Below are 70,245 nucleotides of genomic sequence, written 5' to 3'. Positions count from 1 at the left end.
CTCTCTTTGTCGGTTCTTCAGCAGTGTTACTGCCTCTATAGTAACCCTCTGTGTGTCCTCTCTTTGTCAGTTCTTCAGCAGTGTTACTGCCTCTATAGTAACCATCTGTGTGTCCTATCTTTGTTGGTTCTTCAGCAGTGTTACTGCCTCTATAGTAACCCTCTGTATGTCCTCTCTTTGTCGGTTCTTCAGCAGTGTTACTGCCTCTATAGTAACCCTCTGTGTGTCCTCTCTTTGTCGGTTCTTCAGCAGTGTTTCTGCCTCTATAGTAACTCTCTGTATGTCCTCTCTTTGTCGGTTCTTCAGCAGTGTTACTGCCTCTATAGTAACCCTCTGTGTGTCCTCTCTTTGTCGGTTCTTCAGCAGTGTTACTGCCTCTATAGTAACCCTCTGTGTGTCCTCTCTTTGTCGGTTATTCGGCAGTGTTACTGCCTCTATAGTAACCCTCTGTATGTCCTCTCTTTGTCTGTTCTTCAGCAGTGTTACTGCCTCTATAGTAACCCTCTGTATGTCCTCTCTTTGTCGGTTCTTCAGCATAGTTACTGCCTCTATAGTAACCCTCTGTGTGTCCTCTCTTTGTCGGTTCTTCAGCAGTGTTACTGCCTCTATAGTAACCCTCTGGGTGTCCTCTCTTTGTCTGTTCTTCAGCAGTGTTACTGCCTCTATAGTAACCCTCTGTGTGTCCTTTCTTTGTCGGTTCTTCAGCAGTGTTACTGCCTCTATAGTAACCCTCTGTATGTCCTCTCTTTGTCGGTTCTTCAGCAGTGTTACTGCCTCTATAGTAACCCTCTGTGTGTCCTCTATTTGTCGGTTCTTCAGCAGTGTTACTGCCTCTAAAGTAACCCTCTGTATGTCCTCTCTTTGTCGGTTCTTCAGCAGTGTTACTGCCTCTATAGTAACCCTCTGTGTGTCCTCTCTTTGTCGGTTCTTCAGCAGTGTTACTGCCTCTATAGTAACCCTCTGTGTGTCCTCTCTTTGTCGGTCCTTCAGCAGTGTTACTGCCTCTATAGTAACCCTCTATATGTCTCTCTTTGTCGGTTCTTCAGCAGTGTTACTGCCTCTATAGTAACCCTCTGTATGTCCTCTCTTTGTTGGTTCTTTAGCAGTGTTACTGCCTCTATAGTAACCCTCTGTGTGTCCTCTCTTTGTCAGTTCTTCAGCAGTGTTACTGCCTCTATAGTAACCCTCTGTATGTCCTCTCTTTGTCGGTTCTTCAGCAGTGTTACTGCCTCTATAGTAACCCTCTGTATGTCTCTCTTTGTCAGTTCTTCAGCAGTGTTACTGCCTCTATAGTAACCCTCTGTACGTCCTCTCTTTGTCAGTCCTTCAGCAGTGTTACTGCCTCTATAGTAACCCTCTGTATGTCCTCTCTTTGTCTGTTCTTCAGCAGTGTTACTGCCTCTATAGTAACCCTCTGTATGTCCTCTCTTTGTCGGTTCTTCAGCAGTGTTACTGCCTCTATAGTAACCCTCTGTATGTCCTCTCTTTGTCGGTTCTTCAGCAGTGTTACTTTATAGTAACCCTCTGTATGTCCTCTCTTTGTCTGTTCTTCAGCAGTGTTACTGCCTCTATAGTAACCCTCTGTGTGTCCTCTCTTTGTCGGTTCTTCAGCAGTGTTACTGCCTCTATAGTAACCCTCTGTATGTCCTCTCTTTGTCAGTTCGTCAGCAGTGTTACTGCCTCTATAGTAACCCTCTGTATGTCCTCTCTTTGTTGGTTCTTCAGCAGTGTTACTGCCTCTATAGTAACCCTCTGTATGTCCTATCTTTGTCTGTTCTTCAGCAGTGTTACTGCCTCTATAGTAACCCTCTGTGTGTCCTCTCTTTGTCAGTTCTTCAGCAGTGTTACTGCCTCTATAGTAACCCTCTGTGTGTCCTCTCTTTGTCAGTTCTTCAGCAGTGTTACTGCCTCTATAGTAACCCTCTGTATGTCCTCTCTTTGTCAGTTATTCAGCAGTGTTACTGCCTCTATAGTAACCCTCTGTGTGTCCTCTCTTTGTCGGTTCTTCAGCAGTGTTACTGCCTCTATAGTAACCCTCTGTGTGTCCTCTCTTTGTCAGTTCTTCAGCAGTGTTACTGCCTCTATAGTAACCCTCTGTGTGTCCTCTCTTTGTCGGTTCTTCAGCAGTGTTACTGCCTCTAAAGTAACCCTCTGTATGTCCTCTCTTTGTCGGTTCTTCAGCAGTGTTACTGCCTCTATAGTAACCCTCTGTGTGTCCTCTCTTTGTCGGTTCTTCAGCAGTGTTACTGCCTCTATTGTAACCCTCTGTGTGTCCTCTCTTTGTCGGTTCTTCAGCAGTGTTACTGCCTCTATAGTAACCCTCTATATGTCCTCTCTTTGTCGGTTCTTCAGCAGTGTTACTGCCTCTATAGTAACCCTCTGTATGTCCTCTCTTTGTTGGTTCTTCAGCAGTGTTACTTTATAGTAACCCTCTGTGTGTCCTCTCTTTGTCGGTTCTTCAGCAGTGTTACTGCCTCTATAGTAACCATCTGTGTGTCCTCTCTTTGTCAGTTCTTCAGCAGTGTTACTGCCTCTATAGTAACCCTCTATATGTCCTCTCTTTGTCGGTTCTTCAGCAGTGTTACTGCCTCTATAGTAACCCTCTGTATGTCCTCTCTTTGTCGGTTCTTCAGCAGTGTTACTGCCTCTATAGTAACCCTCTGTGTGTCCTCTCTTTGTCAGTTCTTCAGCAGTATTACTGCCTCTATAGTAACCCTCTGTGTGTCCTCTCTTTGTCAGTTCTTCAGCAGTGTTCCTGCCTCTATAGTAACCCTCTGTGTGTCCTCTCTTTGTCGGTTCTTCAGCAGTGTTACTGCCTCTATTGTAACCCTCTGTGTGTCCTCTCTTTGTCGGTTCTTCAGCAGTGTTACTGCCTCTATAGTAACCCTCTATATGTCCTCTCTTTGTCGGTTCTTCAGCAGTGTTACTGCCTCTATAGTAACCCTCTGTATGTCCTCTCTTTGTTGGTTCTTCAGCAGTGTTACTTTATAGTAACCCTCTGTGTGTCCTCTCTTTGTCGGTTCTTCAGCAGTGTTACTGCCTCTATAGTAACCCTCTGTGTGTCCTCTCTTTGTCAGTTCTTCAGCAGTGTTACTGCCTCTATAGTAACCCTCTATATGTCCTCTCTTTGTCGGTTCTTCAGCAGTGTTACTGCCTCTATAGTAACCCTCTGTATGTCCTCTCTTTGTCGGTTCTTCAGCAGTGTTACTGCCTCTATAGTAACCCTCTGTGTGTCCTCTCTTTGTCAGTTCTTCAGCAGTATTACTGCCTCTATAGTAACCATCTGTGTGTCCTCTCTTTGTTGGTTCTTCAGCAGTGTTACTGCCTCTATAGTAACCCTCTGTATGTCCTCTCTTTGTCGGTTCTTCAGCAGTGTTACTGCCTCTATAGTAACCCTCTGTGTGTCCTCTCTTTGTCGGTTCTTCAGCAGTGTTACTGCCTCTATAGTAACCCTCTGTATGTCCTCTCTTTGTCGGTTCTTCAGCAGTGTTACTGCCTCTATAGTAACCCTCTGTGTGTCCTCTCTTTGTCGGTTCTTCAGCAGTGTTACTGCCTCTATAGTAACCCTCTGTGTGTCCTCTCTTTGTCGGTTCTTCAGCAGTGTTACTGCCTATATAGTAACCCTCTATATGTCCTCTCTTTGTCGGTTCTTCAGCAGTGTTACTGCCTCTATAGTAACCCTCTGTATGTCCTCTCTTTGTTGGTTCTTCAGCAGTGTTACTTTATAGTAACCCTCTGTGTGTCCTCTCTTTGTCGGTTCTTCAGCAGTGTTACTGCCTCTATAGTAACCCTCTGTGTGTCCTCTCTTTGTCAGTTCTTCAGCAGTGTTCCTGCCTCTATAGTAACCCTCTGTGTGTCCTCTCTTTGTCAGTTCTTCAGCAGTGGTACTGCCTCTATAGTAACCCTCTGTATGTCCTCTCTTTGTCGGTTCTTCAGCAGTGTTACTGCCTCTATAGTAACCCTCTGTATGTCCTCTCTTTGTCGGTTCTTCAGCAGTGTTACTGCCTCTATAGTAACCCTCTGTGTGTCCTCTCTTTGTCAGTTCTTCAGCAGTGTTACTGCCTCTATAGTAACCATCTGTGTGTCCTATCTTTGTTGGTTCTTCAGCAGTGTTACTGCCTCTATAGTAACCCTCTGTATGTCCTCTCTTTGTCGGTTCTTCAGCAGTGTTACTGCCTCTATAGTAACCCTCTGTGTGTCCTCTCTTTGTCGGTTCTTCAGCAGTGTTTCTGCCTCTATAGTAACTCTCTGTATGTCCTCTCTTTGTCGGTTCTTCAGCAGTGTTACTGCCTCTATAGTAACCCTCTGTGTGTCCTCTCTTTGTCGGTTCTTCAGCAGTGTTACTGCCTCTATAGTAACCCTCTGTGTGTCCTCTCTTTGTCGGTTATTCGGCAGTGTTACTGCCTCTATAGTAACCCTCTGTATGTCCTCTCTTTGTCTGTTCTTCAGCAGTGTTACTGCCTCTATAGTAACCCTCTGTATGTCCTCTCTTTGTCGGTTCTTCAGCATAGTTACTGCCTCTATAGTAACCCTCTGTGTGTCCTCTCTTTGTCGGTTCTTCAGCAGTGTTACTGCCTCTATAGTAACCCTCTGGGTGTCCTCTCTTTGTCTGTTCTTCAGCAGTGTTACTGCCTCTATAGTAACCCTCTGTGTGTCCTTTCTTTGTCGGTTCTTCAGCAGTGTTACTGCCTCTATAGTAACCCTCTGTATGTCCTCTCTTTGACGGTTCTTCAGCAGTGTTACTTTATAGTAACCCTCTGTGTGTCTTCTCTTTGTCAGTTCTTCAGCAGTGTTACTGCCTCTATAGTAACCCTCTGTATGTCCTCTCTTTGTCGGTTCTTCAGCAGTGTTACTGCCTCTATAGTAACCCTCTGTATGTCCTCTCTTTGTCGGTTCTTCAGCAGTGTTACTGCCTCTATAGTAACCCTCTGTGTGTCCTCTCTTTGTCGGTTCTTCAGCAGTGTTACTGCCTCTATAGTAACCCTCTGTGTGTCCTCTCTTTGTCGGTTCTTCAGCAGTGTTACTGCCTCTATAGTAACCCTCTATATGTCCTCTCTTTGTCGGTTCTTCAGCAGTGTTACTGCCTCTATAGTAACCCTCTGTATGTCCTCTCTTTGTTGGTTCTTCAGCAGTGTTACTTTATAGTAACCCTCTGTGTGTCCTCTCTTTGTCGGTTCTTCAGCAGTGTTACTGCCTCTATAGTAACCCTCTGTGTGTCCTCTCTTTGTCAGTTCTTCAGCAGTGTTCCTGCCTCTATAGTAACCCTCTGTGTGTCCTCTCTTTGTCAGTTCTTCAGCAGTGTTACTGCCTCTATAGTAACCCTCTGTATGTCCTCTCTTTGTCGGTTCTTCAGCAGTGTTACTGCCTCTATAGTAACCCTCTGTATGTCCTCTCTTTGTCGGTTCTTCAGCAGTGTTACTGCCTCTATAGTAACCCTCTGTGTGTCCTCTCTTTGTCAGTTCTTCAGCAGTGTTACTGCCTCTATAGTAACCATCTGTGTGTCCTCTCTTTGTTGGTTCTTCAGCAGTGTTACTGCCTCTATAGTAACCCTCTGTATGTCCTCTCTTTGTCGGTTCTTCAGCAGTGTTACTGCCTCTATAGTAACCCTCTGTATGTCCTCTCTTTGTTGGTTCTTCAGCAGTGTTACTGCCTCTATAGTAACCCTCTGTGTGTCCTCTCTTTGTCGGTTCTTCAGCAGTGTTACTGCCTCTATAGTAACCCTCTGTGTGTCCTCTCTTTGTCGGTTCTTCAGCAGTGTTACTGCCTCTATAGTAACCCTCTGTGTGTCCTCTCTTTGTCGGTTCTTCAGCAGTGTTACTGCCTCTATAGTAACCCTCTGTGTGTCCTCTCTTTGTCGGTTCTTCAGCAGTGTTACTGCCTCTATAGTAACCCTCTATATGTCCTCTCTTTGTCGGTTCTTCAGCAGTGTTACTGCCTCTATAGTAACCCTCTGTATGTCCTCTCTTTGTTGGTTCTTCAGCAGTGTTACTTTATAGTAACCCTCTGTGTGTCCTCTCTTTGTCGGTTCTTCAGCAGTGTTACTGCCTCTATAGTAACCCTCTGTGTGTCCTCTCTTTGTCAGTTCTTCAGCAGTGTTCCTGCCTCTATAGTAACCCTCTGTGTGTCCTCTCTTTGTCAGTTCTTCAGCAGTGTTACTGCCTCTATAGTAACCCTCTGTATGTCCTCTCTTTGTCGGTTCTTCAGCAGTGTTACTGCCTCTATAGTAACCCTCTGTATGTCCTCTCTTTGTCGGTTCTTCAGCAGTGTTACTGCCTCTATAGTAACCCTCTGTGTGTCCTCTCTTTGTCAGTTCTTCAGCAGTGTTACTGCCTCTATAGTAACCATCTGTGTGTCCTCTCTTTGTTGGTTCTTCAGCAGTGTTACTGCCTCTATAGTAACCCTCTGTATGTCCTCTCTTTGTCGGTTCTTCAGCAGTGTTACTGCCTCTATAGTAACCCTCTGTATGTCCTCTCTTTGTTGGTTCTTCAGCAGTGTTACTGCCTCTATAGTAACCCTCTGTGTGTCCTCTCTTTGTCGGTTCTTCAGCAGTGTTACTGCCTCTATAGTAACCCTCTGTGTGTCCTCTCTTTGTCGGTTATTCGGCAGTGTTACTGCCTCTATAGTAACCCTCTGTATGTCCTCTCTTTGTCTGTTCTTCAGCAGTGTTACTGCCTCTATAGTAACCCTCTGTATGTCCTCTCTTTGTCGGTTCTTCAGCATAGTTACTGCCTCTATAGTAACCCTCTGTGTGTCCTCTCTTTGTCGGTTCTTCAGCAGTGTTACTGCCTCTATAGTAACCCTCTGGGTGTCCTCTCTTTGTCTGTTCTTCAGCAGTGTTACTGCCTCTATAGTAACCCTCTGTGTGTCCTTTCTTTGTCGGTTCTTCAGCAGTGTTACTGCCTCTATAGTAACCCTCTGTGTGTCCTCTCTTTGACGGTTCTTCAGCAGTGTTACTTTATAGTAACCCTCTGTGTGTCCTCTCTTTGTCAGTTCTTCAGCAGTGTTACTGCCTCTATAGTAACCCTCTGTATGTCCTCTCTTTGTCGGTTCTTCAGCAGTGTTACTGCCTCTATAGTAACCCTCTGTGTGTCCTCTCTTTGTCAGTTCGTCAGCAGTGTTACTGCCTCTATAGTAACCCTCTGTATGTCCTCTCTTTGTTGGTTCTTCAGCAGTGTTACTTCCTCTATAGTAACCCTCTGTTTGTCCTCTCTTTGTCTGTTCTTCAGCAGTGTTACTGCCTCTATAGTAACCCTCTGTGTGTCCTCTCTTTGTCAGTTCTTCAGCAGTGTTACTGCCTCTATAGTAACCCTCTGTGTGTCCTCTCTTTGTCAGTTTTTCAGCAGTGTTACTGCCTCTATAGTAACCCTATGTATGTCCTCTCTTTGTCAGTTCTTCAGCAGTGTTACTGCCTCTATAGTAACCCTCTGTGTGTCCTCTCTTTGTCGGTTATTCAGCAGTGTTACTGCCTCTATAGTAACCCTGTGTGTCCTCTCTTTGTCAGTTCTTCAGCAGTGTTACTGCCTCTATAGTAACCCTCTGTGTGTCCTCTCTTTGTCAGTTCTTCAGCAGTGTTACTGCCTCTATAGTAACCCTCTGTATGTCCTCTCTTTGTCGGTTCTTCAGCAGTGTTACTGCCTCTATAGTAACCCTCTGTGTGTCCTCTCTTTGTCGGTTCTTCAGCAGTGTTACTGCCTCTATAGTAACCCTCTGTGTGTCCTCTCTTTGTCGGTTCTTCAGCAGTGTTACTGCCTCTATAGTAACCCTCTGTATGTCCTCTCTTTGTTGGTTCTTCAGCAGTGTTACTGCCTCTATAGTAACCCTCTGTTTGTCCTCTCTTTGTCTGTTCTTCAGCAGTGTTACTGCCTCTATAGTAACCCTCTGTGTGTCCTCTCTTTGTCAGTTCTTCAGCAGTGTTACTGCCTCTATAGTAACCCTCTGTGTGTCCTCTCTTTGTCAGTTTTTCAGCAGTGTTACTGCCTCTATAGTAACCCTATGTATGTCCTCTCTTTGTCAGTTCTTCAGCAGTGTTACTGCCTCTATTATAACCCTCTGTGTGTCCTCTCTTTGTCGGTTATTCAGCAGTGTTACTGCCTCTATAGTAACCCTGTGTGCCCTCTCTTTGTCAGTTCTTCAGCAGTGTTACTGCCTCTATAGTAACCCTCTGTGTGTCCTCTCTTTGTCAGTTCTTCAGCAGTGTTACTGCCTCTATAGTAACCCTCTGTATGTCCTCTCTATGTCGGTTCTTCAGCAGTGTTACTGCCTCTATAGTAACCCTCTGTGTGTCCTCTCTTTGTCGGTTCTTCAGCAGTGTTACTGCCTCTATAGTAACCCTCTGTATGTCCTCTCTTTGTCGGTTCTTCAGCAGTGTTACTGCCTCTATAGTAACCCTCTGTGTGTCCTCTCTTTGTCGGTTCTTCAGCAGTGTTACTGCCTCTATAGTAACCCTCTGTGTGTCCTCTCTTTGTCGGTTCTTCAGCAGTGTTACTGCCTCTATAGTAACCCTCTATATGTCCTCTCTTTGTCGGTTCTTCAGCAGTGTTACTGCCTCTATAGTAACCCTCTGTGTGTCCTCTCTTTGTCGGTTCTTCAGCAGTGTTACTGCCTCTATAGTAACCCTCTGTGTGTCCTCTCTTTGTCGGTTCTTCAGCAGTGTTACTGCCTCTATAGTAACCCTCTATATGTCCTCTCTTTGTCGGTTCTTCAGCAGTGTTACTGCCTCTATAGTAACCCTATGTATGTCCTCTCTTTGTTGGTTCTTCAGCAGTGTTACTTTATAGTAACCCTCTGTGTGTCCTCTCTTTGTCGGTTCTTCAGCAGTGTTACTGCCTCTATAGTAACCCTCTGTGTGTCCTCTCTTTGTCAGTTCTTCAGCAGTGTTCCTGCCTCTATAGTAACCCTCTGTGTCCTCTCTTTGTCAGTTCTTCAGCAGTGTTACTGCCTCTATAGTAACCCTCTGTATGTCCTCTCTTTGTCGGTTCTTCAGCAGTGTTACTGCCTCTATAGTAACCCTCTGTATGTCCTCTCTTTGTCGGTTCTTCAGCAGTGTTACTGCCTCTATAGTAACCCTCTGTGTGTCCTCTCTTTGTCAGTTCTTCAGCAGTGTTACTGCCTCTATAGTAACCCTCTGTGTGTCCTCTCTTTGTCGGTTCTTCAGCAGTGTTACTGCCTCTATAGTAACCCTCTGTGTGTCCTCTCTTTGACGGTTCTTCAGCAGTGTTACTTTATAGTGTGAATGAATGAATGAATGAATGAATGAAAACTTTATTAACAGATTGCAGAATGGGTACAGTACAGTACAGCTCAATACATACAATTGTTATGGGGATGCAGACCAGAGAAAGACTTTCGTCTTGTTTACATCAGGGCCCCCCATTTTCAATTCATCGTAACATATATGACATACATGACATACAGATAGACAGTACTGCTACATTTATACATTTATGACATACCAGATTTGCAATTACAGTAATGTTTGTGATACAAAAAGAGTCCAGAAAGAAAAGAGTATATACATTAGGCGTAGGAACTGTACATTGGATTGGGTAGGTGGGGGTGGGGTGGGACTGTACATTGGAGGTGGTTGGGTGGGTGGGGGGGGGGGTTGGGTAGGAGTGGGGGGGGGGGGGGGTTGGGTAGGAGTGGGGGGGGGGGGGGGGGTTGGGTAGGAGGGGTGGGTGGGGGACACTGTACAACTGTACAAACAACACTGTACATTGGATTATTGACAAGACCATACTTGGTAATTTACTGTACATTGGAGGGGGTTGTGTTTGGACATTTACAGGGGCCAGTTTCGAGTTGCAGTCTCCCTTAGGTGTTTTTTGAGAGTGTTTTTGAAAGTGGGTAGTGATTCACATTCCTTTACAGCTTTGGGTAGGGCGTTCCACATTGATGTGGCATAATTGCGAAACGTGTTTAGTCCCTTGTTTGAGCCGAATCTGGGTTTAACATGATTTGTGGAGCTCCCTCTGGTGTTGTGATCGTGGTATTCACTGACCTTTGGGAAGTATTTTGTCATGTACATGGGTACCTTGGTCGTGTAGTGTATCTTGTAGACCAGGCCCATTGCAAGTTGCTGTACTCTGTCGTCTACTCTAAGCCATCCTAGGTTGTCAAAGTGGGCAGGGGTGAGGTGGGTTCTAGGAGTAAGGTCAAGCAGTAGTCTGACCAGTTTGTTTTGAGATGTTTGTAATTTTGTTTTTAGCGCCTTTGAGGTGCTTTGGTACCATGAGGTGCAAGCATAGTCGTAGTACCCTTGAATGAGTGCTCCTGCTAGAGTCTTCAGGGTATTCTTGTTTACCAGTGAGGAGATCCGGTACAAGAATCGAGTTCGTTGGTTGACTTTTTTTATTACATTGGATGCCATGTTGTCACAGGAAAGATTTGCCTCTAGGATGGAACCCAGGTAGGTAATATCTTCTTTCTTTGTGACAATATTGTCACCCACTGTAACTGAGAAGCCGTCGGTCTTGCTGAGTTTGTTATTTGAACCGAAGAGAATGGACTCTGTTTTGCCCATGTGTAATGATAGTTTGTTATCAGCGAGCCATATGCAGATTTTGCCTAGTTCTGAGCTGAGGGTTTTTTCAACCTGTAACTTGTTCTTGTCAGAGACCAGCAGGGCTGAGTCGTCCGCAAACAGGAACAAGTTGCAGTCACAAGCTGACGACATGTCATTTGCATAAATTAGGAACAGTAGCGGACCTAGTATGCTTCCTTGTGGAACACCACAGTTTACTGTGAGGGGGGGGGGGATAGGGTACCGTTTACCTCCACCATCTGCTCTCTCCCCTCCAGGTAGGATTGCATCCAGCTCACTGATAGACTATCAAAACCAATTGCTTTTAGCTTGTCAATCAGAATGGTGTGATTGACAGTGTCGAAGGCCTTTTGTAGGTCCAGCATGACCATGCCGCAGTATTTGCCCGCGTCCACCTCTTGTTTGGTGTGGTCGTTTAAATAGAGAAGGCATGTGTCAGTGGAGTGGGATGTTCTGAAGCCAGATTGGAAGTTAGTAACCCTCTGTGTGTCCTCTCTTTGTCAGTTCTTCAGCAGTGTTACTGCCTCTATAGTAACCCTCTGTATGTCCTCTCTTTGTCGGTTCTTCAGCAGTGTTACTGCCTCTATAGTAACCCTCTGTGTGTCCTCTCTTTGTCGGTTCTTCAGCAGTGTTACTGCCTCTATAGTAACCCTATATATGTCCTCTCTTTGTCGGTTCTTCAGCAGAGTTACTGCCTCTACAGTACCCCGCTGTGTGTCCTCTCTTTGTTGGTTCTTCAGCAGTGTTACTGCCTCTATAGTAACCCTCTGTATGTCCTCTCTTTGTCGGTTCTTCAGCAGTGTTACTGCCTCTATAGTAACCCTCTGTGTGTCCTCTCTTTGTCTGTTCTTCAGCAGTGTTACTGCCTATATAGTAACCATCTGTATGTCCTCTCTTTGTCGGTTCTTCAGCAGTGTTACTGCCTCTATAATACCCTCTGTATGTCTTCTCTTTGTCAGTTCTTCAGCAGTGTTACTGCCTCTATAGTAACCCTCTGTATGTCCTCTCTTTGTCGGTTCTTCAGCAGTGTTACTGCCTCTATAGTAACCCTCTGTATGTCCTCTCTTTGTCGGTTCTTCAGCAGTGTTACTGCCTCTATAGTAACCCTCTGTGTGTCCTCTCTTTGTCAGTTCTTCAGCAGTGTTACTGCCTCTATAGTAACCCTCTGTATGTCCTCTCTTTGTCGGTTATTCAGCAGTGTTACTGCCTCTATAGTAACCCTCTGTGTGTCCTCTCTTTGTCAGTTCTTCAGCAGTGTTACTGCCTCTATAGTAACCCTCTGTATGTCCTCTCTTTGTCGGTTCTTCAGCAGTGTTACTGCCTCTATAGTAACCCTCTGTATGTCCTCTCTTTGTCGGTTCTTCAGCAGTGTTACTTTATAGTAACCCTCTGTATGTCCTCTCTTTGTCGGTTCTTCAGCAGTGTTACTGCCTCTATAGTAACCCTCTGTATGTCCTCTCTTTGTCGGTTATTCAGCAGTGTTACTGCCTCTATAGTAACCCTCTGTGTGTCCTCTCTTTGTCGGTTCTTCAGCAGTGTTACTGCCTCTATAGTAACCCTCTGTATGTCCTCTCTTTGTCAGTTCTTCAGCAGTGTTACTGCCTCTATAGTAACCCTCTGTGTGTCCTCTCTTTGTCGGTTCTTCAGCAGTGTTACTGCCTCTATAGTAACCCTCTGTATGTCCTCTCTTTGTTGGTTCTTCAGCAGTGTTACTGCCTCTATAGTAGCCCTCTGTGTGTCATCTCTTTGTTGGTTCTTCAGCAGTGTTACTGCCTCTATAGTAACCCTCTGTATGTCCTCTCTTTGTCGGTTCTTCAGCAGTGTTACTGCCTCTATAGTAACCCTCTGTGTGTCCTCTCTTTGTCGGTTCTTCAGCAGTGTTACTGCCTCTATAGTAACCCTCTGTGTGTCCTCTCTTTGTCGGTTCTTCAGCAGTGTTACTGCCTATATAGTAACCCTCTGTATGTCCTCTCTTTGTCGGTTCTTCAGCAGTGTTACTTTATAGTAACCCTCTGTATGTCCTCTCTTTGTTGGTTCTTCAGCAGTGTTACTGCCTCTATAGTAGCCCTCTGTGTGTCATCTCTTTGTTGGTTCTTCAGCAGTGTTACTGCCTCTATAGTAACCCTCTGTATGTCCTCTCTTTGTCGGTTCTTCAGCAGTGTTACTGCCTCTATAGTAACCCTCTGTGTGTCCTCTCTTTGTCGGTTCTTCAGCAGTGTTACTGCCTCTATAGTAACCCTCTGTGTGTCCTCTCTTTGTCGGTTCTTCAGCAGTGTTACTGCCTATATAGTAACCCTCTGTATGTCCTCTCTTTGTCGGTTCTTCAGCAGTGTTACTTTATAGTAACCCTCTGTATGTCCTCTCTTTGTCGGTTCTTCAGCAGTGTTACTGCCTCTATAGTAACCCTCTGTATGTCCTCTCTTTGTCAGTTCTTCAGCAGTGTTACTGCCTCTATAGTAACCCTCTGTGTGTCCTCTCTTTGTTGGTTCTTCAGCAGTGTTACTGCCTCTATAGTAACCCTCTGTATGTCCTCTCTTTGTCGGTTCTTCAGCAGTGTTACTGCCTCTATAGTAACCCTCTGTGTGTCCTCTCTTTGTCAGTTCTTCAGCAGTGTTACTGCCTCTATAGTAACCCTCTGTATGTCCTCTCTTTGTTGGTTATTCAGCAGTGTTACTGCCTCTATAGTAACCCTCTGTGTGTCCTCTCTTTGTCAGTTCTTCAGCAGTGTTACTGCCTCTATAGTAACCCTCTGTATGTCCTCTCTTTGTCGGTTCTTCAGCAGTGTTACTGCCTCTATAGTAACCCTCTGTATGTCCTCTCTTTGTCGGTTCTTCAGCAGTGTTACTTTATAGTAACCCTCTGTATGTCCTCTCTTTGTCGGTTCTTCAGCAGTGTTACTGCCTCTATAGTAACCCTCTGTGTGTCCTCTCTTTGTCGGTTCTTCAGCAGTGTTACTGCCTCTATAGTAACCCTCTGTATGTCCTCTCTTTGTCAGTTCTTCAGCAGTGTTACTGCCTCTATAGTAACCCTCTGTGTGTCCTCTCTTTGTTGGTTCTTCAGCAGTGTTACTGCCTCTATAGTAACCCTCTGTATGTCCTCTCTTTGTCGGTTCTTCAGCAGTGTTACTGCCTCTATAGTAACCCTCTGTGTGTCCTCTCTTTGTCAGTTCTTCAGCAGTGTTACTGCCTCTATAGTAACCCTCTGTATGTCCTCTCTTTGTCGGTTATTCAGCAGTGTTACTGCCTCTATAGTAACTCTCTGTATGTCCTCTCTTTGTTGGTTCTTCAGCAGTGTTACTTTATAGTAACCCTCTGTGTGTCCTCTCTTTGTCGGTTATTCAGCAGTGTTACTGCCTCTATAGTAACCCTGTGTGTCCTCTCTTTGTCAGTTCTTCAGCAGTGTTACTGCCTCTATAGTAACCCTCTGTGTGTCCTCTCTTTGTCAGTTCTTCAGCAGTGTTACTGCCTCTATAGTAACCCTCTGTATGTCCTCTCTTTGTCGGTTCTTCAGCAGTGTTACTGCCTCTATAGTAACCCTCTGTGTGTCCTCTCTTTGTCGGTTCTTCAGCAGTGTTACTGCCTCTATAGTAACCCTCTGTGTGTCCTCTCTTTGTCGGTTCTTCAGCAGTGTTACTGCCTCTATAGTAACCCTCTGTATGTCCTCTCTTTGTTGGTTCTTCAGCAGTGTTACTGCCTCTATAGTAACCCTCTGTTTGTCCTCTCTTTGTCTGTTCTTCAGCAGTGTTACTGCCTCTATAGTAACCCTCTGTGTGTCCTCTCTTTGTCAGTTCTTCAGCAGTGTTACTGCCTCTATAGTAACCCTCTGTGTGTCCTCTCTTTGTCAGTTTTTCAGCAGTGTTACTGCCTCTATAGTAACCCTATGTATGTCCTCTCTTTGTCAGTTCTTCAGCAGTGTTACTGCCTCTATTATAACCCTCTGTGTGTCCTCTCTTTGTCGGTTATTCAGCAGTGTTACTGCCTCTATAGTAACCCTGTGTGCCCTCTCTTTGTCAGTTCTTCAGCAGTGTTACTGCCTCTATAGTAACCCTCTGTGTGTCCTCTCTTTGTCAGTTCTTCAGCAGTGTTACTGCCTCTATAGTAACCCTCTGTATGTCCTCTCTATGTCGGTTCTTCAGCAGTGTTACTGCCTCTATAGTAACCCTCTGTGTGTCCTCTCTTTGTCGGTTCTTCAGCAGTGTTACTGCCTCTATAGTAACCCTCTGTATGTCCTCTCTTTGTCGGTTCTTCAGCAGTGTTACTGCCTCTATAGTAACCCTCTGTGTGTCCTCTCTTTGTCGGTTCTTCAGCAGTGTTACTGCCTCTATAGTAACCCTCTGTGTGTCCTCTCTTTGTCGGTTCTTCAGCAGTGTTACTGCCTCTATAGTAACCCTCTATATGTCCTCTCTTTGTCGGTTCTTCAGCAGTGTTACTGCCTCTATAGTAACCCTCTGTGTGTCCTCTCTTTGTCGGTTCTTCAGCAGTGTTACTGCCTCTATAGTAACCCTCTGTGTGTCCTCTCTTTGTCGGTTCTTCAGCAGTGTTACTGCCTCTATAGTAACCCTCTATATGTCCTCTCTTTGTCGGTTCTTCAGCAGTGTTACTGCCTCTATAGTAACCCTATGTATGTCCTCTCTTTGTTGGTTCTTCAGCAGTGTTACTTTATAGTAACCCTCTGTGTGTCCTCTCTTTGTCGGTTCTTCAGCAGTGTTACTGCCTCTATAGTAACCCTCTGTGTGTCCTCTCTTTGTCAGTTCTTCAGCAGTGTTCCTGCCTCTATAGTAACCCTCTGTGTCCTCTCTTTGTCAGTTCTTCAGCAGTGTTACTGCCTCTATAGTAACCCTCTGTATGTCCTCTCTTTGTCGGTTCTTCAGCAGTGTTACTGCCTCTATAGTAACCCTCTGTATGTCCTCTCTTTGTCGGTTCTTCAGCAGTGTTACTGCCTCTATAGTAACCCTCTGTGTGTCCTCTCTTTGTCAGTTCTTCAGCAGTGTTACTGCCTCTATAGTAACCCTCTGTGTGTCCTCTCTTTGTCGGTTCTTCAGCAGTGTTACTGCCTCTATAGTAACCCTCTGTGTGTCCTCTCTTTGACGGTTCTTCAGCAGTGTTACTTTATAGTGTGAATGAATGAATGAATGAATGAATGAAAACTTTATTAACAGATTGCAGAATGGGTACAGTACAGTACAGCTCAATACATACAATTGTTATGGGGATGCAGACCAGAGAAAGACTTTCGTCTTGTTTACATCAGGGCCCCCCATTTTCAATTCATCGTAACATATATGACATACATGACATACAGATAGACAGTACTGCTACATTTATACATTTATGACATACCAGATTTGCAATTACAGTAATGTTTGTGATACAAAAAGAGTCCAGAAAGAAAAGAGTATATACATTAGGCGTAGGAACTGTACATTGGATTGGGTAGGTGGGGGTGGGGTGGGACTGTACATTGGAGGTGGTTGGGTGGGTGGGGGGGGGGGTTGGGTAGGAGTGGGGGGGGGGGGGGGTTGGGTAGGAGTGGGGGGGGGGGGGGGGTTGGGTAGGAGGGGTGGGTGGGGGACACTGTACAACTGTACAAACAACACTGTACATTGGATTATTGACAAGACCATACTTGGTAATTTACTGTACATTGGAGGGGGTTGTGTTTGGACATTTACAGGGGCCAGTTTCGAGTTGCAGTCTCCCTTAGGTGTTTTTTGAGAGTGTTTTTGAAAGTGGGTAGTGATTCACATTCCTTTACAGCTTTGGGTAGGGCGTTCCACATTGATGTGGCATAATTGCGAAACGTGTTTAGTCCCTTGTTTGAGCCGAATCTGGGTTTAACATGATTTGTGGAGCTCCCTCTGGTGTTGTGATCGTGGTATTCACTGACCTTTGGGAAGTATTTTGTCATGTACATGGGTACCTTGGTCGTGTAGTGTATCTTGTAGACCAGGCCCATTGCAAGTTGCTGTACTCTGTCGTCTACTCTAAGCCATCCTAGGTTGTCAAAGTGGGCAGGGGTGAGGTGGGTTCTAGGAGTAAGGTCAAGCAGTAGTCTGACCAGTTTGTTTTGAGATGTTTGTAATTTTGTTTTTAGCGCCTTTGAGGTGCTTTGGTACCATGAGGTGCAAGCATAGTCGTAGTACCCTTGAATGAGTGCTCCTGCTAGAGTCTTCAGGGTATTCTTGTTTACCAGTGAGGAGATCCGGTACAAGAATCGAGTTCGTTGGTTGACTTTTTTTATTACATTGGATGCCATGTTGTCACAGGAAAGATTTGCCTCTAGGATGGAACCCAGGTAGGTAATATCTTCTTTCTTTGTGACAATATTGTCACCCACTGTAACTGAGAAGCCGTCGGTCTTGCTGAGTTTGTTATTTGAACCGAAGAGAATGGACTCTGTTTTGCCCATGTGTAATGATAGTTTGTTATCAGCGAGCCATATGCAGATTTTGCCTAGTTCTGAGCTGAGGGTTTTTTCAACCTGTAACTTGTTCTTGTCAGAGACCAGCAGGGCTGAGTCGTCCGCAAACAGGAACAAGTTGCAGTCACAAGCTGACGACATGTCATTTGCATAAATTAGGAACAGTAGCGGACCTAGTATGCTTCCTTGTGGAACACCACAGTTTACTGTGAGGGGGGGGGGGATAGGGTACCGTTTACCTCCACCATCTGCTCTCTCCCCTCCAGGTAGGATTGCATCCAGCTCACTGATAGACTATCAAAACCAATTGCTTTTAGCTTGTCAATCAGAATGGTGTGATTGACAGTGTCGAAGGCCTTTTGTAGGTCCAGCATGACCATGCCGCAGTATTTGCCCGCGTCCACCTCTTGTTTGGTGTGGTCGTTTAAATAGAGAAGGCATGTGTCAGTGGAGTGGGATGTTCTGAAGCCAGATTGGAAGTTAGTAACCCTCTGTGTGTCCTCTCTTTGTCAGTTCTTCAGCAGTGTTACTGCCTCTATAGTAACCCTCTGTATGTCCTCTCTTTGTCGGTTCTTCAGCAGTGTTACTGCCTCTATAGTAACCCTCTGTGTGTCCTCTCTTTGTCGGTTCTTCAGCAGTGTTACTGCCTCTATAGTAACCCTATATATGTCCTCTCTTTGTCGGTTCTTCAGCAGAGTTACTGCCTCTACAGTACCCCGCTGTGTGTCCTCTCTTTGTTGGTTCTTCAGCAGTGTTACTGCCTCTATAGTAACCCTCTGTATGTCCTCTCTTTGTCGGTTCTTCAGCAGTGTTACTGCCTCTATAGTAACCCTCTGTGTGTCCTCTCTTTGTCTGTTCTTCAGCAGTGTTACTGCCTATATAGTAACCATCTGTATGTCCTCTCTTTGTCGGTTCTTCAGCAGTGTTACTGCCTCTATAATACCCTCTGTATGTCTTCTCTTTGTCAGTTCTTCAGCAGTGTTACTGCCTCTATAGTAACCCTCTGTATGTCCTCTCTTTGTCGGTTCTTCAGCAGTGTTACTGCCTCTATAGTAACCCTCTGTATGTCCTCTCTTTGTCGGTTCTTCAGCAGTGTTACTGCCTCTATAGTAACCCTCTGTGTGTCCTCTCTTTGTCAGTTCTTCAGCAGTGTTACTGCCTCTATAGTAACCCTCTGTATGTCCTCTCTTTGTCGGTTATTCAGCAGTGTTACTGCCTCTATAGTAACCCTCTGTGTGTCCTCTCTTTGTCAGTTCTTCAGCAGTGTTACTGCCTCTATAGTAACCCTCTGTATGTCCTCTCTTTGTCGGTTCTTCAGCAGTGTTACTGCCTCTATAGTAACCCTCTGTATGTCCTCTCTTTGTCGGTTCTTCAGCAGTGTTACTTTATAGTAACCCTCTGTATGTCCTCTCTTTGTCGGTTCTTCAGCAGTGTTACTGCCTCTATAGTAACCCTCTGTATGTCCTCTCTTTGTCGGTTATTCAGCAGTGTTACTGCCTCTATAGTAACCCTCTGTGTGTCCTCTCTTTGTCGGTTCTTCAGCAGTGTTACTGCCTCTATAGTAACCCTCTGTATGTCCTCTCTTTGTCAGTTCTTCAGCAGTGTTACTGCCTCTATAGTAACCCTCTGTGTGTCCTCTCTTTGTCGGTTCTTCAGCAGTGTTACTGCCTCTATAGTAACCCTCTGTATGTCCTCTCTTTGTTGGTTCTTCAGCAGTGTTACTGCCTCTATAGTAGCCCTCTGTGTGTCATCTCTTTGTTGGTTCTTCAGCAGTGTTACTGCCTCTATAGTAACCCTCTGTATGTCCTCTCTTTGTCGGTTCTTCAGCAGTGTTACTGCCTCTATAGTAACCCTCTGTGTGTCCTCTCTTTGTCGGTTCTTCAGCAGTGTTACTGCCTCTATAGTAACCCTCTGTGTGTCCTCTCTTTGTCGGTTCTTCAGCAGTGTTACTGCCTATATAGTAACCCTCTGTATGTCCTCTCTTTGTCGGTTCTTCAGCAGTGTTACTTTATAGTAACCCTCTGTATGTCCTCTCTTTGTTGGTTCTTCAGCAGTGTTACTGCCTCTATAGTAGCCCTCTGTGTGTCATCTCTTTGTTGGTTCTTCAGCAGTGTTACTGCCTCTATAGTAACCCTCTGTATGTCCTCTCTTTGTCGGTTCTTCAGCAGTGTTACTGCCTCTATAGTAACCCTCTGTGTGTCCTCTCTTTGTCGGTTCTTCAGCAGTGTTACTGCCTCTATAGTAACCCTCTGTGTGTCCTCTCTTTGTCGGTTCTTCAGCAGTGTTACTGCCTATATAGTAACCCTCTGTATGTCCTCTCTTTGTCGGTTCTTCAGCAGTGTTACTTTATAGTAACCCTCTGTATGTCCTCTCTTTGTCGGTTCTTCAGCAGTGTTACTGCCTCTATAGTAACCCTCTGTATGTCCTCTCTTTGTCAGTTCTTCAGCAGTGTTACTGCCTCTATAGTAACCCTCTGTGTGTCCTCTCTTTGTTGGTTCTTCAGCAGTGTTACTGCCTCTATAGTAACCCTCTGTATGTCCTCTCTTTGTCGGTTCTTCAGCAGTGTTACTGCCTCTATAGTAACCCTCTGTGTGTCCTCTCTTTGTCAGTTCTTCAGCAGTGTTACTGCCTCTATAGTAACCCTCTGTATGTCCTCTCTTTGTTGGTTATTCAGCAGTGTTACTGCCTCTATAGTAACCCTCTGTGTGTCCTCTCTTTGTCAGTTCTTCAGCAGTGTTACTGCCTCTATAGTAACCCTCTGTATGTCCTCTCTTTGTCGGTTCTTCAGCAGTGTTACTGCCTCTATAGTAACCCTCTGTATGTCCTCTCTTTGTCGGTTCTTCAGCAGTGTTACTTTATAGTAACCCTCTGTATGTCCTCTCTTTGTCGGTTCTTCAGCAGTGTTACTGCCTCTATAGTAACCCTCTGTGTGTCCTCTCTTTGTCGGTTCTTCAGCAGTGTTACTGCCTCTATAGTAACCCTCTGTATGTCCTCTCTTTGTCAGTTCTTCAGCAGTGTTACTGCCTCTATAGTAACCCTCTGTGTGTCCTCTCTTTGTTGGTTCTTCAGCAGTGTTACTGCCTCTATAGTAACCCTCTGTATGTCCTCTCTTTGTCGGTTCTTCAGCAGTGTTACTGCCTCTATAGTAACCCTCTGTGTGTCCTCTCTTTGTCAGTTCTTCAGCAGTGTTACTGCCTCTATAGTAACCCTCTGTATGTCCTCTCTTTGTCGGTTATTCAGCAGTGTTACTGCCTCTATAGTAACCCTCTGTGTGTCTTCTCTTTGTCAGTTCTTCAGCAGTGTTACTGCCTCTATAGTAACCCTCTGTATGTCCTCTCTTTGTCGGTTCTTCAGCAGTGTTACTGCCTCTATAGTAACCCTCTGTATGTCCTCTCTTTGTCGGTTCTTCAGCAGTGTTACTTTATAGTAACCCTCTGTATGTCCTCTCTTTGTCGGTTCTTCAGCAGTGTTACTGCCTCTATAGTAACCCTCTGTGTGTCCTCTCTTTGTCTGTTCTTCAGCAGTGTTACTGCCTCTATAGTAACCCTCTGTATGTCCTCTCTTTGTCGGTTCTTCAGCATAGTTACTGCCTCTATAGTAACCCTCTGTGTGTCCTCTCTTTGTCGGTTCTTCAGCAGTGTTACTGCCTCTATAGTAACCCTCTGTGTGTCCTCTCTTTGTCGGTTCTTCAGCAGTGTTACTGCCTCTATAGTAACCCTCTGGTGTCCTCTCTTTGTCGGTTCTTCAGCAGTGTTACTGCCTCTATAGTAACCCTCTGTGTGTCCTCTCTTTGACGGTTCTTCAGCAGTGTTACTTTATAGTGTGAATGAATGAATGAATGAATGAATGAAAACTTTATTAACAGATTGCAGAATGGGTACAGTACAGTACAGCTCAATACATACAATTGTTAAGGGGATGCAGACCAGAGAAAGACTTTCGTCTTGTTTACATCAGGGTCCCCCATTTTCAATTCATCGTAACATATATGACATACATGACATACAGATAGACAGTACTGCTACATCTATACATTTATGACATACCAGATTTGCAATTACAGTAATGTTTGTGATACAAAAAGAGTCCAGAAAGAAAAGAGTATATACATTAGGCGTAGGAACTGTACATTGGATTGGGTAGGTGGGGGTGGGGTGGGACTGTACATTGGAGGTGGTTGGGTGGGTGGGGGGGGGGGTTGGGTAGGAGTGGGGGGGGGGGTTGGGTAGGAGTGGGGGGGGGGGTTGGGTAGGAGGGGTGGGTGGGGGACACTGTACAACTGTACAAACAACACTGTACATTGGATTATTGACAAGACCATACTTGGTAATTTACTGTACATTGGAGGGGGTTGTGTTTGGACATTTACAGGGGCCAGTTTCGAGTTGCAGTCTCCCTTAGGTGTTTTTTGAGAGTGTTTTTGAAAGTGGGTAGTGATTCACATTCCTTTACAGCTTTGGGTAGGGCGTTCCACATTGATGTGGCATAATTGCGAAACGTGTTTAGTCCCTTGTTTGAGCCGAATCTGGGTTTAACATGATTTGTGGAGCTCCCTCTGGTGTTGTGATCGTGGTATTCACTGACCTTTGGGAAGTATTTTGTCATGTACATGGGTACCTTGGTCGTGTAGTGTATCTTGTAGACCAGGCCCATTGCAAGTTGCTGTACTCTGTCGTCTACTCTAAGCCATCCTAGGTTGTCAAAGTGGGCAGGGGTGAGGTGGGTTCTAGGAGTAAGGTCAAGCAGTAGTCTGACCAGTTTGTTTTGAGATGTTTGTAATTTTGTTTTTAGCGCCTTTGAGGTGCTTTGGTACCATGAGGTGCAAGCATAGTCGTAGTACCCTTGAATGAGTGCTCCTGCTAGAGTCTTCAGGGTATTCTTGTTTACCAGTGAGGAGATCCGGTACAAGAATCGAGTTCGTTGGTTGACTTTTTTTATTACATTGGATGCCATGTTGTCACAGGAAAGATTTGCCTCTAGGATGGAACCCAGGTAGGTAATATCTTCTTTCTTTGTGACAATATTGTCACCCACTGTAACTGAGAAGCCGTCGGTCTTGCTGAGTTTGTTATTTGAACCGAAGAGAATGGACTCTGTTTTGCCCATGTGTAATGATAGTTTGTTATCAGCGAGCCATATGCAGATTTTGCCTAGTTCTGAGCTGAGGGTTTTTTCAACCTGTAACTTGTTCTTGTCAGAGACCAGCAGGGCTGAGTCGTCCGCAAACAGGAACAAGTTGCAGTCACAAGCTGACGACATGTCATTTGCATAAATTAGGAACAGTAGCGGATCTAGTATGCTTCCTTGTGGAACACCACAGTTTACTGTGAGGGGGGGGGGATAGGGTACCGTTTACCTCCACCATCTGCTCTCTCCCCTCCAGGTAGGATTGCATCCAGCTCACTGATATACTATCAAAACCAATTGCTTTTAGCTTGTCAATCAGAATGGTGTGATTGACAGTGTCGAAGGCCTTTTGTAGGTCCAGCATGACCATGCCGCAGTATTTGCCCGCGTCCACCTCTTGTTTGATGTGGTCGTTTAAATAGAGAAGGCATGTGTCAGTGGAGTGGGATGTTCTGAAGCCAGATTGGAAGTTAGTAACCCTCTGTGTGTCCTCTCTTTGTCAGTTCTTCAGCAGTGTTACTGCCTCTATAGTAACCCTCTGTATGTCCTCTCTTTGTCGGTTCTTCAGCAGTGTTACTGCCTCTATAGTAACCCTCTGTGTGTCCTCTCTTTGTCGGTTCTTCAGCAGTGTTACTGCCTCTATAGTAACCCTCTATATGTCCTCTCTTTGTCGGTTCTTCAGCAGAGTTACTGCCTCTACAGTACCCCGCTGTGTGTCCTCTCTTTGTTGGTTCTTCAGCAGTGTTACTGCCTCTATAGTAACCCTCTGTATGTCCTCTCTTTGTCGGTTCTTCAGCAGTGTTACTGCCTCTATAGTAACCCTCTGTGTCCTCTCTTTGTCTGTTCTTCAGCAGTGTTACTGCCTATATAGTAACCATCTGTATGTCCTCTCTTTGTCGGTTCTTCAGCAGTGTTACTGCCTCTATAGTACCCTCTGTATGTCCTCTCTTTGTCAGTTCTTCAGCAGTGTTACTGCCTCTATAGTAACCCTCTGTGTGTCCTCTCTTTGTCGGTTCTTCAGCAGTGTTACTGCCTCTATAGTAACCCTCTGTATGTCCTCTCTTTGTCGGTTCTTCAGCAGTGTTACTGCCTCTATAGTAACCCTCTGTGTGTCCTCTCTTTGTCAGTTCTTCAGCAGTGTTACTGCCTCTATAGTAACCCTCTGTGTGTCCTCTCTTTGTCAGTTCTTCAGCAGTGTTACTGCCTCTATAGTAACCCTCTGTATGTCCTCTCTTTGTCGGTTCTTCAGCAGTGTTACTGCCTCTATAGTAACCCTCTGTATGTCCTCTCTTTGTCGGTTCTTCAGCAGTGTTACTTTATAGTAACCCTCTGTATGTCCTCTCTTTGTCGGTTCTTCAGCATAGTTACTGCCTCTATAGTAACCATCTGTGTGTCCTCTCTTTGTCGGTTATTCAGCAGTGTTACTGCCTCTATAGTAACCCTCTGTGTGTCCTCTCTTTGTCTGTTCTTCAGCAGTGTTACTGCCTCTATAGTAACCCTCTGTGTGTCCTCTCTTTGTCGGTTCTTCAGCAGTGTTACTGCCTCTATAGTAACCCTCTGTGTGTCCTCTCTTTGTCGGTTCTTCAGCAGTGTTACTGCCTCTATAGTAACCCTCTGTGTGTCCTCTCTTTGACGGTTCTTCAGCAGTGTTACTTTATAGTGTGAATGAATGAATTAATGAATGAATGAAAACTTTATTAACAGATTGCAGAATGGGTACAGTACAGTACAGCTCAATACATACAATTGTTAAGGGGATGCAGACCAGAGAAAGACTTTCGTCTTGTTTACATCAGGGTCCCCCATTTTCAATTCATCGTAACATATATGACATACATGACATACAGATAGACAGTACTGCTACATCTATATATTTATGACATACCAGATTTGCAATTACAGTAATGTTTGTGATACAAAAAGAGTCCAGAAAGAAAAGAGTATATACATTAGGCGTAGGAACTGTACATTGGATTGGGTAGGTGGGGGTGGGGTGGGACTGTACATTGGAGGTGGTTGGGTGGGTGGGGGGGGGGGGTTGGGTAGGAGTGGGGGGGGGGGGGGGGGGGTTGGGTAGGAGGGGTGGGTGGGGGACACTGTACAACTGTACAAACAACACTGTACATTGGATTATTGACAAGACCATACTTGGTAATTTACTGTACATTAGAGGGGGTTGTGTTTGGACATTTACAGGGGCCAGTTTCGAGTTGCAGTCTCCCTTAGGTGTTTTTTGAGAGTGTTTTTGAAAGTGGGTAGTGATTCACATTCCTTTACAGCTTTGGGTAGGGCGTTCCACATTGATGTGGCATAATTGCGAAACGTGTTTAGTCCCTTGTTTGAGCCGAATCTGGGTTTAACATGATTTGTGGAGCTCCCTCTGGTGTTGTGATCGTGGTATTCACTGACCTTTGGGAAGTATTTTGTCATGTACATGGGTACCTTGGTCGTGTAGTGTATCTTGTAGACCAGGCCCATTGCAAGTTGCTGTACTCTGTCGTCTACTCTAAGCCATCCTAGGTTGTCAAAGTGGGCAGGGGTGAGGTGGGTTCTAGGAGTAAGGTCAAGCAGTAGTCTGACCAGTTTGTTTTGAGATGTTTGTGATTTTGTTTTTAGCGCCTTTGAGGTGCTTTGGTACCATGAGGTGCAAGCATAGTCGTAGTACCCTTGAATGAGTGCTCCTGCTAGAGTCTTCAGGGTATTCTTGTTTACCAGTGAGGAGATCCGGTACAAGAATCGAGTTCGTTGGTTGACTTTTTTTATTACATTGGATGCCATGTTGTCACAGGAAAGATTTGCCTCTAGGATGGAACCCAGGTAGGTAATATCTTCTTTCTTTGTGACAATATTGTCACCCACTGTAACTGAGAAGCCGTCGGTCTTGCTGAGTTTGTTATTTGAACCGAAGAGAATGGACTCTGTTTTGCCCATGTGTAATGATAGTTTGTTATCAGCGAGCCATATGCAGATTTTGCCTAGTTCTGAGCTGAGGGTTTTTTCAACCTGTAACTTGTTCTTGTCAGAGACCAGCAGGGCTGAGTCGTCCGCAAACAGGAACAAGTTGCAGTCACAAGCTGACGACATGTCATTTGCATAAATTAGGAACAGTAGCGGACCTAGTATGCTTCCTTGTGGAACACCACAGTTTACTGTGAGGGGGGGGGATAGGGTACCGTTTACCTCCACCATCTGCTCTCTCCCCTCCAGGTAGGATTGCATCCAGCTCACTGATAGACTATCAAAACCAATTGCTTTTAGCTTGTCAATCAGAATGGTGTGATTGACAGTGTCGAAGGCCTTTTGTAGGTCCAGCATGACCATGCCGCAGTATTTGCCCGCGTCCACCTCTTGTTTGATGTGGTCGTTAAAATAGAGAAGGCATGTGTCAGTGGAGTGGGATGTTCTGAAGCCAGATTGGAAGTTAGTAACCCTCTGTGTGTCCTCTCTTTGTCAGTTCTTCAGCAGTGTTACTGCCTCTATAGTAACCCTCTGTATGTCCTCTCTTTGTCGGTTCTTCAGCAGTGTTACTGCCTCTATAGTAACCCTCTGTGTGTCCTCTCTTTGTCGGTTCTTCAGCAGTGTTACTGCCTCTATAGTAACCATCTATATGTCCTCTCTTTGTCGGTTCTTCAGCAGAGTTACTGCCTCTACAGTACCCCGCTGTGTGTCCTCTCTTTGTTGGTTCTTCAGCAGTGTTACTGCCTCTATAGTAACCCTCTGTATGTCCTCTCTTTGTCGGTTCTTCACCAGTGTTACTGCCTCTATAGTAACCCTCTGTGTGTCCTCTCTTTGTCTGTTCTTCAGCAGTGTTACTGCCTATATAGTAACCATCTGTATGTCCTCTCTTTGTCGGTTCTTCAGCAGTGTTACTGCCTCTATAGTACCCTCTGTATGTCCTCTCTTTGTCAGTTCTTCAGCAGTGTTACTGCCTCTATAGTAACCCTCTGTATGTCCTCTCTTTGTCGGTTCTTCAGCAGTGTTACTGCCTCTATAGTAACCCTCTGTATGTCCTCTCTTTGTCGGTTCTTCAGCAGTGTTACTGCCTCTATAGTAACCCTCTGTGTGTCCTCTCTTTGTCAGTTCTTCAGCAGTGTTACTGCCTCTATAGTAACCCTCTGTATGTCCTCTCTTTGTCGGTTATTCAGCAGTGTTACTGCCTCTATAGTAACCCTCTGTGTGTCCTCTCTTTGTCAGTTCTTCAGCAGTGTTACTGCCTCTATAGTAACCCTCTGTATGTCCTCTCTTTGTCGGTTCTTCAGCAGTGTTACTGCCTCTATAGTAACCCTCTGTATGTCCTCTCTTTGTCGGTTCTTCAGCAGTGTTACTTTATAGTAACCCTCTGTATGTCCTCTCTTTGTCGGTTCTTCAGCAGTGTTACTGCCTCTATAGTAACCCTCTGTATGTCCTCTCTTTGTCGGTTATTCAGCAGTGTTACTGCCTCTATAGTAACCCTCTGTGTGTCCTCTCTTTGTCGGTTCTTCAGCAGTGTTACTGCCTCTATAGTAACCCTCTGTATGTCCTCTCTTTGTCAGTTCTTCAGCAGTGTTACTGCCTCTATAGTAACCCTCTGTGTGTCCTCTCTTTGTCGGTTCTTCAGCAGTGTTACTGCCTCTATAGTAACCCTCTGTATGTCCTCTCTTTGTTGGTTCTTCAGCAGTGTTACTGCCTCTATAGTAGCCCTCTGTGTGTCATCTCTTTGTTGGTTCTTCAGCAGTGTTACTGCCTCTATAGTAACCCTCTGTATGTCCTCTCTTTGTCGGTTCTTCAGCAGTGTTACTGCCTCTATAGTAACCCTCTGTGTGTCCTCTCTTTGTCGGTTCTTCAGCAGTGTTACTGCCTCTATAGTAACCCTCTGTGTGTCCTCTCTTTGTCGGTTCTTCAGCAGTGTTACTGCCTATATAGTAACCCTCTGTATGTCCTCTCTTTGTCGGTTCTTCAGCAGTGTTACTTTATAGTAACCCTCTGTATGTCCTCTCTTTGTCGGTTCTTCAGCAGTGTTACTGCCTCTATAGTAACCCTCTGTATGTCCTCTCTTTGTCAGTTATTCAGCAGTGTTACTGCCTCTATAGTAACCCTCTGTGTGTCCTCTCTTTGTTGGTTCTTCAGCAGTGTTACTGCCTCTATAGTAACCCTCTGTATGTCCTCTCTTTGTCGGTTCTTCAGCAGTGTTACTGCCTCTATAGTAACCCTCTGTGTGTCCTCTCTTTGTCAGTTCTTCAGCAGTGTTACTGCCTCTATAGTAACCCTCTGTATGTCCTCTCTTTGTCGGTTATTCAGCAGTGTTACTGCCTCTATAGTAACCCTCTGTGTGTCCTCTCTTTGTCGGTTCTTCAGCAGTGTTACTGCCTCTATAGTAACCCTCTGTATGTCCTCTCTTTGTCGGTTCTTCAGCAGTGTTACTGCCTCTATAGTAACCCTCTGTGTGTTCTCTCTTTGTCGGTTCTTCAGCAGTGTTACTGCCTCTATAGTAACCCTCTGTGTGTCCTCTCTTTGTCTGTTCTTCAGCAGTGTTACTTCCTCTATAGTAACCCTCTGTGTGTCCTCTCTTTGTCGGTTCTTCAGCAGTGTTACTGCCTATATAGTAACCCTCTGTATGTCCTCTCTTTGTCGGTTCTTCAGCAGTGTTACTGCCTCTATAGTAACCCTCTGTGTGTCCTCTCTTTGTCGGTTCTTCAGCAGTGTTACTGCCTTTATAGTAACCCTCTGTGTGTCCGCTCTTTGTCGGTTCTTCAGCAGTGTTACTGCCTCTATAGTAACCCTCTGTGTGTCCTCTCTTTGTCGGTTCTTCAGCAGTGTTACTGCCTCTATAGTAACCCTCTGTGTGTCCTCTCTTTGTCTGTTCTTCAGCAGTGCCACTGCCTATATAGTAACCCTCTGTATGTCCTCTCTTTGTCGGTTCTTCAGCAGTGTTACTGCCTCTATAGTAACCCTCTGTGTGTCCTCTCTTTGTCGGTTCTTCAGCAGTGTTACTGCCTTTATAGTAACCCTCTGTGTGTCCGCTCTTTGTCGGTTCTTCAGCAGTGTTACTGCCTCTATAGTAACCCTCTGTGTGTCCTCTCTTTGTCGGTTCTTCAGCAGTGTTACTGCCTCTATAGTAACCCTCTGTGTGTCCTCTCTTTGTCTGTTCTTCAGCAGTGCCACTGCCTATATAGTAACCCTCTGTATGTCCTCTCTTTGTCGGTTCTTCAGCAGTGTTACTGCCTCTATAGTACCCTCTGTATGTCCTCTCTTTGTCAGTTCTTCAGCAGTGTTACTGCCTCTATAGTAACCCTCTGTATGTCCTCTCTTTGTCGGTTCTTCAGCAGTGTTACTGCCTCTATAGTACCCTCTGTATGTCCTCTCTTTGTCAGTTCTTCAGCAGTGTTACTGCCTCTATAGTAACCCTCTGTATGTCCTATCTTTGTCGGTTCTTCAGCAGTGTTACTGCCTCTATAGTAACCCTCTGTGTGTCCTCTCTTTGTCTGTTCTTCAGCAGTGTTACTGCCTCTATAGTAACCCTCTGTATGTCCTCTCTTTGTCGGTTCTTCAGCAGTGTTACTGCCTCTATAGTAACCCTCTGTGTGTCCTCTCTTTGTCGGTTCTTCAGCAGTGTTACTGCCTCTATAGTAACCCTCTATATGTCCTCTCTTTGTCGGTTCTTCAGCAGAGTTACTGCCTCTACAGTACCCCTCTGTGTGTCCTCTCTTTGTCGGTTCTTCAGCAGTGGTACTGCCTCTATAGTAACCATCTGTGTGTCCTCTCTTTGTCTGTTCTTCAGCAGTGTTACTGCCTCTATAGAAACCCTCTGTATGTCTCTCTTTGTCAGTTCTTCAGCAGTGTTACTGCCTCTATAGTAACCCTCTATATGTCCTCTCTTTGTCGGTTCTTCAGCAGAGTTACTGCCTATATAGTACCCCTCTGTGTGTCCTCTCTTTGTCGGTTCTTCAGCAGTGTTACTTTATAGTAACCCACTGTGTGTCCTCTATTTATCTGTTCTTCAGCAGTGTTACTGCCTCTATAGTAACCCTCTGTGTGTCCTCTCTTTGTCGGTTCTTCAGCAGTGTTACTGCCTCTATAGTAACCCTCTGTGTGTCCTCTCTTTGTCGGTTCTTCAGCAGTGTTACTGCCTCTATAGTAACCCTCTGTGTGTCCTCTCTTTGTCTGTTCTTCAGCAGTGCCACTGCCTATATAGTAACCCTCTGTATGTCCTCTCTTTGTCGGTTCTTCAGCAGTGTTACTGCCTCTATAGTACCCTCTGTATGTCCTCTCTTTGTCAGTTCTTCAGCAGTGTTACTGCCTCTATAGTAACCCTCTGTATGTCCTCTCTTTGTCGGTTCTTCAGCAGTGTTACTGCCTCTATAGTACCCTCTGTATGTCCTCTCTTTGTCAGTTCTTCAGCAGTGTTACTGCCTCTATAGTAACCCTCTGTATGTCCTATCTTTGTCGGTTCTTCAGCAGTGTTACTGCCTCTATAGTAACCCTCTGTGTGTCCTCTCTTTGTCTGTTCTTCAGCAGTGTTACTGCCTCTATAGTAACCCTCTGTATGTCCTCTCTTTGTCGGTTCTTCAGCAGTGTTACTGCCTCTATAGTAACCCTCTGTGTGTCCTCTCTTTGTCGGTTCTTCAGCAGTGTTACTGCCTCTATAGTAACCCTCTATATGTCCTCTCTTTGTCGGTTCTTCAGCAGAGTTACTGCCTCTACAGTACCCCTCTGTGTGTCCTCTCTTTGTCGGTTCTTCAGCAGTGGTACTGCCTCTATAGTAACCATCTGTGTGTCCTCTCTTTGTCTGTTCTTCAGCAGTGTTACTGCCTCTATAGAAACCCTCTGTATGTCTCTCTTTGTCAGTTCTTCAGCAGTGTTACTGCCTCTATAGTAACCCTCTATATGTCCTCTCTTTGTCGGTTCTTCAGCAGAGTTACTGCCTATATAGTACCCCTCTGTGTGTCCTCTCTTTGTCGGTTCTTCAGCAGTGTTACTTTATAGTAACCCACTGTGTGTCCTCTATTTATCTGTTCTTCAGCAGTGTTACTGCCTCTATAGTAACCCTCTGTGTGTCCTCTCTTTGTCGGTTCTTCAGCAGTGTTACTGCCTCTATAGTAACCCTCTGTATGTCCTCTCTTTGTCGGTTCTTCAGCAGTGTTACTGCCTCTATAGTAACCCTCTGTGTGTTCTCTCTTTGTCGGTTCTTCAGCAGTGTTACTGCCTCTATAGTAACCCTCTGTGTGTCCTCTCTTTGTCTGTTCTTCAGCAGTGTTACTTCCTCTATAGTAACCCTCTGTGTGTCCTCTCTTTGTCGGTTCTTCAGCAGTGTTACTGCCTCTATAGTAACCCTCTGTATGTCCTCTCTTTGTCGGTTCTTCAGCAGTGTTACTGCCTCTATAGTAACCCTCTGTGTGTCCTCTCTTTGTCGGTTCTTCAGCAGTGTTACTGCCTTTATAGTAACCCTCTGTGTGTCCGCTCTTTGTCGGTTCTTCAGCAGTGTTACTGCCTCTATAGTAACCCTCTGTGTGTCCTCTCTTTGTCGGTTCTTCAGCAGTGTTACTGCCTCTATAGTAACCCTCTGTGTGTCCTCTCTTTGTCTGTTCTTCAGCAGTGCCACTGCCTATATAGTAACCCTCTGTATGTCCTCTCTTTGTCGGTTCTTCAGCAGTGTTACTGCCTCTATAGTACCCTCTGTATGTCCTCTCTTTGTCAGTTCTTCAGCAGTGTTACTGCCTCTATAGTAACCCTCTGTATGTCCTATCTTTGTCGGTTCTTCAGCAGTGTTACTGCCTCTATAGTAACCCTCTGTGTGTCCTCTCTTTGTCTGTTCTTCAGCAGTGTTACTGCCTCTATAGTAACCCTCTGTATGTCCTCTCTTTGTCGGTTCTTCAGCAGTGTTACTGCCTCTATAGTAACCCTCTGTATGTCCTCTCTTTGTCAGTTCTTCAGCAGTGTTACTGCATCTATAGTAACCCTCTGTATGTCCTCTCTTTGTCTGTTCTTCAGCAGTGTTACTGCCTTTATAGTAACCCTCTGTGTGTCCTCTCTTAGTCGGTTCTTCAGCAGTGTTACTGTCTCTATAGTAACACTCTGTATGTCCTCTCTTTGTCAGTTCTTCAGCAGTGTTACTGCCTCTATAGTAACCCTCTGTGTGTCCTCTCTTTGTCGGTTCTTCAGCAGTGTTACTGCCTCTATAGTAACCCTCTGTGTGTCCTCTCTTTGTCGGTTCTTCAGCAGTGTTACTGCCTCTATAGTAACCCTCTGTATGTCCTCTCTTTGTCAGTTCTTCAGCAGTGTTACTGCCTCTATAGTAACCCTCTGTGTGTCCTCTCTTTGTCGGTTCTTCAGCAGTGTTACTGCCTCTATAGTAACCCTCTGTGTGTCCTCTCTTTGTCAGTTCTTCAGCAGTGTTACTGCCTCTATAGTAACCCTCTGTGTGTCCTCTCTTTGTCAGTTCTTCAGCAGTGTTACTGCCTCTATAGTAACCCTCTGTGTGTCCTCTCTTTGTTGGTTCTTCAGCAGTGTTACTGCCTCTATAGTAACCCTCTGTGTGTCCTCTCTTTGTCGGTTATTCAGCAGTGTTACTGCCTCTATAGTAACCCTCTGTGTGTCCTCTCTTTGTCGGTTCTTCAGCAGTGTTACTGCCTCTATAGTAACTCTCTGTATGTCCTCTCTTTGTCGGTTCTTCAGCAGTGTTACTGCCTCTATAGTAACCCTCTGTGTGTCCTCTTTTTGTCGGTTCTTCAGCAGTGTTACTGCCTCTATAGTAACCCTCTGTATGTCCTCTCTTTGTCGGTTCTTCAGCAGTGTTACTTTATAGTAACCCTCTGTGTGTCCTCTCTTTGTCAGTTCTTCAGCAGTGTTACTGCCTCTATAGTAACCCTCTGTATGTCCTCTCTTTGTCGGTTCTTCAGCAGTGTTACTGCCTCTATAGTACCCTCTGTATGTCCTCTCTTTGTCAGTTCTTCAGCAGTGTTACTGCCTCTATAGTAACCCTCTGTATGTCCTATCTTTGTCGGTTCTTCAGCAGTGTTACTGCCTCTATAGTAACCCTCTGTGTGTCCTCTCTTTGTCTGTTCTTCAGCAGTGTTACTGCCTCTATAGTAACCCTCTGTATGTCCTCTCTTTGTCGGTTCTTCAGCAGTGTTACTGCCTCTATAGTAACCCTCTGTGTGTCCTCTCTTTGTCGGTTCTTCAGCAGTGTTACTGCCTCTATAGTAACCCTCTATATGTCCTCTCTTTGTCGGTTCTTCAGCAGAGTTACTGCCTCTACAGTACCCCTCTGTGTGTCCTCTCTTTGTCGGTTCTTCAGCAGTGGTACTGCCTCTATAGTAACCATCTGTGTGTCCTCTCTTTGTCTGTTCTTCAGCAGTGTTACTGCCTCTATAGAAACCCTCTGTATGTCTCTCTTTGTCAGTTCTTCAGCAGTGTTACTGCCTCTATAGTAACCCTCTATATGTCCTCTCTTTGTCGGTTCTTCAGCAGAGTTACTGCCTATATAGTACCCCTCTGTGTGTCCTCTCTTTGTCGGTTCTTCAGCAGTGTTACTTTATAGTAACCCACTGTGTGTCCTCTATTTATCTGTTCTTCAGCAGTGTTACTGCCTCTATAGTAACCCTCTGTGTGTCCTCTCTTTGTCGGTTCTTCAGCAGTGTTACTGCCTCTATAGTAACCCTCTGTATGTCCTCTCTTTGTCGGTTCTTCAGCAGTGTTACTGCCTCTATAGTAACCCTCTGTGTGTTCTCTCTTTGTCGGTTCTTCAGCAGTGTTACTGCCTCTATAGTAACCCTCTGTGTGTCCTCTCTTTGTCTGTTCTTCAGCAGTGTTACTTCCTCTATAGTAATCCTCTGTGTGTCCTCTCTTTGTCGGTTCTTCAGCAGTGTTACTGCCTCTATAGTAACCCTCTGTATGTCCTCTCTTTGTCGGTTCTTCAGCAGTGTTACTGCCTCTATAGTAACCCTCTGTGTGTCCTCTCTTTGTCGGTTCTTCAGCAGTGTTACTGCCTTTATAGTAACCCTCTGTGTGTCCGCTCTTTGTCGGTTCTTCAGCAGTGTTACTGCCTCTATAGTAACCCTCTGTGTGTCCTCTCTTTGTCGGTTCTTCAGCAGTGTTACTGCCTCTATAGTAACCCTCTGTGTGTCCTCTCTTTGTCTGTTCTTCAGCAGTGCCACTGCCTATATAGTAACCCTCTGTATGTCCTCTCTTTGTCGGTTCTTCAGCAGTGTTACTGCCTCTATAGTACCCTCTGTATGTCCTCTCTTTGTCAGTTCTTCAGCAGTGTTACTGCCTCTATAGTAACCCTCTGTATGTCCTATCTTTGTCGGTTCTTCAGCAGTGTTACTGCCTCTATAGTAACCCTCTGTGTGTCCTCTCTTTGTCTGTTCTTCAGCAGTGTTACTGCCTCTATAGTAACCCTCTGTATGTCCTCTCTTTGTCGGTTCTTCAGCAGTGTTACTGCCTCTATAGTAACCCTCTGTATGTCCTCTCTTTGTCAGTTCTTCAGCAGTGTTACTGCATCTATAGTAACCCTCTGTATGTCCTCTCTTTGTCTGTTCTTCAGCAGTGTTACTGCCTTTATAGTAACCCTCTGTGTGTCCTCTCTTAGTCGGTTCTTCAGCAGTGTTACTGTCTCTATAGTAACACTCTGTATGTCCTCTCTTTGTCAGTTCTTCAGCAGTGTTACTGCCTCTATAGTAACCCTCTGTGTGTCCTCTCTTTGTCGGTTCTTCAGCAGTGTTACTGCCTCTATAGTAACCCTCTGTATGTCCTCTCTTTGTCAGTTCTTCAGCAGTGTTACTGCCTCTATAGTAACCCTCTGTGTGTCCTCTCTTTGTCGGTTCTTCAGCAGTGTTACTGCCTCTATAGTAACCCTCTGTGTGTCCTCTCTTTGTCAGTTCTTCAGCAGTGTTACTGCCTCTATAGTAACCCTCTGTGTGTCCTCTCTTTGTCAGTTCTTCAGCAGTGTTACTGCCTCTATAGTAACCCTCTGTGTGTCCTCTCTTTGTTGGTTCTTCAGCAGTGTTACTGCCTCTATAGTAACCCTCTGTGTGTCCTCTCTTTGTCGGTTATTCAGCAGTGTTACTGCCTCTATAGTAACCCTCTGTGTGTCCTCTCTTTGTCGGTTCTTCAGCAGTGTTACTGCCTCTATAGTAACTCTCTGTATGTCCTCTCTTTGTCGGTTCTTCAGCAGTGTTACTGCCTCTATAGTAACCCTCTGTGTGTCCTCTTTTTGTCGGTTCTTCAGCAGTGTTACTGCCTCTATAGTAACCCTCTGTATGTCCTCTCTTTGTCGGTTCTTCAGCAGTGTTACTTTATAGTAACCCTCTGTATGTCCTCTCTTTGGCGGTTCTTCAGCAGTGTTACTGCCTCTATAGTAACCCTCTGTATGTCCTCTCTTTGTCAGTTCTTCAGCAGTGTTACTGCCTCTATAGTAACCCTCTGTGTGTCCTCTCTTTGTTGGTTCTTCAGCAGTGTTACTGCCTCTATAGTAACCCTCTGTATGTCCTCTCTTTGTCGGTTCTTCAGCAGTGTTACTGCCTCTATAGTAACCCTCTGTGTGTCCTCTCTTTGTCAGTTCTTCAGCAGTGTTACTGCCTCTAGAGTAACCCTCTGCATGTCCTCTCTTTGTCGGTTCTTCAGCAGTGTTACTGCCTCTATAGTAACCCTCTGTATGTCCTCTCTTTGTCGGTTCTTCAGCAGTGTTACTTTATAGTAACCCTCTGTATGTCCTCTCTTTGTCGGTTCTTCAGCAGTGTTACTGCCTCTATAGTAACCCTCTGTGTGTCCTCTCTTTGTCGGTTCTTCAGCAGTGTTACTGCCTCTATAGTAACCCTCTGTGTGTCCTCTCTTTGTCGGTTCTTCAGCAGTGTTACTGCCTCTATAGTAACCCTCTGTATGTCCTCTCTTTGTCAGTTCTTCAGCAGTGTTACTGCCTCTATAGTAACCCTCTGTGTGTCCTCTCTTTGTCGGTTCTTCAGCAGTGTTACTGCCTCTATAGTAACCCTCTGTATGTCCTCTCTTTGTTGGTTCTTCAGCAGTGTTACTGCCTCTATAGTAGCCCTCTGTGTGTCATCTCTTTGTTGGTTCTTCAGCAGTGTTACTGCCTCTATAGTAACCCTCTGTATGTCCTCTCTTTGTCGGTTCTTCAGCAGTGTTACTGCCTCTATAGTAACCCTCTGTGTGTCCTCTCTTTGTCGGTTCTTCAGCAGTGTTACTGCCTCTATAGTAACCCTCTGTGTGTCCTCTCTTTGTCGGTTCTTAAGCAGTGTTACTGCCTCTATAGTAACCCTCTATATGTCCTCTCTTTGTCGGTTCTTCAGCAGTGTTACTGCCTCTATAGTAACCCTCTGTATGTCCTCTCTTTGTTGGTTCTTCAGCAGTGTTACTTTATAGTAACCCTCTGTGTGTCCTCTCTTTGTCGGTTCTTCAGCAGTGTTACTGGCTCTATAGTAACCCTCTGTGTGTCCTCTCTTTGTCAGTTCTTCAGCAGTGTTCCTGCCTCTATAGTAACCCTCTGTGTGTCCTCTCTTTGTCAGTTCTTCAGCAGTGTTACTGCCTCTATAGTAACCCTCTGTATGTCCTCTCTTTGTCGGTTCTTCAGCAGTGTTACTGCCTCTATAGTAACCCTCTGTATGTCCTCTCTTTGTCGGTTCTTCAGCAGTGTTACTGCCTCTATAGTAACCCTCTGTGTGTCCTCTCTTTGTCAGTTCTTCAGCAGTGTTACTGCCTCTATAGTAACCATCTGTGTGTCCTCTCTTTGTTGGTTCTTCAGCAGTGTTACTGCCTCTATAGTAACCCTCTGTATGTCCTCTCTTTGTCGGTTCTTCAGCAGTGTTACTGCCTCTATAGTAACCCTCTGTGTGTCCTCTCTTTGTCGGTTCTTCAGCAGTGTTACTGCCTCTATAGTAACCCTCTGTATGTCCTCTCTTTGTCCGTTCTTCAGCAGTGTCACTGCCTCTATAGTAACCCTCTGTGTGTCCTCTCTTTGTCGGTTATTCAGCAGTGTTACTGCCTCTATAGTAACCCTCTGTGTGTCCTCTCTTTGTCGGTTCTTCGGCAGTGTTACTGCCTCTATAGTAACCCTCTGTATGTCCTCTCTTTGTCTGTTCTTCAGCAGTGTTACTGCCTCTATAGTAACCCTCTGTATGTCCTCTCTTTGTCGGTTCTTCAGCATAGTTACTGCCTCTATAGTAACCCTCTGTGTGTCCTCTCTTTGTCGGTTCTTCAGCAGTGTTACTGCCTCTATAGTAACCCTCTGTGTGTCCTCTCTTTGTCTGTTCTTCAGCAGTGTTACTGCCTCTATAGTAACCCTCTGTGTGTCCTCTCTTTGTCGGTTCTTCAGCAGTGTTACTGCCTCTATAGTAACCCTCTGTGTGTCCTCTCTTTGTCGGTTCTTCAGCAGTGTTACTTTATAGTAACCCTCTGTGTGTCCTCTCTTTGTCAGTTCTTCAGCAGTGTTACTGCCTCTATAGTAACCCTCTGTATGTCCTCTCTTTGTCGGTTCTTCAGCAGTGTTACTGCCTCTATAGTAACCCTCTGTGTGTCCTCTCTTTGTCGGTTCTTCAGCAGTGTTACTGCCTCTATAGTAACCCTCTATATGTCCTCTCTTTGTCGGTTCTTCAGCAGAGTTACTGCCTCTACAGTACCCCTCTGTGTGTCCTCTCTTTGTCGGTTCTTCAGCAGTGGTACTGCCTCTATAGTAACCCTCTGTGTGTCCTCTCTTTGTCTGTTCTTCAGCAGTGTTACTGCCTCTATAGAAACCCTCTGTATGTCTCTCTTTGTCAGTTCTTCAGCAGTGTTACTGCCTCTATAGTAACCCTCTATATGTCCTCTCTTTGTCGGTTCTTCAGCAGAGTTACTGCCTATATAGTACCCCTCTGTGTGTCCTCTCTTTGTTGGTTCTTCAGCAGTGTTACTGCCTCTATAGTAACCCTCTGTGTGTCCTCTCTTTGTCTGTTCTTCAGCAGTGTTACTGCCTCTATAGTAACCATCTGTGTGTCCTCTCTTTGTTGGTTCTTCAGCAGTGTTACTGCCTCTATAGTAACCCTCTGTGTGTCCTCTCTTTGTCTGTTCTTCAGCAGTGTTACTGCCTCTATAGTAACCATCTGTGTGTCCTCTCTTTGTTGGTTCTTCAGCAGTGTTACTGCCTCTATAGTAACCCTCTGTATGTCTCTCTTTGTCAGTTCTTCAGCAGTGTTACTGCCTCTATAGTAACCCTCTATATGTCCTCTCTTTGTCGGTTCTTCAGCAGAGTTACTGCCTCTATAGTACCCCTCTGTGTGTCCTCTCTTTGTCGGTTATTCAGCAGTGTTACTTTATAGTAACCCACTGTGTGTCCTCTCTTTATCTGTTCTTCAGCAGTGTTACTGCCTCTATAGTAACCCTCTGTGTGTCCTCTCTTTGTCGGTTCTTCAGCAGTGTTACTGCCTCTATAGTAACCCTCTGTATGTCCTCTGTTTGTCGGTTCTTCAGCAGTGTTACTGCCTCTATAGTAACCCTCTGTGTGTTCTCTCTTTGTCGGTTCTTCAGCAGTGTCACTGCCTCTATAGTAACCCTCTGTGTGTCCTCTCTTTGTCGGTTCTTCAGCAGTGTTACTGCCTCTATAGCAACCCTCTGTATGTCCTCTCTTTGTCGGTTCTTCAGCAGTGTTACTGCCTCTATAGTAACCCTCTGTATGTCCTCTCTTTGTCTGTTCTTCAGCAGTGTTACTGCCTCTATAGTAACCCTCTGTGTGTCCTCTCTTTGTCGGTTCTTCAGCAGTGTTACTGCCTCTATAGTAACCCTCTGTATGTCCTCTTTTTGTCGGTTCTTCAGCAGTGTTACTGCCTCTATAGTAACCCTCTGTGTGTCCTCTCTTTGTCGGTTCTTCAGCAGTGTTACTGCCTTTATACTAACCCTCTGTGTGTCCGCTCTTTGTCGGTTCTTCAGCAGTGTTACTGCCTCTATAGTAACCCTCTGTGTGTCCTCTCTTTGTCGGTTCTTCAGCAGTGTTACTGCCTCTATAGTAACCCTCTGTGTGTCCTCTCTTTGTCTGTTCTTCAGCAGTGTTACTGCCTATATAGTAACCCTCTGTATGTCCTCTCTTTGTCGGTTCTTCAGCAGTGTTACTGCCTCTATAGTACCCTCTGTATGTCCTCTCTTTGTCAGTTCTTCAGCAGTGTTACTGCCTCTATAGTAACCCTCTGTATGTCCTCTCTTTGTCGGTTCTTCAGCAGTGTTACTGCCTCTATAGTAACCCTCTGTGTGTCCTCTCTTTGTCTGTTCTTCAGCAGTGTTACTGCCTCTATAGTAACCCTCTGTATGTCCTCTCTTTGTCGTTTCTTCAGCAGTGTTACTGCCTCTATAGTAACCCTCTGTATGTCCTCTCTGTGTCAGTTCTTCAGCAGTGTTACTGCATCTATAGTAACCCTCTGTATGTCCTCTCTTTGTCTGTTCTTCAGCAGTGTTACTGCCACTATAGTAACCCTCTGTGTGTCCTCTCTTTGTCGGTTCTTCAGCAGTGTTACTGCCTCTATAGTAACCCTCTGTATGTCCTCTCTTTGTCAGTTCTTCAGCAGTGTTACTGCCTCTATAGTAACCCTCTGTGTGTCCTCTCTTTGTCGGTTCTTCAGCAGTGTTACTGCCTCTATAGTAACCCTCTGTATGTCCTCTCTTTGTCAGTTCTTCAGCAGTGTTACTGCCTCTATAGTAACCCTCTGTGTGTCCTCTCTTTGTCGGTTCTTCAGCAGTGTTACTGCCTCTATAGTAACCCTCTGTGTGTCCTCTCTTTGTCAGTTCTTCAGCAGTGTTACTGCCTCTATAGTAACCCTCTGTGTGTCCTTTCTTTGTCAGTTCTTCAGCAGTGTTACTGCCTCTATAGTAACCCTCTGTGTGTCCTCTCTTTGTTGGTTCTTCAGCAGTGTTACTGCCTCTATAGTAACCCTCTGTGTGTCCTCTCTTTGTCGGTTATTCAGCAGTGTTACTGCCTCTATAGTAACCCTCTGTGTGTCCTCTCTTTGTCGGTTCTTCAGCAGTGTTACTGCCTCTATAGTAACCCTCTGTATGTCCTCTCTTTGTCGGTTCTTCAGCAGTGTTACTGCCTCTATAGTAACCCTCTGTGTCCTCTCTTTGTCGGTTCTTCAGCAGTGTTACTGCCTCTATAGTAACCCTCTGTATGTCCTCTCTTTGTCGGTTCTTCAGCAGTGTTACTTTATAGTAACCCTCTGTATGTCCTCTCTTTGTCGGTTCTTCAGCAGTGTTACTGCCTCTATAGTAACCCTCTGTGTGTCCTCTCTTTGTCTGTTCTTCAGCAGTGTTACTGCCTATATAGTAACCCTCTGTATGTCCTCTCTTTGTCGGTTCTTCAGCAGTGTTACTGCCTCTATAGTACCCTCTGTATGTCCTCTCTTTGTCAGTTCTTCAGCAGTGTTACTGCCTCTATAGTAACCCTCTGTATGTCCTCTCTTTGTCGGTTCTTCAGCAGTGTTACTGCCTCTATAGTAACCCTCTGTGTGTCCTCTCTTTGTCTGTTCTTCAGCAGTGTTACTGCCTCTATAGTAACCCTCTGTATGTCCTCTCTTTGTCGGTTCTTCAGCAGTGTTACTGCCTCTATAGTAACCCTCTGTATGTCCTCTCTTTGTCAGTTCTTCAGCAGTGTTACTGCATCTATAGTAACCCTCTGTATGTCCTCTCTTTGTCTGTTCTTCAGCAGTGTTACTGCCTTTATAGTAACCCTCTGTGTGTCCTCTCTTTGTCGGTTCTTCAGCAGTGTTACTGCCTCTATAGTAACCCTCTGTATGTCCTCTCTTTGTCAGTTCTTCAGCAGTGTTACTGCCTCTATAGTAACCCTCTGTGTGTCCTCTCTTTGTCGGTTCTTCAGCAGTGTTACTGCCTCTATAGTAACCATCTGTATGTCCTCTCTTTGTCAGTTCTTCAGCAGTGTTACTGCCTCTATAGTAACCCTATGTGTGTCCTCTCTTTGTCGGTTCTTCAGCAGTGTTACTGCCTCTATAGTAACCCTCTGTGTGTCCTCTCTTTGTCAGTTCTTCAGCAGTGTTACTGCCTCTATAGTAACCCTCTGTGTGTCCTCTCTTTGTCAGTTCTTCAGCAGTGTTACTGCCTCTATAGTAACCCTCTGTGTGTCCTCTCTTTGTTGGTTCTTCAGCAGTGTTACTGCCTCTATAGTAACCCTCTGTGTGTCCTCTCTTTGTCGGTTATTCAGCAGTGTTACTGCCTCTATAGTAACACTCTGTGTGTCCTCTCTTTGTCGGTTCTTCAGCAATGTTACTGCCTCTATAGTAACCCTCTGTATGTCCTCTCTTTGTCGGTTCTTCAGCAGTGTTACTGCCTCTATAGTAACCCTCTGTGTCTCCTCTCTTTGTCGGTTCTTCAGCAGTGTTACTGCCTCTATAGTAACCCTCTGTATGTCCTCTCTTTGTCGGTTCTTCAGCAGTGTTACTTTATAGTAAACTCTGTATGTCCTCTCTTTGTCGGTTCTTCAGCAGTGTTACTGCCTCTATAGTAACCCTCTGTATGTCCTCTCTTTGTCAGTTCTTCAGCAGTGTTACTGCCTCTATAGTAACCCTCTGTATGTCCTCTCTTTGTCGGTTCTTCAGCAGTGTTACTGCCTCTATAGTAACCCTCTGTGTGTCCTCTCTTTGTCAGTTCTTCAGCAGTGTTACTGCCTCTATAGTAACCCTCTGTATGTCCTCTCTTTGTCGGTTATTCAGCAGTGTTACTGCCTTTATAGTAACCCTCTGTGTGTCCTCTCTTTGTCAGTTCTTCAGCAGTGTTACTGCCTCTATAGTAACCCTCTGTATGTCCTCTCTTTGTCGGTTCTTCAGCAGTGTTACTGCCTCTATAGTAACCCTCTGTATGTCCTCTCTTTGTCGGTTCTTCAGCAGTGTTACTTTATAGTAACCCTCTGTATGTCCTCTCTTTGTCGGTTCTTCAGCAGTGTTACTGCCTCTATAGTAACCCTCTGTGTGTCCTCTCTTTGTCGGTTCTTCAGCAGTGTTACTGCCTCTATAGTAACCCTATGTATGTCCTCTCTTTGTCAGTTCTTCAGCAGTGTTACTGCCTCTATAGTAACCCTCTGTGTGTCCTCTCTTTGTCGGTTCTTCAGCAGTGTTACTGCCTCTATAGTAACCCTCTGTATGTCCTCTCTTTGTTGGTTCTTCAGCAGTGTTACTGCCTCTATAGTAGCCCTCTGTGTGTCATCTCTTTGTTGGTTCTTCGGCAGTGTTACTGCCTCTATAGTAACCCTCTGTATGTCCTCTCTTTGTCGGTTCTTCAGCAGTGTTACTGCCTCTATAGTAACCCTCTGTGTGTCCTCTCTTTGTCGGTTCTTCAGCAGTGTTACTGCCTCTATAGTAACCCTCTGTGTGTCCTCTCTTTGTCGGTTCTTCAGCAGTGTTACTGCCTCTATAGTAACCCTCTGTATGTCCTCTCTTTGTCGGTTCTTCAGCAGTGTTACTGCCTCTATAGTAACCCTCTGTGTGTCCTCTCTTTGTCGGTTCTTCAGCAGTGTTACTGCCTCTATAGTAACACTCTGTGTGTCCTCTCTTTGTCGGTTCTTCAGCAGTGTTACTGCCTCTATAGTAACCCTCTGTGTGTCCTCTCTTTGACGGTTCTTCAGCAGTGTTACTGCCTCTATAGTAACCATCTGTATGTCCTCTCTTTGTCGGTTCTTCAGCAGTGTTACTGCCTCTATAGTAACCCTCTGTATGTCCTCTCTTTGTCGGTTCTTCAGCAGTGTTACTTTATAGTAACCCTCTGTATGTCCTCTCTTTGTCGGTTCTTCAGCAGTGTTACTGCCTCTATAGTAACCCTCTGTATGTCCTCTCTTTGTCGGTTCTTCAGCAGTGTTACTGCCTCTATAGTAACCCTATGTATGTCCTCTCTTTGTCAGTTCTTCAGCAGTGTTACTGCCTCTATAGTAACCCTCTGTGTGTCCTCTCTTTGTCGGTTCTTCAGCAGTGTTACTGCCTCTATAGTAACCCTCTGTATGTCCTCTCTTTGTTGGTTCTTCAGCAGTGTTACTGCCTCTATAGTAACCCTCTGTGTGTCCTCTCTTTGTCAGTTCTTCAGCAGTGTTACTGCCTCTATAGTAACCCTCTGTATGTCCTCTCTTTGTCGGTTATTCAGCAGTGTTACTGCCTTTATAGTAACCCTCTGTGTGTCCTCTCTTTGTCAGTTCTTCAGCAGTGTTACTGCCTCTATAGTAACCCTCTGTATGTCCTCTCTTTGTCGGTTCTTCAGCAGTGTTACTGCCTCTATAGTAACCCTCTGTATGTCCTCTCTTTGTCGGTTCTTCAGCAGTGTTACTTTATAGTAACCCTCTGTATGTCCTCTCTTTGTCGGTTCTTCAGCAGTGTTACTGCCTCTATAGTAACCCTCTGTGTGTCCTCTCTTTGTCGGTTCTTCAGCAGTGTTACTGCCTCTATAGTAACCCTATGTATGTCCTCTCTTTGTCAGTTCTTCAGCAGTGTTACTGCCTCTATAGTAACCCTCTGTGTGTCCTCTCTTTGTCGGTTCTTCAGCAGTGTTACTGCCTCTATAGTAACCCTCTGTATGTCCTCTCTTTGTTGGTTCTTCAGCAGTGTTACTGCCTCTATAGTAGCCCTCTGTGTGTCATCTCTTTGTTGGTTCTTCGGCAGTGTTACTGCCTCTATAGTAACCCTCTGTATGTCCTCTCTTTGTCGGTTCTTCAGCAGTGTTACTGCCTCTATAGTAACCCTCTGTGTGTCCTCTCTTTGTCGGTTCTTCAGCAGTGTTACTGCCTCTATAGTAACCCTCTGTGTGTCCTCTCTTTGTCGGTTCTTCAGCAGTGTTACTGCCTCTATAGTAACCCTCTGTATGTCCTCTCTTTGTCGGTTCTTCAGCAGTGTTACTGCCTCTATAGTAACCCTCTGTGTGTCCTCTCTTTGTCGGTTCTTCAGCAGTGTTACTGCCTCTATAGTAACCCTCTGTATGTCCTCTCTTTGTTGGTTCTTCAGCAGTGTTACTGCCTCTATAGTAACCCTCTGTGTGTCCTCTCTTTGTCAGTTCTTCAGCAGTGTTACTGCCTCTATAGTAACCCTCTGTATGTCCTCTCTTTGTCGGTTATTCAGCAGTGTTACTGCCTTTATAGTAACCCTCTGTGTGTCCTCTCTTTGTCAGTTCTTCAGCAGTGTTACTGCCTCTATAGTAACCCTCTGTATGTCCTCTCTTTGTCGGTTCTTCAGCAGTGTTACTGCCTCTATAGTAACCCTCTGTATGTCCTCTCTTTGTCGGTTCTTCAGCAGTGTTACTTTATAGTAACCCTCTGTATGTCCTCTCTTTGTCGGTTCTTCAGCAGTGTTACTGCCTCTATAGTAACCCTCTGTGTGTCCTCTCTTTGTCGGTTCTTCAGCAGTGTTACTGCCTCTATAGTAACCCTATGTATGTCCTCTCTTTGTCAGTTCTTCAGCAGTGTTACTGCCTCTATAGTAACCCTCTGTGTGTCCTCTCTTTGTCGGTTCTTCAGCAGTGTTACTGCCTCTATAGTAACCCTCTGTATGTCCTCTCTTTGTTGGTTCTTCAGCAGTGTTACTGCCTCTATAGTAGCCCTCTGTGTGTCATCTCTTTGTTGGTTCTTCGGCAGTGTTACTGCCTCTATAGTAACCCTCTGTATGTCCTCTCTTTGTCGGTTCTTCAGCAGTGTTACTGCCTCTATAGTAACCCTCTGTGTGTCCTCTCTTTGTCGGTTCTTCAGCAGTGTTACTGCCTCTATAGTAACCCTCTGTGTGTCCTCTCTTTGTCGGTTCTTCAGCAGTGTTACTGCCTCTATAGTAACCCTCTGTATGTCCTCTCTTTGTCGGTTCTTCAGCAGTGTTACTGCCTCTATAGTAACCCTCTGTGTGTCCTCTCTTTGTCGGTTCTTCAGCAGTGTTACTGCCTCTATAGTAACACTCTGTGTGTCCTCTCTTTGTCGGTTCTTCAGCAGTGTTACTGCCTCTATAGTAACCCTCTGTGTGTCCTCTCTTTGACGGTTCTTCAGCAGTGTTACTGCCTCTATAGTAACCATCTGTATGTCCTCTCTTTGTCGGTTCTTCAGCAGTGTTACTGCCTCTATAGTAACCCTCTGTATGTCCTCTCTTTGTCGGTTCTTCAGCAGTGTTACTTTATAGTAACCCTCTGTATGTCCTCTCTTTGTCGGTTCTTCAGCAGTGTTACTGCCTCTATAGTAACCCTCTGTATGTCCTCTCTTTGTCGGTTCTTCAGCAGTGTTACTGCCTCTATAGTAACCCTATGTATGTCCTCTCTTTGTCAGTTCTTCAGCAGTGTTACTGCCTCTATAGTAACCCTCTGTGTGTCCTCTCTTTGTCGGTTCTTCAGCAGTGTTACTGCCTCTATAGTAACCCTCTGTATGTCCTCTCTTTGTTGGTTCTTCAGCAGTGTTACTGCCTCTATAGTAGCCCTCTGTGTGTCATCTCTTTGTTGGTTCTTCAGCAGTGTTACTGCCTCTATAGTAACCCTCTGTATGTCCTCTCTTTGTCGGTTCTTCAGCAGTGTTACTGCCTCTATAGTAACCCTCTGTGTGTCCTCTCTTTGTCGGTTCTTCAGCAGTGTTACTGCCTCTATAGTAACCCTCTGTGTGTCCTCTCTTTGTCGGTTCTTCAGCAGTGTTACTGCCTCTATAGTAACCCTCTGTATGTCCTCTCTTTGTCGGTTCTTCAGCAGTGTTACTGCCTCTATAGTAACCCTCTGTGTGTCCTCTCTTTGTCGGTTCTTCAGCAGTGTTACTGCCTCTATAGTAACACTCTGTGTGTCCTCTCTTTGTCGGTTCTTCAGCAGTGTTACTGCCTCTATAGTAACCCTCTGTGTGTCCTCTCTTTGACGGTTCTTCAGCAGTGTTACTGCCTCTATAGTAACCATCTGTATGTCCTCTCTTTGTCGGTTCTTCAGCAGTGTTACTGCCTCTATAGTAACCCTCTGTATGTCCTCTCTTTGTCGGTTCTTCAGCAGTGTTACTGCCTCTATAGTAACCCTCTGTGTGTCCTCTCTTTGTCGGTTCTTCAGCAGTGTTACTGCCTCTATAGTAACCCTCAGTATGTCCTCTATTTGTCGGTTCTTCAGCAGTGTTACTGCCTCTATAGTAACCCTCTGTGTGTCCTCTCTTTGTCGGTTCTTCAGCAGTGTTACTTTATAGTAACCCTCTGTGTGTCCTCTCTTTGTCGGTTCTTCAGCAGTGTTACTGCCTCTATAGTAACCCTCTGTGTGTCCTCTCTTTGTCGGTTCTTCAGCAGTGTTACTGCCTCTATAGTAACCCTCAGTATGTCCTCTCTTTGTTGGTTCTTCAGCAGTGTTACTGCCTCTATAGTAACCCTCTGTGTGTCCTCTCTTTGTCTGTTCTTCAGCAGTGTTACTGCCTCTATATTAACCCTCTGTATGTCCTCTCTTTGTCGGTTCTTCAGCAGTGTTACTGCCTCTATAGTAACCCTCTGTATGTCCTCTCTTTGTCAGTTCTTCAGCAGTGTTACTGCCTCTATAGTAACCCTCTGTATGTCCTCTCTTTGTCGGTTCTTCAGCAGTGTTACTGCCTTTATAGTAACTGTAACTGAGGGGTACAATTCCCTGACTGTATTGAGAGTATGGTATATTAAACCACTACTTAGTTATGTACTTTAATTACTGGCCATACAGTACATGAATATATATGGTGAACACCCACACAAGAATACGGCAATGACACATAAAGTTCTATTTAGAGGGTATTTATTATTATCAGAGCAAGCAACGTTAGGTTACAGATTGAGAATTATACTCGTGCTTGTAAGGCGAAGAACACACGTAAAGTAGGTCAAGAGCGTAAGTCAATGAGAATAGTAAGATGGGTCTAAACTGACGCCACCTGTAGCATAGCAATTACATAAGGCACACTAGTACCAGCTGGAGACACTGGGGGGTTCCCTCCGGGTGTAAGGCCGGCAGGGTAGAGGAATGTTCGGGTGCAAAGTCTGGGTCAACGAGGAATAACGAGGTTCCAGATACAGGAACCAGTGCAGTATTCCCTTGATCGGTAGACAAAGCAACAGCTATAATCCAGTATGCTCGACAGCATGGCTGAAAGCTAGCCAGCCTCTTCCTAGAGGCGGGCTCGAGGGATGCTCCTCACGGGGGTAGATCCCACACGATAGTGGGGTAGACAGTTCTCTGCTCCAGCAGCCACGGTACCAAAGCAATATAATCCAACCAGGAAAGGTTCTGCAGTCGCCGGTGTAGGTTCTCCGGTGTACATATCCAACGGCTCTCGTCTAGGACTCCTCGGATGGTGGCACGAGTTTAGGCCGCCCAGCCTGGATAAGTGCACTAGCTATATACACGACGAACCGGTGGTAATGCTGGTCACTGAAGAACGGTAGCCGCACGATACACTATAAATGATAGACTATTACTTCACATTAGAATAAGTCGAACTCAACGGTACTGCGTTAAACTCTGACACTTTAGCAATATATTCGCACGTGGTTCTCAAGGCTCTATTCAGAGGCAAAGTTGCCCACTTCACTACACGTTGTCTCGTGGTGAAGACATCAACGTTTTAGTGCTAAGTGCTGCTGTATCCACCTGCGCCGTATTTATACGTAAGGTGAATTATCTAGTGCCAACCTCAGTTCTGTCTCGTATTACTGCGCAAACCTGGACATGTTGAGACATGCCTTGGCGTTGCCTTTGAACTTGCTGTTGGGGGTATGGTCGTTGGCGCCTAGGGGTCGCTGTCCAATAGGAGAACGAATATTATGGTCTGGTTTGTACCCAGGTAAAGGGATATTCCGTGTATATATACAAATAATATACAAGGGATATCAAACGATATACAAATATTATACAAGGGATCTCAAGCAATAAATATATATATTCGGTTTAATCTGACCCTTTGTAACAGTAACCCTCTGTGTGTCCTCTCTTTGTCGGTTCTTCAGCAGTGTTACTGCCTCTATAGTAACCCTCTGTATGTCCTCTCTTTGTCGGTTCTTCGGCAGTGTTACTGCCTCTATAGTAACCCTCTGTGTGTCCTCTCTTTGTCGGTTCTTCAGCAGTGTTACTGCCTCTATAGTAACTGTTGAAGTGCCACGAAGTGACCCTTTTTGTATTTTGACATCCTGTTCTCTCTCTCTGACTTGTGTCCCTTGTATGATGTAATATATTAAGCTTTATAAAGGATTAAATATAAGTATGTATTATAAGCTTGATAACAGGACGAGTAGGCCTCTGATATGACGGATGTCTTTTTGTATTCTTATATAACCTGTATAAATATATACACTATAACTATATTACAGTTAATGGAATATACACTAAAGAATGGAAAGAAAAAAAACGTTTGATAATGAAGGGTGGGTGAGGAATGTGCGCTTCCCTCCACGACCTTGAAGGCCTGCGAGAAGGGAATGTGCACGGTTAATCCTTTGCAGTCCTGAGGCAGAGGGACAACCTATGTATAATGTTTACACATGTATGTGTATGGTATATGTCTGTATTGTACATGTATATATATATATCTGTATATATATATATATAGGCGTACAGGCTATTCCAATTGAAAACCAGGACCTGTGTAGAGGCAGATGGAATTCTAGGGGCTTTCCACAGCAATAAGTAATCTGTTACTTCTCCAGTAAATGTAACGACTAGAAAGGGAGGAGTTCATCCTTACTGAGTGTGTTATGTGTTATGCGTTTATTGGATGGTAGAAATGACATCACTGTATTTAGACCAATAAGTAAGAGGTCTTGATATGATGCCGGACCGGTATATAAGTGACTGCTCCAGTCTCGTCGATTCAGATTTTCATTTTTAGACTTCAGACACCATTCTTATAGCGTCAGATACTGTTGAGCATTGTATGGAACAGAATCTGTCTATTTTTCAGAGTGGCGTCCCTATGACAAGATGCTCTAAATCTTTTAAATGACAAAGAGAGTTTTTGCTATGCTAAGAGAGAGATGCTTTGTTTTATACTTACTTTTACTGGATTGGACATTTCCAATGCAGTCTCTTTGTAACTTGCTTTTTCTAATTAAAACAACTTTGTTATAATACCTATTGTGGTAGGGTTTGAAACCGACCTCAACAGCACGGCACAGACAGGTAGTTCAGAGTTAGCCAAACACTAGGGCGTATTTATTTACAGAATCAAAAAGAGTCAAGTAACAATTCTGAACAACAATAAAGGTGAATGCCTTCGGCAGAGTTGTGGGGAATCGGCGGGGAATCGGCGTAGACGCCGTTTGCTGCTCTGCAGATACTCCCAGCTCCAACTCAGAGTGGAAACGGAGAGAGAGAGAGATCAACAACAGTCCAACAGTACACAGAGGCAGTGCAGTTCAGTCCTCCCTTAGCTGGGTCCAGTATGAAATACAAGTGACTTGATCTTCGGTGTACACTACACACAAGTTAGCTGAGTCCAGTACAAAACAAAACGGTACTTCTTCAGTGTTATCCAAACACACAATTTAGCTGAGTCCAGTACAAAACAAAACGGTACTTCTTCAGTGTTATCCAAACACACAATTTAGCTGAGTCCAGTGCAAAACAAAAACGGTACTTCTTCAGTGTTATCCAAACACACAAAAACAGATAATCCAAAAAGGTTTGGTTCCAAAACTCACCAAAGCGCAAACGCGTAAAGCGGGCAACGAGGCGCAGCTCCAAACGGATGATCAAGATATTCACCAGCGGCGATCCAAAGATGTCCTGGAGGGAAAGTAGACGAGGCACAACAACGGGGGGAAAGCAGGCAGAAGCAGTAGTATTCAAAACGACCCGACAACGATTGAAAGAAGGTCCCAGTATATGAAGCCTCTGGAGCGCTAATGACAAACTACGACAGGTGCGTGATGGAATTGGTAATCGCTCCAGAAGCGTGTGGCGGGGAATGCACCAAGCAACACAGTACCTTGAAGGAGCGTGTGGCGGGGAACGAGCCAATCCTCACATATTGAATTCGTGGACTGCTTTCTATTGCAATGTGTCATGACGCTGGCCTCGCCCTGCTCTCATCTGAGGTAAAACGGTATAGCTATATTCTGGAAGCCATGCAGATTGAATCAATTGCTGGTTACTGCTTTTCAGCTAAAGTTATATAAAGGATATAATATATATGTATACTATTGACAGTAGTAATGCTTAGTTTCACTGTTTGTTGTTTGCAAGCGCCGGTAGCCACTGTGTTCGACAGGCTCCATTGGGTTTGTGGGAAACTGAGAGTCTCGCCACTGCAGGGCTGGACGATCGGTGGCCACGGATTGATGGACCTGTCGAACTGATAAGGGGCTATGGGGCTTGCAAATGATTGTTAGTGTTAGTACGCTAATATTACACTATTAGCAGTAATAATACTTATTAAAAGAGTAGTAATATCATCAGGCTTACAAATGATTAGCATTACCGGGCGGCCACATTGTTTTCCGCAGTGTTACTGCCTCTATAGTAACCCTCTGTGTGTCCTCTCTTTGTCAGTTCTTCAGCAGTGTTACTGCCTCTATAGTAACCCTCTGTGTGTCCTCTCTTTGTCGGTTCTTCAGCAGTGTTACTGCCTTTATAGTAACCCTCTGTGTGTCCTCTCTTTGTTGGTTCTTCAGCAGTGTTACTGCCTCTATAGTAACCCTCTGTGTGTCCTCTCTTTGTCGGTTCTTCAGCAGTGTTACTGCCTCTATAGTAACCCTCTGTATGTCCTCTCTTTGTTTGTTCTTCAGCAGTGTTACTGCCTCTATAGTAACCCTCTGTGTGTCCTCTCTTTGTCGGTTCTTCAGCAGTGTTACTGCCTCTATGGTAACCCTCTGTATGTCCTCTCTTTGTTGGTTCTTCAGCAGTGTTACTGCCTCTATAGTAACCCTCTGTATGTCCTCTCTTTGTCAGTTCTTCAGCAGTGTTACTGCCTCTATAGTAACCCTCTGTATGTCTTCTCTTTGTCGGTTCTTCAGCAGTGTTACTCTCGCCCCGGTGTTATTCTTTTGTTTAGAGTTTATTTGTTTTCACGGTAGAGAAGTCAGATATCTCGCCCGTCCTTTCCTAAGTTATTATCATTCTCTATTATTGTATGTTTTGGCATATTGCCTATTATCGCTCTAGTGATTCTACCAATAAAAGAACACTATATTTGAGAAGAGCAAATACCATCTCCGCCTCCTTATTCCATTCTGCACTTGGACTCAACACTCTTACCTGATTCCTAACATATGCAGTGCACGCTTCTCACTTTAACCCTTTCACTGCCACACAACAGCAGGTTAACCCCTACCGTCGGTAGTGTGATAGTAAAGGGTTAACATTCTGTAGTGTGGCAGTGAAAGGCTTAATAGCTGCCTACCAGTCAGAAACAACACAGAATAACCCTGTTTTTCACGGAAGAAAAGAGCAAGGAACTTTCTATCAACAGTCAACAAAGATGTTGAACATGCACCTTTTTAAACTATTTACCACTGATCATAACAATGGTCTGAACAATGGGCCTGTGGGCTCAGGTGTTTGAATACGAGCATCTTATCTCAACGTTTTCCTTCCTTCCTTTTATAGACATACAGTTGTTTATAGTTCCAGTAGTTAACTACACCTCAAAATAGCAAAAAAAAGTCATTACAATCACTATGCAAATATAAATGTAAAACTAGTTAAGCTTCTGTTGTTCTTCTGTTATATATTCTATTCCACTATATTTATATTCTAATTTAGTGGATATATTCTACTACATCCTGCGCAATTGTACAGCCCTGTCCTATATTATAAATGTGTGGTTCCTCAGCTGCACAGCCGCAGAGAGGAGGGCACTCCAGAGGGTCGTCAACTCGGCCCAGAAGATTATCGGCTGCCCCCTCCCCTCACTGGAAGGACTATACAACTCCTGCTGCCTCAAGAAAGCAGTAAAAATACTGAAGGACCCACACCACCCGGGCAACAAGCACCTCGTGCGGCTGCACTCGGGCAGGCGTTTCAGCTTCATGCCCACCCGGACTAACAGACTGAAGTTTAGTTTTTATCCCAGGGCCATATGTGCACTAAACTCAGCAATTTTTTTTTTATCCACTTTTTCTCCCTATTTTCTCCCATCCCAATTTCGTATCATCCAATTCAACCCTCCCCTGTTACGAACGCTGTTTCTTGCCTCCCACAAGCCGGCTGCAATGTGGACTAAGTTATACATAGCACAAGTCCCCTCCGGTACTTGAGGTAACAGCAGTCGCATCTTTTCACCTGCGCAGCTCGATCTCTCAGTGGCGAGGAGTAACGCGTGGGAGGCTCACGCTGCCCCCGACACTTCCTGATTCTACTGCGCAGGCGCACCAACCGACCTGTAGGAGTCACTGTCCACAACGCCCGATCCCCACCCATCAGTTTCCCACCCCCTGATACGGCCAATGTGTATCAGTACGGACGACCAGCTAAACTGAAAGCAATGTGGAGCGCTGGGATCGAACAGGCGATCCCAGCATCTCCGCATTCGTGGCGAGCGCCTTGCCCACTACGCCACGTAGCCGCCCTAACTGAGCAAAACTTTAAAACAACAGTCTCTTTGCAACCCCCCCCCCCCCCCACGCACACGCACACACACACACACACATAACATTAAGCGATAGTGCAATTATATTTTATACCCCCCTGTTTTATTAATGTTATTTATGCCCCACCCTTGTTTATATATTTAATACTGTGTTTAGGACTGTTTTTTTTACTAGCACCTAGGGTTGCATTTTGAAATTTTGTTGTAACAACTGTAACAATGACAATAAAGATCTATTCTATTCTATTCTATTCATATTCTATTGTATTTTTATTCTAATTTAGTTTATATATTCCATTTTATTTTATTCTACTGTAATTGTCAGTTAATGTCGACGCACCAAATGACCAAGACAAATTCCTTGTATGTGCAGCTCACTTGGCTATAATGACCTCTCTGATCCAGATTCTGATTATAGACCTACAGTGGTTTGTATTTCCAGTAGTTCCAGTAGTTAACTACACCTTAAAATAGCAACAAAAAAAGCAATTACAATCACTATGCACATTTAAATGTAGTTGACCGACTAAACAAGCTGCTGCAAAATGTAGTTAAACTTTAATTTTATGTCGTATAACGACTCTGGAAACACCGTACAATCTCTCTCTCTCTCTCTCTCTCTCTCTCTCTCTCTCTCTCTCTCTCTCTCTCTCTCTCTCTCTCTCTCTCTCTCTCTCTCTCTCTCTCTCTCTCTCTCTCTCTCTCTCTCTCTCTCTCTCTCTCTCTCTCTCTCTCTCTCTCTCTCTCTCTCTCTCTCTCTCTCTCTCTCTCTCTCTCTCTCTCTCTGTGCGCATGCGTGTGTATGGTGGAGCGTGGTGTGTTTGAGTGAGGTGCTGAGAGTCTGCGGTACGCGTGAGTTTTCTAACTTTTCTATTTATATGTTGTTTGTCAAATTGTGAATTAGACTGTGGTGTATTTGACTGGTTGTGTGTTGGTGGTGGGCTGGTAGCGTTGTCAGTGTTTGCTTGGGCAGCTGTCTGCTGTCACAGTGACATGGATTTCGCAAAGCTGACCAGGAAGCATGGTTTTAAGGTCTCGCCGGCATTTCCCTGCTCAGTGGAGGACTGTAGTCTGGCTGTTGCAAGGGTGGTGGGGGCTCCGAGCGTTAAATATGCGGCGAAGATGAACGGTGATGTCGTTTTCTTTGTGGATGATTTGTTGAAGGTGAATAAATTGTTAGTGGACGGGTTTCACAACACCTGCGAAAAAGGTGACTTTGGCAAATGTTCCCCCGTTGATAGGCGATGAGCTTATATTGAGGGAACTCGCCAGATATGGGAAGATTGTATCTCCATTAAAGAAGATGTCTTCAGGGTGTAAAGCACCTGAATTACAGCATGTAGTTTCTCACAGAAGGCAGACGTTCATTATCATGAACAAACGTGAGGAAGAGTTGGATCTTAATTTTAAGGTAATAATAGACGGGTTTGAGTATATTATTTTTGCGACGACACAGAATATGCAGTGTTTTGGATGTGGAAAAGAGGGGCATCTAAGAAAAGCGTGCCCAGGGGAGGGGCCTAGCAGGGGGGCAAATGATGGGAAGAACGCAATGAAGAAAGGAAGAACAGCTTGGGGTGTGAATCAAGGTGTTGAGGGGGGGGGAACAGGGGAAGAGGGGTGGTGGGGAGACTTCTGAGAAGGTTATTGTACCAGATAGAAGTGATAAAAACGTGGAAGGCGTAGGAAAGGCAGGAGACGCAGTACAAGGAAAAAATGGTGGGGATGAAAATGTGGGGGGGGGGTGGTAGAAAAGAATAAAAAGGATGGAGGTGAAGATGGGGTGGAAGGTGAGGATGGAGTTGATCTGCAAAGACAGGGTGGAGGAGGGGCTTGTGTCAGCAAGGACACGATAAGTAGTCAGGAGAAAAGTGGACCTGTTGATGGCACAAAGGCAAAAGCCACAGGTGGTGAGGTCGGAGTAGAGGAGGAGTGGTAGGGGATATTGACATGGGGGGGGTGGTAGAAAAGAATAAAAAGGATGGAGGTGAAGATGGGGTGGAGGGTGAGGATGGAGTTGATCTGCAAGGACAGGGTGGAGGAGGGGTTTGTGTCAGCAAGGACATGATAAGTAGCCAGGAGAAAAGTGGACCTGTTGATGGCACAGAGGCAAAGGCCACAGGTGGTGAGGTCGGCGTGGAGGAAGGAGTGGTAGAGGATATTGACATGGGGGAGGAGGAAGACAAGCTGAAGGTCGTCAGGCAGAAGAGGAAGTCAGGAGTGGATGAGTTAAGCTCTCAGGCTAAGAAAGCGGGTGTGGGCACAGTGATCAGTAGTACGCAGAGTATGCAGGAAGATATAGGGGAGGACTCGGATGGAGGCGATGGGAATGAGTCTGATGATTGGGGGAGTGTGGCATCTTTAAATGCAAAAGCAGAACTTCCCTAAAGTTTGTCCGAAATGAAAATGTTTTTAAGGGCAACAAAAAATAGGAAGGGTGTAAAAATAGGACAGTTTTTTCCGGATAAGGAGCAGTTCATTGTTTCCGCCAGAAGCAACATGAAGTGTAAAGGAGATGGTCGTTTTACTGATCAAGAAGTGTATAGGTTGAGGAAGTTGGTACAGAGGGTTAGGAAGGACCTCAACAAAGAAGATGATGATGGGGGGAATCAGTATAGTTTTGTTGTTTTGGTGACTTTGTTCACATGGGTGGTTTACTCTTTATTTTTAATGAGCAGTAATTTTAGAGTGGCCACGTTAAATTTGAATGGGGCAAGGAAGGGACATAAAGAAAAGAGCTCTATTATATGAAATGATCAAAGTGAAAAGCATTGATGTTATGTTGGTGCAGGAAACGCATAGTGATATGTCAAATGAAACAGACTGGAAGACAGAATGGAAGGGTGAGGTGGTTTTAAACTCCCTGACCTCAGTGAGTGGGGGGATTGGCATTTTGTTTTCAAAAAGTTTTGTACCATTATCTTATGAGATACAGTCGAAAGTGGAGGGGAGGCTAATGGTAGTAAAAGCCAAGTTTGTAAGGCTTACTATGGTTTTTATTAATATTTATGCGCCCGTGATTGGTTCAGAGAGAGCTTTGTTTTTAAATGAGCTCAATGACACTCTGATGAGTTGTAATTTTGATGATTTTTTTTATTTCTGGGTGGTGATTTTAATTGCACTCAGAATAATTTTTTAGACAGGAATCACACTGAACCTCACAGAGAATCACAGAGGATTTTAAATCAACTCATAGAAACGCATGATCTTGTAGACATTTGGAGAAGGTTAAATGACAACATGAGACAATATACTTGGACTCATGTTAGAGAAAATATAATTTCTCTAGCTAGGTTGGATAGGTTTTATTGTTTTAAACATCATTGTGGAGTTGTTAAGATGTGTAAAATTATGCCTGTAGGTTTTACTGATCATTTGTTGGTTTTAAGTGATGTTTTTATTTCAAGGGTAAAACCAAAGAGTGCATATTGGCACTTTAACTCCAGATTACTGTGTGATGTTAATTATAAGGAGACTTTTATTTTTTTTGGAAAAGGTTTAGGGGTGAAAAACAGGAGTTTATGTCCCTGAGGCAGTGGTGGGACTGTGGGAAAGTTCAGATAAAACAGTTATGTCTTAACTGATCCCTCATTGACCTTGTAATGTCCCGTGTGACATTACAAGGTCAATGGGGGATCTAGAGGCTGAGATTGAGGGCCTTGAGAATATGTTTGAGTCCACACGGAGTCGAGGATAATTTGAAGTCCTAAAATCAAAGAAAAGTGTGCTTAAGGATCTGCTAGGCATAAAAGCACAGGGAGCATTGGTTCGGTCGAGGTTCCAAAGTGCTAATTTGATGGATGCACTTTCCAGTTTTCTTTTGGTATGGAAAAGAAAAATGGACATAGCCATGGGTGTCCATTGTCAGAAATGTTGTACGCTATTTCCATTGAACCTCTACTGCATAAAATACGGGCTGAAATCTGTGGTCTGGTTTTACCAGGTTTGAAGAATGCACAGATATTATCTGCATATGCTGATGACGTTTTAATCCTGGTCACAAACCAAAAAGATGTTCATGTTCTAGGGAAATGTGTTAGTGATTTTAGTTTTTTAAATTGGAAAAAGAGCGAGGCATTAGCAGTGGGGAGGTGGTCTGGTGGTTTACCAGTCTTGTCAGGGGGCTTAAAATGGAAAAGAGGAGGTATCAAGTATCTGGGCATTTTTTTAGGTGATGAGGTAACAGTAAAAAATAATTGGGAAGGGCTAATAGAAAAGATGAAAGGAAGAGTAGATAAATGGAAGTGGTTGTTACCAAAGATGTCCTTTAGAGGAAGAGTTTTGATAATAAACAACCTGGTAGCTTCTGCATTATGGCATTGTTTAGCTTGTATGGAGCCACCTAGTGGATTGATAAAAAGAGTGCAAGCCATCTTAGTTGATTTTTTTTGGGACAAGTTACACTGGGTACCTCAAGCTGTTCTTTTTTTGCCTAAGGATGAGGGGGGGGGCAAGGATTAATACACATAGAGAGTAGAATGGCAACCTTCCGTCTTCAGTTTGTACAAAAGTACCTCACTTATGCAGGCAATATTCTTGTGTGGAGGAATGTTGCAAGTGTAATTTTAAGGAGGGTAAATGGGTTCGGTGTTGATGCTGGTTTGTTTTTAATGGATGGTCATTTGTTAAATTTGTCAGAATTGTCTCCATTCTACAAAGGGGTTTTTAAAGCATGGAATTTATTTAAAAGAAAAGTGTCTGAACCTGCTCTTTCATTGCATTGGTTGTTGGGGGAACCTCCTGTCGGTGGGGCAAGATTGGACATTACGGACAGTTCAACACCAGGACTCAGACACATACTGAGCAAAAACGGAATACTCACGCTGGGGAAAATTGTGGATGTAGCTGGGCCAAGGTTAGAGGATGGACATGCTGTGGCTAAACTGCTGGGTCTGAATTCAGTTCGACAGATGGATTATATTTTAAAACGGTGGGCTGAAAAACTGTCATTGGAAGATTTCTAACTTTTGAGGATGTACTGTGCGGGGGAGGAGATCCCAGATGAAGAGGACCCTTTTCCAGAGGTGGAACTTTATACAGATGTTAATGTTTGTTCTGGGCGCCTTTTGGACGAAACAGGTTAGAAAGGACTGGATTTATATACTGTCGGTGGTAAAGTTATTTACAAATGTTGTGTTTTATTTCGGTTGTGAATCCTAATGTTTCAAATGAATGTCCTTTCTGTGGTTGCATGGAAAATATTTTCCATTGTTTTTTAGAGTGTGGGAGGCTTGAGCTCTTATTTGATACATTAAGAATCCTGTTTCTGTCTTTTAACGAGGAGTGGTCCAAGGCTGTTTTTATATTTGGAGCTGGGTACAGGAGAAGCAATGCGTTTAAGTGGAAACTGTTAAATTTCCTGTTGGGTGAAGCAAACATGGCAATTTATCTTACTAGGAAAAGCAAAATCGAGAGTGAGGTGGTTCAGGAGTTGACCAGTGTGTTTTTAGCATTCAAGTCAAGTCAAGAGTTTTAATTGTCACGGCATACAGGTATACAATGAAATGCGGGTGGTCTTGCCCGCAACGATGTGCAATACAGTGGTACACATATAATAGAATCAAAAAATGAAAAAACAACATTGTGCAGTAAACAGGTAACAGGTAACATGGAGTGACATCTCGGTATCTGTACATAGTTATTTACAGAGCATATGGGACATGCTAGTTAGCTTTGGTAGTGCAATACACTGTTTCTGTTATTCTAATTTAAAGTGTCCTTTCCTTTGGCCATAAGTGTGCGTGTGTGCGACATGAGTGTGTGCCCGCTCATGTTAAAGTGTTAAGTGGCTGCTCGTGTGTGAGCGTGCACAGCGTGCGTGTCGTGTGTGTGTTCATGTGTGCTTGTGTGTGGATAGTTCAATGTTCTGAGCACTCAATGTTCATTGTTCATGGCTCTGATGGTCTGGGGGAAGAAGCTGAGCCTAAGCCGCTCTGTCCTAGTAGCTGGGGTTCGCAGGCGTCTGCCTGACCTCAGCAGCTGAAACAGGCTGTTATTGGGGTGGTGATGGTCTTTCATTATCCTGCAGGCTCTGGATTTGCACCTCTTGTTGTATAGAACCTGCAGGGGGGGTAGTGCAATACCCGTGGTACGCTCGGCTGAGCGCACCACTCTCTGTAGGGCCTTCTTGTCCTGTGCCGTGCTGTTTCCATACCAGGCAGTGATGTTTCCGGTCAGGATGCTCTCTACAGCTCCTGAGTAGAAGGACTGGAGTATCTTCCCCGATACTCTGAACTTCCTTAACTGTCTCAGGTGGTAGAGGCGCTGTTTCGCCTTCTTTACTACTGTGTCTATGTGTGTTGACCATGTCAGGTCCTCTGAGATGTGGACCCCCAGGTACTTAAAGCTGCTCACCCTGTCCACGGTAGCCCCGTTAATCATCAGTGGTGTGTGCGTCTCCTGCTGTCCTCTCCTATAATCCACGATCAGCTCCTTGGTTTTACCAATGTTCAGGAGCAGGCTGTTGTCCTGGCACCAGCGTTCCAGTACCTCAACCTCCTCCCGGTAGGCCTTCTCGTCATTGTCCAAGATCAGCCCCACCACCACCGTGTCGTCTGCGAACTTCACTATGGAGTTGGAGCTGAACTTGGCCACACAATCGTGTGTGTAGAGTGAGTACAGCAGGGGGCTCAGAACACAGCCCTGGGGGGACCCGATGCTCAGGGTGATGGTGTTGGAGGTCTGACCCCCCACCCTGACCGCCTGGGGTCTTTCGCTCAGAAAGTCCAGTACCCAGGCGCTCAGGGCGGAGCTCAGACCTAGCTCGATCAGCTTGTCCACCAGTCTGGTGGGGACTATGGTGTTGAACGCTGAGCTGTAGTCAATGAACAACAGTCTCACATAGCCCCCCTTCTGACGGTCAAGGTGCGAGAGGGTGCTGTGCAGTACCTGGGAGACCGTGTCGTCGGTGGACCTGTTTGTCCTGTATGCAAATTGCATAGGGTCCATATCACTGGGGAGGGAGGCACAAATGTGGTCCTTGACCAGCCTCTCGAAACATTTCATGACCACAGAGGTGAGTGCCACCGGTCTGTAGTCATTTGGACATGTTGGGGAGGGTTTCTTCGGTACAGGGATGATGGTAGACATCTTGAAGCAGGCAGGGACCACTGACTCCGCCAGGGATTGATTAAATATGGCGGTGAACACTGGGGCCAGCTGGTTGGCACAGGACTTGAGTATGCGTCCTGTTATGCCATCTGGGCCAGCAGCCTTCCTGGTGTTCACCTGCATAAATGCTCTTCTCACACTGTGTTCCGACAACGAGAGAGCGTCCCCGCCCCCCCCGCGGTTGCCCCCCCCCCCCTCCACAACAGCCGGCGCGCTAGTGACGTCACTAGCCGGAGAGCCAGCAGCGCCACTGTCTACACCAAACCGAGCGTAGAAGATGTTGAGCTTGTCCGCGAGGGAGGCGTCGTCGCTCCCCATTGAGGGGGCGCTGACTTTATAGTCAGTTATTGTCTTCAGTCCCTGCCATAATCCTCTTGTGTCGTTTTGTGCCATTTGTGTCTCCAGTTTGTCAGCATATGTCCTCTTAGCAAGTTTAACAGCCTTGCGTAGGGTATAGACTGAAGCCTTATACTCCTCCATGTTTCCTGACTCTCTACCCAGGTTGTAGGCGGTGGTACGAGAGTTCAGAGCTGCTCTAATAGTGCTGTCCACCCACGGTTTCTGGTTTGGGAAAACCCACACAGTTTTTCTGGGGACAATACCATCGGCTATTGTTGTAATGTAGCTCACCACTGTGTCTGCGAGCTCGCTGACGTCACTGGCGCTTCCTTTGAACATATCCCAATCCGTAACTGTAAACACGTCCTGGAGCGTGGCCTCTGATTCGTCGGTCCACTTCTTTGTCTCACGTGACACGACGGCGTCACGTGATCTCTGTTGATATGCCGGTAATAGCAAGATGGAGTCGTGGTCGCTCGAGCTTGTGGACCCCGTTAATGGCGGAGCGGCTACTGCCTTGTAGCCGGCTCTGAACGGGGAATAACAGTGGTTGAGTGTGTTTTTCCCTCTGGTGGAGCAAGCGATGTGCTGAAAAAAGGACGGCATCACTTTCTTCAGGTTTGCCTGGTTGAAATCGCCGGCCACTACTATCGCTGCGTCTGGATGTTTGATCTGGTGTCTGTTGAGGTAATCGTGTAGTTCTCCCAGCGCTTTGCCCGTATTCGCGTGTGGGGGAATATATACGGCGGTCATGATGACCGCGGTGAACTCCCTCGGGAGGTGAAACGGACGACACAGGATAGAAAGATGTTCCATGTCCTGGGAACACGAGTTCGAGAGAACATGCACCCCCTCGGGATTAACCCAGGAATTGTTCGTGAGGAGGCAGACCCCGCCACCGATGCTCTTTCCTGAGGCAGCGGTACGATCTGCACGTAAGACTGTGAAGGCATCCGAGGGAGAGATGCTTTTGTCCGGAGTCGCCGACGTGAGCCATGTCTCCGTGAGACACATGATGTTGATGTCTCTCATCTCCCGTTGGAACCGGACCCTCGCCCTTAGGTCATCCATCCTACCCTCCAACGAACGGGCATTCGCCAGAAAGATGGATGGAATTGCTGGGCGGTAAGCAGCTCTTTTTAGTCTCAGTCTAATACCTCCACGTCTCCCTCTGTGTCTCCTCCTGCCGTAGCCTTTGTTCTTTTCCTTGCCGCCATTCTCCCGTCTGATTTCTGCTGGCCATTCTAGGTCAAAAGTCTCTCCAAACTCCTCTTTGAGCCCGGGGGTTCAGGTCCATAAGTGTCTGACGGTCGTATGACGTACCCGCCAGTGTTGCTTTAAATAAAAAAGTAGAAAAAACAAACATAATAGCTAAAAGTGTGTACATCGTTGCGGAGCTAAAACCAGAGGCGTCTGACCGGGGTCGCGTCCTCAATGAACATTGGTAAGAGCAAGGGTCTGGATAGATTTTAGATTCTATAAAGAGATGAAAAATGTAGATACTTTTGTGGAACAGTGGTGTTACGAGGAGGTAATTTGATCGGTGGTGGATGAGGAGTTGGCTTTCTGTGATGTTTTCATGTGAATGTACCATAGGTATTTTTTTGTGGTTTCATGGTTGTGTTGTTGGAGTTGCAGTTTTTTTTGTGTTTGTTTTTGTTGAGATGTGAGGTATTTTGTTTTTGATTGTATACATTGTAGTATTGGTGTGTAAATAAATAAAGTTTTTTTATAAAATCAAAAATCTCTCTCTCTCTCTCTCTCTCTCTCTCTCTCTCTCTCTCTCTCTCTCTCTCTCTCTCTCTCTCTCTCTCTCTCTTCTGTCTCTCTCTCGGTCTTGCTCTGATCCGCTCTAAACGCAGTAATGCCGCCTCGCCCTCTCCTTGCTCCGTCACCCACGTCTCTCTCTGTGAGTGATGCTGCTGAGAGACGAGCAGCGCTGTGGTCTCTCTCTGTGATGCTGCTGAGAGACGAGCAGCGCTGTGGTCTCTCTCTGTGATGCTGCTGAGAGACGAGCAGCGCTGTGGTCTCTCTCTGTGATGCTGCTGCTGAGAGACGAGCAGCCCTGTGGTCTCTCTCTGTGATGCTGCTGAGAGACGAGCAGCCCTGTGGTCTCTCTCTGTGATGCTGCTGCTGAGAGACGAGCAGCCCTGTGGTCTCTCTCTGTGATGCTGCTGAGAGACGAGCAGCCCTGTGGTCTCTCTCTGTGATGCTGCTGAGAGACGAGCAGCGATGTGGTCTGTGATGCTGCTGAGAGACGAGTAGTGCTGTGGTCTCTCTCTGTGATGCTGCTGCTGAGAGACGAGCAGCGCTGTGGTCTCTCTCTGTGATGCTGCTGCTGAGAGACGAGCAGCGATGTGGTCTGTGATGCTGCTGAGAGACGAGCAGCGATGTGGTCTGTGATGCTGCTGAGAGACGAGCAGCCCTGTGGTCTCTCTCTGTGATGCTGCTGCTGAGAGACGAGCAGCGCTGTGGTCTCTCTCTGTGATGCTGCTGCTGAGAGACGAGCAGCGATGTGGTCTGTGATGCTGCTGAGAGACGAGCAGCCCTGTGGTCTCTCTGTGATGCTGCTGCTGAGAGACGAGCAGCGCTGTGGTCTCTCTCTGTGATGCTGCTGCTGAGAGACGAGCAGCCCTGTGGTCTCTCTCTGTGATGCTGCTGAGAGACGAGCAGCCCTGTGGTCTCTCTCTGTGATGCTGCTGCTGAGAGACGAGCAGCCCTGTGGTCTCTCTCTGTGATGCTGCTGAGAGACGAGCAGCCCTGTGGTCTCTCTCTGATGCTGCTGAGAGACGAGCAGCCCTGTGGTCTCTCTCTGATGCTGCTGCTGAGAGACGAGCAGCCCTGTGGTCTCTCACTGTGGTCTCTCAGCATCATTAGCATCATTAGCTCCGCGCCGTCGGTTGTGTGATAGTAAAGGGTTAACCTTCTGTCGTGTGGCAGTGAAAGGGTTAAATAAACACACACATCGCCTGCAAAGCCCCCCCCCCCTACATTAAAGAAACACACACATCGCCTGCAGAGCCCCCCCCCCCTACATTAAAGAAACACACACATCGCCTGCAGTGTGTGTGTGTCTGTGTGTGTGTGTGTGTGTGTGTGTGTGTGTGTGTGTGTGTGTGTGTGTGTGTGTGTCTGTGTGTCTGTGTGTCTGTATGTGCTCATGTGTATTTGTGAGTGGAGAGATCAGTGTTCTGATGGCCTGGGTGAAGAAGCTGAGCCGTAGTCTCTCTGTTCTTGTTGCATGTGTATGGAGGTGCTTGCCTGACCGCAGCAGCTTGAACAGGCTGTTGTTGGGGTGGTGGGGGTCTTTCATTATTCTGCAGGCTCTGGACCTGCACCTCCTGTTATATAAGTCCTGCAGGGGAGGTAGTGCAATACCTGTAGTACGCTCAGCTGAGCGCACCACTCTCTGGAGGGCCTTCCTGTCCTGTGCCGTGCTGTTTCCATACCAGGCAGTGATGTTTCCGGTCAAGATGCTCTCTACAGCTCCGGAGTAGAAGGAGTGGAGTATCTTCCCCGATACTCTGAACTTCCTTAACTGTCTCAGGTGGTAGAGGCGCTGTTTCACCTTTTTTTACGACTGAGTCTATGTGTGTTGTCCATGTCAGGTCCTCTGTGATGTGGACTCCCAGGTACTTAAAGCTGCTCACCCTGTCCACGGTAGCCCCGTTTATCATCAGTGGTGTGTGTGTCTCCTGCTGTATTCTCCTAAAATCCACGATCAGCTCTTTGGTTTTACCAATGTTCAGGAGTAGGCTGTTGTCCCGGCACCAGCGTTCCAGTACCTCAACCTCCTCCCGGTAGGCCTTCTCGTCATTGTTAGAGATCAGCCCCACCACCACTGTGTCATCCGCAAACTTCACTATGGAGTTGGAGCTGAACCTGGCCACACAGTCATGTGTGTACAGTAAATACAGCAGGGGGCTCAGAACGCAGCCCTGGGGGGACCCGATACTCAGGGTGATTTAGCTGGAGGTATGACCCCCCACCCTGACCGCCTGGGGCCTGTCACTTAGAAAGTCCAGGATCCAGGCTCTCATGGCGGAGCTCAGACCCAGATTGCTACTTTGTACTCTTCCATACTTCCCGATGCTCGGCCCGAGTTGTAAGCAGTGGTACCATCATTCAGGGCCACTCGGATGGAGTTGTCCACTGACAGTCTGGTTTGGGAAAACCTGCACCTTCTTTGTGGGGACAATGTTGTCAGCTAACGTTGCTATAAAGCTAACAACAACATCCGCATATTCACTGACGTCACTGGAGCTCGACCGGAGCATGCCCCAGTCGACGTCCTCCAGTGCGTCTTGTAGCGTGGACTCTGAGCTCTCGGACCACTGCTTCATCTCTCGTCTCGTAGCGCGGCCTCTAAGCTCTCGGACCACTGCTTCACCTCTCTCTTGTAGCGTGGCCTCTGAGCTCTCGGACCACTGCTTCACCTCTCTTGTAGCGTGGCCTCTGAGCTCTCAGACCACTGCTTCACCTCTCATCTTGTAGCGTGGCCTCTGAGCTCTCGGACCACTGCTTCACCTCTCTTGTAGCGTGGCCTCTGAGCTCTCGGACCACTGCTTCACCTCTCTCTTGTAGCGTGGCCTCTGAGCTCTCGGACCACTGCTTCACCTCTCTCTTGTAGCGTGGCCTCTGAGCTCTCGGACCACTGCTTCACCTCTCTTGTAGCGTGGCCTCTGAGCTCTCGGACCACTGCTTCACCTCTCTTGTAGCGTGGCCTCTGAGCTCTCGGACCACTGCTTCACCTCTCTCTTGTAGCGTGGCCTCTGAGCTCTCGGTCCACTGCTTCACCTCTCATCTTGTAGCGTGGCCTCTGAGCTCTCGGACCACTGCTTCACCTCTCATCTTGTAGCGCGGCCTCTGAGCTCTCGGTCCACTGCTTCACCTCTCGTCCTGTAGCGTGGCCTCTGAGCTCTCGGACCACTGCTTCACCTCTCTTGTAGCGTGGCCTCTGAGCTCTCGGACCACTGCTTCACCTCTCTCTTGTAGCGCGGCCTCTGAGCTCTCGGACCACTGCTTCACCTCTCTCTTGTAGCGTGGCCTCTGAGCTCTCGGACCACTGCTTCACCTCTCGTCCTGTAGCGTGGCCTCTGAGCTCTCGGACCACTGCTTCACCTCTCTCTTGTAGCGTGGCCTCTGAGCTCTCGGACCACTGCTTCACCTCTCCTCTTGTAGCGTGGCCTCTGAGCTCTCGGACCACTGCTTCACCTCTCATGTAGCGTGGCCTCTGAGCTCTCAGACCACTGCTTCACCTCTCATGTAGCGTGGCCTCTGAGCTCTCGGACCACTGCTTCACCTCTCGTCATGTAGCGTGGCCTCTGAGCTCGCGGACCACTGCTTCACCTCTCTCTTGTAGCGTGGCCTCTGAGCTCTCGGACCACTGCTTCACCTCTCGTCTTGTAGCGCAGCCTCTGAGCTCTCGGACCACTGCTTCACCTCTCATGTAGCATGGCCTCTGAGCTCTCGGACCACTGCTTCACCTCTCTTGTAGCGTGGCCTCTGAGCTCTCGGTCCACTGCTTCACCTCTCTCTTGTAGCGTGGCCTCTGAGCTCTCGGACCACTGCTTCACCTCTCATCTTGTAGCGTGGCCTCTGAGCTCTCGGACCACTGCTTCACCTCTCATGTAGCGTGGCCTCTGAGCTCTCAGACCACTGCTTCACCTCTCGTCTTGTAGCGTGGCCTCTGAGCTCTCGGACCACTGCTTCACCTCTCGTCTTGTAGCGCAGCCTCTGAGCTCTCGGACCACTGCTTCACCTCTCATGTAGCATGGCCTCTGAGCTCTCGGACCACTGCTTCACCTCTCTTGTAGCGTGGCCTCTGAGCTCTCGGTCCACTGCTTCACCTCTCTCTTGTAGCGTGGCCTCTGAGCTCTCGGACCACTGCTTCACCTCTCATCTTGTAGCGTGGCCTCTGAGCTCTCCGACCACTGCTTCACCTCTCATCTTGTAGCGTGGCCTCTGAGCTCTCGGACCACTGCTTCACCTCTCATGTAGCGTGGCCTCTGAGCTCTCAGACCACTGCTTCACCTCTCGTCTTGTAGCGTGGCCTCTGAGCTCTCGGACCACTGCTTCACCTCTCTCTTGTAGCGTGGCCTCTGAGCTCTCGGACCACTGCTTCACCTCTTATCTTGTAGCATGGCCTCTGAGCTCTCGGACCACTGCTTCACCTCTCTCTTGTAGTGTGGCCTCTGAGCTCTCGGACCACTGCTTCACCTCTCTTGTAGCGTGGCCTCTGAGCTCTCGGACCACTGCTTCACCTCTCGTCTTGTAGCGTGGCCTCTGAGCTCTCGGACCACTGCTTCACCTCTCGTCTTGTACCGTGGCCTCTGAGCTCTCGGACCACTGCTTCATCTCTCGTCTCGTAGCGCGGCCTCTGAGCTCTCGGAGCTCTGCTTCACCTCTCTCTTGTAGCGCGGCCTCTGAGCTCTCGGACCACTGCTTCACCTCTCATCTTGTAGCGCGGCCTCTGAGCTCTCAGACCACTGCTTCACCTCTCATCTTGTAGCGTGGCCTCTCTGCTCTCGGACCACTGCTTCACCTCTCTTGTAGCGTGGCCTCTGAGCTCTCGGACCACTGCTTCACCTCTCTCTTGTAGCATGGCCTCTGAGCTCTCGGACCACTGCTTCACCTCTCTCTTGTAGCGCGGCCTCTGAGCTCTCGGACCACTGCTTCACCTCTCATCTTGTAGCGTGGCCTCTGAGCGCTCGGACCACTGCTTCACCTCTCTTGTAGCGTGGTCTCTGAGCTCTCAGACCACTGCTTCACCTCTCATCTTGTAGCGTGGCCTCTGAGCGCTCGGACCACTGCTTCACCTCTCTTGTAGCATGGCCTCTGAGCTCTCGGACCACTGCTTCACCTCTCTTGTAGCGTGGCCTCTGAGCTCTCGGACCACTGCTTCACCTCTCGTCTTGTAGCGTGGCCTCTGAGCTCTCGGACCACTGCTTCACCTCTCTCTTGTAGCGTGGCCTCTGAGCTCTCGGACCACTGCTTCACCTCTCATCTTGTAGCGTGGCCTCTGAGCTCTCCGACCACTGCTTCACCTCTCATCTTGTAGCGTGGCCTCTGAGCTCTCGGACCACTGCTTCACCTCTCATGTAGCGTGGCCTCTGAGCTCTCAGACCACTGCTTCACCTCTCGTCTTGTAGCGTGGCCTCTGAGCTCTCGGACCACTGCTTCACCTCTCTCTTGTAGCGTGGCCTCTGAGCTCTCGGACCACTGCTTCACCTCTTATCTTGTAGCATGGCCTCTGAGCTCTCGGACCACTGCTTCACCTCTCTCTTGTAGTGTGGCCTCTGAGCTCTCGGACCACTGCTTCACCTCTCTTGTAGCGTGGCCTCTGAGCTCTCGGACCACTGCTTCACCTCTCGTCTTGTAGCGTGGCCTCTGAGCTCTCGGACCACTGCTTCACCTCTCGTCTTGTACCGTGGCCTCTGAGCTCTCGGACCACTGCTTCATCTCTCGTCTCGTAGCGCGGCCTCTGAGCTCTCGGAGCTCTGCTTCACCTCTCTCTTGTAGCGCGGCCTCTGAGCTCTCGGACCACTGCTTCACCTCTCATCTTGTAGCGCGGCCTCTGAGCTCTCAGACCACTGCTTCACCTCTCATCTTGTAGCGTGGCCTCTCTGCTCTCGGACCACTGCTTCACCTCTCTTGTAGCGTGGCCTCTGAGCTCTCGGACCACTGCTTCACCTCTCTCTTGTAGCATGGCCTCTGAGCTCTCGGACCACTGCTTCACCTCTCTCTTGTAGCGCGGCCTCTGAGCTCTCGGACCACTGCTTCACCTCTCATCTTGTAGCGTGGCCTCTGAGCGCTCGGACCACTGCTTCACCTCTCTTGTAGCGTGGTCTCTGAGCTCTCAGACCACTGCTTCACCTCTCATCTTGTAGCGTGGCCTCTGAGCGCTCGGACCACTGCTTCACCTCTCTTGTAGCATGGCCTCTGAGCTCTCGGACCACTGCTTCACCTCTCTTGTAGCGTGGCCTCTGAGCTCTCGGACCACTGCTTCACCTCTCGTCTTGTAGCGTGGCCTCTGAGCTCTCGGACCACTGCTTCACCTCTCATGTAGCGTGGACTCTGAGCTCTCGGACCACTGCTTCACCTCTCATGTAGCGCGGCCTCTGAGCTCTCAGACCACTGCTTCACCTCTCTTGTAGCATGGCCTCTGAGCTCTCGGTCCACTGCTTCACCTCTCATCTTGTAGCGTGGCCTCTGAGCTCTCGGACCACTGCTTCACCTCTCGTCTTGTAGCGCGGCCTCTGAGCTCTCAGACCACTGCTTCACCTCTCTTGTAGCATGGCCTCTGAGCTCTCGGTCCACTGCTTCACCTCTCATCTTGTAGCGCGGCCTCTGAGCTCTCAGACCACTGCTTCACCTCTCTTGTAGCATGGCCTCTGAGCTCTCGGACCACTGCTTCACCTCTCTCTTGTAGCGTGGTCTCTGAGCTCTCGGACCACTGCTTCACCTCTCTTGTAGCATGGCCTCTGAGCTCTCGGACCACTGCTTCACCTCTCTTGTAGCATGGCCTCTGAGCTCTCGGACCACTGCTTCACCTCTCATGTAGCGTGGCCTCTGAGCTCTCGGACCACTGCTTCACCTCTCGTCTTGTAGCGTGGCCTCTGAGCTCTCGGACCACTGCTTCACCTCTCTTTTGTAGCGCGGCCTCTGAGCTCTCGGAGCTCTGCTTCACCTCTCATCTTGTAGCGTGGCCTCTGAGCTCTCAGACCACTGCTTCACCTCTCTCTTGTAGCGTGGCCTCTGAGCTCTCGGACCACTGCTTCACCTCTCATCTTGTAGCGCGGCCTCTGAGCTCTCGGACCACTGCTTCACCTCTCTCTTGTAGCGTGGCCTCTGAGCTCTCGGACCACTGCTTCACCTCTCTTGTAGCGTGGCCTCTGAGCTCTCGGACCACTGCTTCACCTCTCTCTTGTAGCGTGGCCTCTGAGCTCTCGGACCACTGCTTCACCTCTCGTCTTGTAGCGTGGCCTCTGAGCTCTCGGACCACTGCTTCACCTCTCTTGTAGCGTGGCCTCTGAGCTCTCGGTCCACTGCTTCACCTCTCATCTTGTAGCGTGGCCTCTGAGCTCTCGGACCACTGCTTCACCTCTCTCTTGTAGCGTGGCCTCTGAGCTCTTTGACCACTGCTTCACCTCTCATCTTGTAGCGTGGCCTCTGAGCTCTCGGACCACTGCTTCACCTCTCATCTTGTAGCGCGGCCTCTGAGCTCTCGGACCACTGCTTCACCTCTCATCTTGTAGCGTGGCCTCTGAGCTCTCAGACCACTGCTTCACCTCTCTTGTAGCGTGGCCTCTGAGCTCTCAGACCACTGCTTCACCTCTCATCTTGTAGCATGGCCTCTGAGCTCTCAGACCACTGCTTCAACTCTCATCTTGTAGCGTGGCCTCTGAGCTCTCGGACCACTGCTTCACCTCTCATCTTGTAGCGTGGCCTCTGAGCTCTCAGACCACTGCTTCACCTCTCGTCTTGTAGCGTGGCCTCTGAGCTCTCGGACCACTGCTTCACCTCTCATCTTGTAGCGCGGCCTCTGAGCTCTCAGACCACTGCTTCACCTCTCGTCTTGTAGCGTGGCCTCTGAGCTCTCGGACCACTGCTTCACCTCTCTTTTGTAGCGTGGCCTCTGAGCTCTCAGACCACTGCTTCACCTCTCTCTTGTAGCATGGCCTCTGAGCTCTCGGACCACTGCTTCACCTCTCTCTTGTAGCATGGCCTCTGAGCTCTCAGACCACTGCTTCACCTCTCTCATGTAGCGTGGCCTCTGAGCTCTCGGACCACTGCTTCACCTCTCTCTTGTAGCGTGGCCTCTGAGCTCTCAGACCACTGCTTCACCTCTCGTCATGTAGCGTGGCCTCTGAGCTCTCAGACCACTGCTTCACCTGTCATGTAGCGTGGCCTCTGAGCTCTCGGACCACTGCTTCACCTCTCATGTAGCGTGGCCTCTGAGCTCTCAGACCACTGCTTCACCTCTCTTGTAGCGCGGCCTCTGAGCTCTCGGACCACTGCTTCACCTCTCTCTTGTAGCGTGGCCTCTGAGCTCTCGGACCACTGCTTCACCTCTCATGTAGCGTGGCCTCTGAGCTCTCAGACCACTGCTTCACCTCTCTCTTGTAGCGTGGCCTCTGAGCTCTCGGACCACTGCTTCACCTCTCTTGTAGCGTGGCCTCTGAGCTCTCGGACCACTGCTTCACCTCTCGTCTTGTAGCGTGGCCTCTGAGCTCTCGGACCACTGCTTCACCTCTCATGTAGCGTGGCCTCTGAGCTCGCGGACCACTGCTTCACCTCTCTCTTGTAGCGTGGTCTCTGAGCTCTCGGACCACTGCTTCACCTCTCGTCTTGTAGCGCAGCCTCTGAGCTCTCAGACCACTGCTTCACCTCTCATCTTGTAGCGTGGCCTCTGAGCTCTCAGACCACTGCTTCACCTCTCATCTTGTAGCGTGGCCTCTGAGCTCTCGGACCACTGCTTCACCTCTCTTGTAGCGTGGCCTCTGAGCTCTCAGACCACTGCTTCACCTCTCGTCTTGTAGCGTGGCCTCTGAGCTCTCGGACCACTGCTTCACCTCTCGTCTCGTAGCGCGGCCTCTAAGCTCTCGGACCACTGCTTCACTTCTCTTGTAGCGTGGCCTCTGAGCTCTCGGACCACTGCTTCACCTCTCTTGTAGCGTGGCCTCTGAGCTCTCGGACCACTGCTTCACTTCTCTTGTAGCGTGGCCTCTGGGCTCTCGGACCACTGCTTCACCTCTCTCTTGTAGCGTGGCCTCTGAGCTCTCAGACCACTGCTTCACCTCTCATCTTGTAGCGTGGCCTCTGAGCTCTCGGACCACTGCTTCACCTCTCTTGTAGCGTGGTCTCTGAGCTCTCGGACCACTGCTTCACCTCTCTTGTAGCGTGGCCTCTGAGCTCTCGGTCCACTGCTTCACCTCTCGTCTTGTAGCGTGGCCTCTGAGCTCTCAGACCACTGCTTCACCTCTCTCTTGTAGCGTGGCCTCTGAGCTCTCGGACCACTGCTTCACCTCTCGTCTTGTAGCGTGGCCTCTGAGCTCTCGGTCCACTGCTTCACCTCTCTCTTGTAGCATGGCCTCTGGGCTCTCGGTCCACTGCTTCACCTCTCGTCTTGTAGCGTGGCCTCTGAGCTCTCGGTCCACTGCTTCACCTCTCTCTTGTAGCATGGCCTCTGAGCTCTCGGACCACTGCTTCACCTCTCGTCTTGTAGCGTGGCCTCTGAGCTCTC

This window comes from Notolepis coatsorum (assembly GCF_963971535.1).
Source record: "Notolepis coatsorum genome assembly, chromosome: 20".
Lineage (NCBI taxonomy): Eukaryota > Metazoa > Chordata > Actinopteri > Aulopiformes > Paralepididae > Notolepis > Notolepis coatsorum.
This window is presented reverse-complemented; position numbering follows the sequence as displayed.